Source organism: Phycodurus eques, chromosome 1, assembly GCF_024500275.1.
Source record: "Phycodurus eques isolate BA_2022a chromosome 1, UOR_Pequ_1.1, whole genome shotgun sequence".
NCBI lineage: Eukaryota > Metazoa > Chordata > Actinopteri > Syngnathiformes > Syngnathidae > Phycodurus > Phycodurus eques.
The window spans coordinates 30,598,688-30,659,124 of NC_084525.1; the positions used below are offsets into that span (position 1 = coordinate 30,598,688).

Here is a 60,437-nt window from a genome sequence, read left to right on the forward strand (position 1 = left end):
GTCCCACAAGTGATATAAACCAGATCACACACATGCAGGTTTGCAAGGAGAAATTATGTGTGAAAGAATGCACAAAGTTGTGCTCCTCCATAGCTGCGGCGGGGGGGTGGGGGGGGCATGTCTTGCTCAAGGGCAGCTTGACGTAACCAGCGTAGCGGGACTAAAGCCCACGCCCTTTGACTTGAAAGCCCAAGTCCTGACAGACTGAAACAATCACTGAAGATCAAAACCACAATTGACTTTACCAGTCTCTATTTATGTCTTTTTAGGTCGTCACCCGCAGAGCGTGAAAAAAATTAGCAAGTCTATTTTTATAAAGTAAGGAGTAGAAAGGACAGATATTTGTTTTCATACGTAATGATTAAAATAGATACGGAGGTAAAGTACATCGACTTAAATTAAGTAACGCAGCATTTGTACTTGGTTACTTCCCACCCAGTTTTGGGGAGTATGGGTGCGTTCACCCAGTGGTGTCTCGGTTGGCAGAAAGCCTATGGAAGTCAATAGCCGACCACGGGTCATCGGGTTATTCACACTTATTTCCGTTAATTAATCAATGGTAGTGTCACGTTGCGTTATGAGCTGTACATACAGATTGTCAAAAAAGGATTCTTCGAGCTTGTACAGCATCCCAAAGACACGAAGCTCATTGAAAGCTTATGTATAGACACATTACGTGACTCCGAGCTGGAGAAGCTTGGAGGAGAGGAGTTCGGGGATGATGGCGTTGAAGGCAGAGCTGAAGTCCACGAACAGGATCCTCATGTTCGTCCCCGGGCCGTCGAGGTGTTCTAGGATGAAGTGCAGTTCCATGTTGACTGCGTCATACGCAGACCTGTTTGCCCGGTAGGCAAACTGCAGGGGGTCCAGCAGGAGACCTTTGACGCTCTTGAGGTGGTCCATCGCAAAGACTACATGACCACAGATGTCAGGCCTGTAGTCATTCAGACCTGAGATTGCAGGTTTCTTGGGGACTGGGATGATGGTGGAGCGTTTGAAACGGGGTGGTACTTCACACAGTTCCAGAGATCTATTGAAGATCTATGTGAAGACTGGAGTGAGCTGGTATGCGCAGACTTTGAGGCAGGATGGGGACACAAGGTCTGGGCCTGCCGCTTTGTTAATATTTTGTAGTTTGACAACGCGTCTCACATCCTGTTCGTGGATTGTCAACACAGGAGGGGGAGTCAGAGGTGTGATGTTGGTCGGTGGTGCGGCTGGGTGGGTGTGGGGTGTGAAACTTTCCTTTTCAAATCTGCAATAGAAGGTGTTCAAGTCGTCGGTTCGTCCTTTATTGTTCTCATCTTAGGGGGGGCGGGGTCGCTTGTAATTGGTTAGCAATTGTAATCTCATTCTGGTGGTACTTGTACATCAAAGTATTTTTGGAGGTGGTGAGAAAACTTTGAGAAGCACTTATGAACCACTTCAACTCGGCCTCCTCCATTTAAAAGCAGCACAATGGTGAATACTTTATACACTGTAGTATCATGCTGGTTCCATGTACCTTGCATCTCTTCTAGGACCAGTAAAAAAAAAAAAAGGGGGGGGGGGGGGGAGAATCTACAGTAAATGAGAGAGAATGAGTGAATGAGCCTTGTCTGTCAGTCAGTGCAAGACAACCAGTAAACCCTCCATCCATCCATCCATCCATTTTCTGAGCCGCTTCTCCTCACTAGGGTCGGGGGCGTGCTGGAGCCTATCCCAGCTGTCATCGGGCAGGAGGCGGGGTACACCCTGAACTGGTTGCCAGCCAATCGCAGGGCACATACAAACAAACAACCATTCACACACACAGTCACACCTACGGGCAATTTAGAGTCTCCAATGCATGCATGTTTTTGGGATGTGGGAGGAAACCGGAGTGCCCGGAGAAAATCCACACAGGCACGGGGAGAACATGTAAACTCCACACAGGCGGGGCCGGGTATTGAACCCCGGTCCTCAGAACTGTGTGGCTCTAACCAGTCGGTCACCGTGCCGCCACCAGTAACCCGAGAGAAATAAAATAAGAAGCAACTGAGTATGCAGGCTTTCATAAATGTTTTGTTAAATCAATGTTTTTTTTTTTTTTTTTAACAGTTTTGTTGTGATTGCAGCTCATCGTTTGAAGTTGCATTGCAGGTGTGTACGCACACCTTAGACTTAATTATACTGGGTGTGTAGATGGTAGTCCTTACTCCCTTCCTTGTGTCTTTGTTTAGATATATATTTTTTACTTTTTGAAATAATCACACCACTATATTAAATTGTCAAATTAATCTTCCCAGCAGTGTTCCCACATTTAGTGCTTGTCATGCAGTGTTGTGAGGGGGCGGGGTCATCATGCCTCTGCACACGTGCAGCCCAACTCTCGTGTTTTCCCACGCGGCCGCGAAGTTACGTGGATAAAAAGGACGACGAGGACTGCGGTGGACACTAGCAACCCCATTTCAGTATCACTTCAGCAAACTTTGATAGCATTTGAACAAAATAATAGCGTCGGCCAAGCTCCACCTGGGCTCTATTTTAAAAACAAAACACTCGCCTGTGCTCCTTGCACTGGCGGAAGCAGAGCGAGGTAGTTTGCACTGTCAACCAATCGGCGTTGCCGAAGAGTGGCAAACCACGCCCCTTGTTCTCTGCTCGCTGGAACATTTTGTTTTTCGGAAGCCAATTTACTTGCCACACTTGCTCCACTAATGGCAATAAGCTGACTTCGCAAAATTCTCTGCACTTTATTGACACGTTGACGTTAAATCTCCCTTGAACGTGACAAGACGGGCGTCAAATTTGATGAGTTTGGAGTTAAAGTAATGAAATGTAAACACGCCTACCATCCGTGCTCATTGTGTCCCAAAATTAAATCATGGATGTTTGCGACGGGAAAAAGAAGAGAAAGGTAAGCGGCGGCGGAGTGCGGGTTTGCAGGCGAAATGTGGCCGGGAAGTCGAAACGAGAGGCGGCCAAAGTCCTCCGCTCCCTCACGGTGGAGGACAACAACAACTTCCCGGAGCCCATGGAGGAAGCGAACGAAGAAGACTGCTTCTCCATTAGCTTCCTCCGGACAGGTAGGACAGAGCCTGCCGTTCTGGTGCCGCCACGATACACGCTGATCCGGGAGGTTGGCCGGGGGAGCTACGGCGTGGTGTACGAGGCCATTGCCCGGAAAACAGGAGCCAGATTGGCGGTGAAAAGGCTCCAGTGCGACGCCCCGGAGAACGTCGAGCTGGCTTTGGCCGAGTTCTGGGCCCTGACCAGCCTGGAGAACCGACACCAGAATGTGGTCCAACTGGAGGAGTGTGTCCTGCAAAGGAACGGCCTGGCCCAGAAGATGAGTCATGGCAACAAGAGATCCAAACAATACCTGAGGCTGGTGGAGACCTCACTGAAAGGTACAAAAGCTACAGGCATTTGTTGCCTTTTTGACTGCGGGAAACCTTTCAAAACTACTTTTCCTCCTAAGCCATAATCAAATAAATCACAGTACATGAGTACAGTTAATTTTGCATCGAAATTCAGACGAAAAAAGTAACAAATCATATTAGGCCATTGTTGGTCATTTAACCAATGTATTTAACTATATGTTCATGTTTAACGCATGAAGAAGAGTTGCAGTTTTTTTTGGTTTTTTTTGTTAAGCTGAATGTCCCATCGAGACATTTCATCTTGCATACATAATGCCCACAAAGAGAAGAGTTTTCCCCCATCTCTTAGAAGAATACGGTGTACTTGCAGCATGTTGACTCACTTTATTTCTAACACTGAACACTTGCTTGACGTGTCATTTTTCACATATTAAATAACTTATTCTATTTGGTATAGGTTGTATGTTATCAGCTTTGACCTACTTATCACTGTGCTTTTGGCCTGGCTCAGCAGCCCCGAATCTCTATACATTGGCTTTTCTTTTAATAGCTTGGCTCTTATGTAGGAATATAAAATGTATCCCAACTTGGCATTCTTTGGATGCCTCAAGACAAAATGGATTAAATAAAGTAAGATCACTTTGTAATTATTGGATGATTCTTTTAGGTGTATTGTTGCAATAACAATGTGCTACCACTGCTAAAACTTTGCCAAATTGATATTTGGTGTACATTTTTCAGTATTCTCTGGTAAGGTGTCAGTGTTTTTTGGGCTGTTAGGTATATAGCATAGTTCCTTGACACTTAGCCAACCCTGGGTTGGAATTTGTCAGTGAAGTTACTTGTTTTGATCTGCTTATTTTACAAAGAAATACAATGAAACCCCCCCTCAAAATATCTAACACAATCCATTCTGAGACATTGGGTGACCTCCAAGTTGTTCTAATTTCAAAACAAATATTCCCAAAGAAAACTCGGGAAAGTGGAGGAATTTGTTCCAGGTTGAAACTCTCACCATCTTAATAGATGTATTTACTCATCATGTAATGTTTTCACTAACATTTTAACAACTGAAGTACAAAGAAGCGTTGACTACTTTATAATACAATTAACAGTAAAACTATTGACCCTTTAACTGGGACATATGGAACATTTACTTTTTTAATTGCTTGTATATAAATTGATGGGTCTCTTGAGTAACTAGGTTAATTTTTTTGTGAGCTGCCTATTTTAAAAATTGTGAACATTTTGGGTGAGCTGTTCTGAATTTGACCATATTATAACCTAACTGTGGCGCTAATGTACATAATACAGCTCCCACACCGAGTTTTGTACGACCGTGGCGTGACTTTCCAGCTCGAAAGGAGTGAAAATATAATACATTTTTGAGTAATTGTTTTGGAAGCCTATGTCATATTTTTCTCAGAATTTTATTTTTTTCGGGCGTTGAACTCCCAATTGTACTTATATCGGGGGCATTCCACTATTTTCTTTTGTTTCCCGTTTGTCATTTGGCTACTGTTTTTATACGGATGATATTAAAATCTACGTACGTATCTTTCAAAAAACTAACCACTTGAATCAGCTATCAATGACAGTTTAGCTTCCCTCAAGACTGCATTTCTTCTGATTTCCATTCTAAACACCAAAAGACATAGCCATCATTGCTGCTACATGACCAAGAACTACAGTATCCAATTGTATTTCGTTTGTTAGCCCACTTTCACTCATTGCTTCATACAGCAAACCTTCTTCCTGTTTACATTTTCGCGCCAACCACAGACCAATTACAGAAGACTGCATCAATACATTGTGTGTTCTGACAGTTTTTGATTCACTTGGAATCTTTACAGTGTGAAAAAAGGAACTGAATGAGGGCAAAATGCTTTGAGTGTACAACGCCTCTCAACAAATACAGACTATTGAAAGCAAATTCTAGGTGTGAAAGCAAGTTGAGACTTAATGCAAGTCTGACATTTTCTTTTTGTTTATAACATCCAGCTCTTAATTTGTGACCCTTGAAGAGTTTGCCATGACTTCTTCACCTGACTCAGTCAATCTTCTCTGAATTGCACAGTTGGTTCAAATTCAGCGTGGTCTCATGACACCATGTACTCTTTTTGTGTTGGGCTATATGAATTATCTTCAAACTCTTGACTGACTTAATATGCTTTATCTTTTTCTGCCTGTACAGGGGAACGCATCATAGCTCAGCCATCGGAACCGTGTTACCTCTGGTTTGTAATGGAGTTTTGTGAAGGTGGAGACCTCAACAAGTACATCTTGTCTCGGCGACCTGACCCTCAGACCAACAGGAGTTTCATGCGCCAGTTGACAAGTGCAGTCGCTTTCCTGCACAGGAACAACATTGTTCACCGGGATCTGAAGCCAGACAACATTCTAATCTCACAGAAATCGGGTGCACCAGTTCTCAAAGTTGCTGACTTTGGCTTAAGTAAAGTTTGTGCTTCCATGAGTTCTAAGAACATTGAGGAGTTGCCCACAGCTGGTGCTGGTGGCAGAGGGAGCAACCAGAACAACATCGTTAACCTTAACAAGTTATGGTTGTCCTCTGCTTGCGGGTCAGACTTCTACATGGCCCCCGAGGTTTGGGAGGGCCACTACACGGCTAAGGCGGACATCTTTGCCTTGGGCATCATTATATGGGCAATGATCGAGCGGATCACTTTCATTGACGCAGAGTCCAAACGAGAGCTGCTGGGCACATACGTACGACAAGGCTCAGAGATTGTGCCTGTTGGCGAGGCATTGTTGGAGAACCCCAAGATGGTCCTCCACATTCCTCAGAAGGCCAGAAGCTCCATGTCAGAAGGGGTGAAGAAACTCCTCCAGGAAATGCTTGCTTTCAACCCTCAGGAGCGACCTGACGCCTGTCAGCTGGAGGTGCTGATGGACCGGGTCACGTGTGCTGCATGAAGGTCCAACCTTCTCAACCCTTCCCCCTTTTCCCCCTCAAAATAGTCAAAAGAAGGGACCTCTTTATTTTCCAGGTAAGATCATCTGCCTTAGCAACTTTATATTGTTTCGCATTTAACAATCACATTTTATTTGTTACCTATGTATGATGGAGTAAACTTATTTGGCTCAAGACAACTAAATCTCCCTTGTTTTTTAACCTGTGTTCTATGCAATCCATTAAATAATTACATATGAGGCAATATAAAGAATTCAGCTATTTGGTTTGAATAATTTGCTCACGGGCCCTTCTGCTTCATGGTTTGGACAACTGCATCTGTTGAATTCATTGGTCTGTGCTGGTTTAAAGCTTCTGGATCAGACAAGCTTTGTTCTGTCAATAAGCTCACCCTCATTGTTGGATCTGTGAGTGTTGGACAACCTCCAATAGCTGCTGAATTAGCTGCAATTCCTCTCATTGGGTCGCCATAAGAGCTGCAGCTGCACTGAGTGAGCAGCTGATACAACACATTTCATTTGTGATTAAGTCTCAAAGTTCAAATATATACTATGCAGTGTTTAGTACCAGTTTCACTGAAAGGATGGTGTTGCTTTTCTAGTATCAGTGTTCTATGGGCTGCCACTAACACAAGACCAGTAACATCAAAAGTTGACCCGACTATAGTCCTGCCAACATTTTTAAAACCTCGCAGTAGATAGATGCTAACCTTCTATGCACAGAGGAGGAGGAGCTAGTGAAATGAGGTGATGCAGTGATTAGTGAGATTTAAAATCTGCACTCTTCTCTCAACACCACTTGCTTAAAGGGAACTCTGACCCCTGTTAACCGGTTTTGGAAAACGACTAATCTTCCTTTGAGCTGGCCTCATCAGCATTTCCTTGACAGGCTCCTATAATTCTCTTATTCATAAACCTTTCTCCTTAACTCTGCAATGAACAATCAATTATTCTTTGGTTTCCAGTACATGGTAAAATCAACTTAAAAAATGTCACAATTACACATGGGCAAAATACTGCATAGTCATGCAATGAAAGGAAAAGGGCTACCGTGACTGGCAGACTGTCTGATCCTGACAAAATTGGCTGGGTTTTCTTCATTTACACTGGCTATTTTGTGTGTTTGTGCATCCATCTGCGCGCATGTATGTTATTGTGGATGTGAGGGATTTTAAGTGAAGCTGGTGCTTTTGCCTTGGTCACTACCCTTTACCTGTGGCAGGTAGGCTTCCTTCACAATGGAATTGCCAAAGTTAAACCTTCTGTTCTGCGAATGGTCGACATTGAATTGACTCTAATTTTAAAGTTATTTTATACACTGTAATTGAGAGTTTTGTTCTTGAGTCAGTCTTGAAAACATTTTATTTAGATGTAAAATGATGTTAATTGCTGTTATAATAACATTTTGAAAAAATGTTTATTTACTACTCACGTATGTCTTAATGACACTCGGCAAACATGGTCAGGAGCATGCAAGGGATGCCACACACTCGCAGCTCACGTAGCGCCGTACATTCCATATTTCTTTTATTATTATTGTTGACTTCCACTGCATGGTACTGGCTCTGCTCATCCTAGCTCAACTCGGTACAGGAGAAAACTGTGACACCCAAGCTTCATGAATGCATCAGTTGAAATAAGAATGGAGGAGAACAAGGACCTTCTGTATTTACTTCTAGTTGTTGGCCAAGGTATGGAGGCAAATGTTATTTGAGAGGAGACAGAGGGCTGCATGAAAAATATTCTGTGTAACAAAGTGGAAACAGTGGAGTACAAGGTATGTCAGAAATGTTCCAGGACTGGCGTCGCAAAACATACTGTATATTTCAAATCCAAACTACGAGTTTTCCCCTTTAAAGTAATCTCCCTTGAAGTCTAGCGCACTTCCTTCGCCTTCATGATTTTTTTGTGATCCTCCATACGACTATCAATTATCACAACTATCTTGATATTGTCCTTTTTTGCAAAAAAGGCCCCTATGCTGGATGACCCCCTTGAGCTTGAGAAAGTCACGTCATTCACCCACTCTTCTGATAGTGGGTGAATGAATAATATCGAAGAACTTTTAGAACCTTGAAGGTAGAAAAGCGCGAAGAAATCCAATAAACACAGCAAAAATACACATGAAGCAGTTTGTGTCAGTTTCTACAAAATGCTGTTGAGAAAGTGGCTGTGCATTTCCATCTGATTTGAAAATCTCAGTGACAGTTTGACATCTGGAAAAGACACTGTAAATGCATTATTTTTTAAGATGAACCAAACAGTCTGTTTGTTTAAACATCAACTACTGTCAAAGGCCAAGCTTAACTATGTGTGGGACAGTTAGCGCTCAGATCATGCCACGATCCCCGATGAGCCCCTTCTTGTAAAAGCCCTTGTTGCATAACACCTCTCATCTCCCAAATATTCGTGTAGTTGGTGATGCACTCTGAGCACGCCATTGTGTGCTAGAAGCTAGCTGCTCCAGATTAGTTCTCTCACAGCATGATGAGAAAGCATGTTATGCAACGGGCCTGCATGGCTGCAACTGGGAGGTCAGATGTTTATGTCGCCTGGTGGTATTTATGTCACATGTAGGTTAACTCGGCGTATAGCTGACAACAGCACCATCACCATTCATAGACCAGTAATGGGATTTAACGGAAGTGACAAAGAGATTGCTACAAGATCCTGCACTTACTGGCATAGTTGCTTCATTGCTCAGTAGTAAGGTTTCTGTTATTTTCAAACATCAATAAATGTATATTGTTGTATTTAAGTCAAAATGAAAAGACCAACTGGCTTGGCAAGCTTCACGGAAAACAAACATGCTTTACTGACTATAAGAATAGCAAAGGAAAGACATGACCGGGGGTAATTTTAACTTTTAATTATCCAAGTATCCCTTTTTTTTTTTGTCTTTTGTCAGCGGTGTCTGATAAGGGAGATTACTGATCTTTGATGCAGACATGATGCTGACTCTCTTCCCCAACAGCCCATGATTCCTGTAGTTGAAAGTTTGTTAGAAAATGTGTTGTGGTTTCATGACAATAAGTAGGATGTTTTTGGCTATAATTCCAATTGATACTGCTTATTTAGCACAGTGCCTTAAGAACAACACCATAGCCACAGACCGTTAAAGCATGGTGATGGCAGCTTCGTTCAAGTGGTACAATAGGGTTAACTCACTAGCAGACTGTTGGATTTATCTCACCCAACACCTGTCAATATGCACAAAAGGAATGATGACGCTGGTTTCTCTTTCTCATGAGGAGGGCGTATAGGACCTTGTTCAGGTTACAGCCTCTCAACACGCTCTAAACAATCTCCCCCGTCGCTCCTACATTTATTTGAAAATAGGAGGGTTTTACAAGACATAATGTTCTAAGCACTAAGACACAACATAAATCACGGGAAACTTACGGTCGGGGGTCCAAATGGGTCACTCGTTATTGGTTCGCCGATTATCACGTTGTTTTGTTAGCCCCTTTCGCAACAGTATCGTTGGGATTTATCATCTTGTGCCTTTCGCACGGACACAACACAAAACACGGGACCAGACCAACACCTGTCACGTCCCCGACCACCTCCGATCATGTCCTTGGTCAAGGCGCCCTTCCATCGGAAGATGCTGAGTCATCTTCTTGAAGGCGAGACATCTTTCTTTCTAAAAATTGTCCATAATACTAATGCAAGCTAAGCAAATAAATGATAACTTCTAAAATATATTTAACACAGACACAGCCTGTGTGGGAACATTTTGGTTTCAAACCAAATGAACGCGGCCATCCCGCTAACACCGATGAGCTGGTATGTTGAATTTGTATGAAGTCGCAACTAAGACAACACAACTTAAAACCTCAAAGTGATAAAATCCATTTTAAACAACCATCCCACCCAATTTCTTCAGCTGGGTGCAAAAAACACACCGGGACATTTCCCGTTTCCCGTCAGCTTGCAATAATGGAACTCTTTTCCCAACAATGCAAATAAAAACGTGACAGCATATATCGTGCATGTATGTTAACAAATATACAAATATTTTACACCAAATATATTGTTTTTGTCGCTACAGCATACATTATTGGCATACAAATTTGGCTAGAACACTGCAGAAAGAAATGTAGTTTATGGCATTCTTTATGTCTTGCAAACGTTTACTTGCTTCGTCATATACTACGTGTTTGCTAAATGACTCGCTGGGGGTTTTCTGAATATGCTGTGCAGATTTACTTTTATTTAGTCGTGCTTGTGGAATCAACATCAACAAAAAAAACTATACATGCGTTCCATTGAGGTTCATAGCGACCATTGACCTACAGTACTTGTAAGCTGCTAAACTCCTGAGAAGGTTGCTCAGTGGGGTCACTCGTTTGAGCGCGAGAGTTTGTTTTGCTTTCCGCTGATTTGGCGAATTAGGACTTTCATACGCTTCCTCCTCTCTCTCGTCCTCCTATGCCGTCCATGCACCCGTTCGGTTGTTTTCTTTTCGAGACAGTATGAATACTCGCTAATGTAAAAATCGCACATCATTAAAGCAGCCTTCACAATTCTATCAAAGGTGATATATATTGGCCACTCCTAACTTGCACTATTATGCTCTAATATCACTATATCAGTGGCATAAAAACATCGATACTATCATTTGTCGTGATCGTTTTGGGGAAAATATATCCTGCTAAAAAAATTTAATTATAAAACTAAACATATTGAGAGAGAGTGTTGAATAACAAAAATATTGTACAAACAGTATGAAAAATAGAGTAACAACTGCAATAAAAGTCTGCAATATAGTGGGACAGCAAAGCAAGGACCGTGATATAAATGTATCTGTATACGGTGATGGTAAGGTGCAGGGACTCATTGTTCATTGTTTTCAGACATGTGCATCCTGGAACTCGCATAATTTGAAGTGTAAAATGATCTACAGTATGTTCATGTGCTGTAGATTTCTCCAAAATGGTCTTAAGTGTGTTCAGTGAACACAGATTTCCCTCGGGACATTGTATAGGAAGATCCTGATATTGTTTTTGTTTTTTTTAAATGCCATGGATTGCCATTTGTAAATGCTTTTAAAGGCAACCGCTTTTAAATCACGAATACATGTACCTCAGTTCTGTTTAGTGCACTCGCTCATCCTCCCTCACCCCTCTTCCTCGGACAGTGACAGTGCTGCTCATTATTCCAAAGCTTATGGAGGCCTGTGTCTGGAACATTTTGTGCCCTTGGTGCCTGCCAGCCGTGTGCCTTCTCTTTACAAACCAGGCCAGGGCCACATTTAAGCCCAAGCCCTGTCCACGTGCATGGTTGCCGTAAGTTGGGAACCCTCTTTAAATATTGTACAAACAGTCATCTTGCCACCATCTTTACATTAAATGTCCTTTGTATGTATGGCATGAACGCTTGTTTCATCCTTTGAAGGCATTCTTTCACCATCTGGTCACCATACCACGGAGCAGCATGCATTTAAATAAGGATAGGACAACAGTATTTTTTCCTGTTTCTTTTTTTTTTTTTTTTTTTTTTTTTTTTAACTCTACAGGAAATTAAGTTGTTTTGACAACCGTTGGAAGCCAGGATACAGACACGCAACAGTATGTTCTGTAATAGTGCTCTCTGTTGGAGTGGTTGTTAAATGCCTCATAAAAACCCAACTAGATTTACAAGATTTTGAGAGTAGGTGTGATGACTCCAGTGACAGTTATGCAACAATGCAACGTAGATCAGTTGTGAAAGTAGGCCCAATGGTAGCTAACATTTCAAGGATCTAAATATGTTCCTCGGGCGTCAAACTTGAACTTCACGTACAAAATTGTTCCGGAGGGGCACTCTCTGTATTTGTTGTTTATTAATACCAGTAAATTACATTTGAGAAAAGATGACTAAAAGTACAAATCAGTTCAGATGATTTGCCATTGTCTCTTGTAAAGCTGTCATTATAGCTTCCAATACCCTGTGATAAAATCACTCTACATCTGTTCTGCCTGCCATACACATTCATGGTGGCTGTGCTGGATCTGATCGCCTGTAAGATCATAACGCCTTACTAATCCCCCTCATGGTCAATGTGTGTAATTGGTGCCCATTTTAACCATGTTCTGTGCCTATGCAGGCAGAATTAATTTTCACATATGAATTATAGGGCGGCACGGTGGCCTACTGTTTAGCACATCTGCATCACAATTCTGAGGACCCGGGTTCAAACACGGCCTCGCCTATGTGGACTTTGCATGTTCTCCCCGTGCCTGGGTGGGTTTTCTCCAGGTTCTCCGGTTTCCTCCCACATCCCAAAAACATGCATTGCAGGTTAATTGAAGACTTTGAAATTGCCCATAGTGAGAGTGAGTGTGAATGGTTGTTTGTTTATATGTGCCCTGCGATTGGCTGGCGACCAGTTCAGGGTAAGCTTTTTAAATCATTTTATTCCTCCCACACTTTAAATTTTTTTTAAAACCTATTAAAACACACTTTTTCAACACACTGTAAATATATTTGAACACGCAAAAAAAAAAAACATCTCAACCATGAAATGTGTAGAAAACGTACGTATTGTACATGCATGTGTCTTTTGGGGCAGGGCCTTGTTGGGTGGGGTGTGCTCATTATCTGTTTTTATACTGTTCTCTTGGCTTTCAATAAATGGTTAATTAGTGCATTGGCGACTGTGGATCTCCTTTCCCACATGCGAGGGCATTACAGTAAGTTAGTATACTGTAAACTATAAGGGGCACTTAAAAAGATCAAGGTATAGCGGGGGTACAAATTAAGCATATGTGGGTGAACACGAAGGCAAATAGCAATGAATGTGTATAACCCCAATCTTCCAAAGCCATGCATTTACATTTTCATTGGCATGTAAATCAGAGTGATCCTGTTTTTATTGCTTGTCAGTTGAATAATGTCTGCAATATCCTGTGATTAACTGGCAATCTGTGCAAGGTGTACCCCGCCTCGGTTTTCATCCTTAGTCAGCTGGCATAGAGTCAAGCTTCTTGGTAACCACAGTCCGACATTAATGGTGGCCCAGGGCCACTACACCACTGTGTCGAGCCACCACCTACGTATAGACACGGTCCCACTCGGGCCAGTTAAAATTTCTAAGTCAAAATTTTACCCTGCCAAAAATGGCCCAAAACTGCATTGTCAGTTGCGATCTGAAATACGTTTATCACTCAAACGTCCTATCCAAGGCAAGCTGTTGTGATGACGCAAGGAGAAACCGCAACCACCACAACCTAACTGGATAAATGGGCATGCATTCGGGTTAGCCTCAAGACTATAGCCGAAATGAATGTAACGCTGCTAGCCTCACACAGGAGTTCGTACTTTACAGCCTGTGTAATGTTATTCTGCCCTCCCTGACCATGCTTTAAGCTGTTTACTGGCACCCTCAATTTGAGTTAACTGTAAAACTAAGCGCACAATAAAAATAAGTACCCTAATTTTATATATAAATACAAGGCACATATCATTTTAGAAATTGCCAGTTTAATGCTAACAGTCAATGGAAAACCCTATTGATGGGCTAGCTAATATTAGCATTTGTGGTCATGGGAGGAATTTACCTTCAAATAACGAATTTTCACACACAAATGGCATAGTAACACATCGACTGGACCACTACAGCCAAGGTGATCAGAGAGACAGGCAGGAGAATACTTGGTATACCTTCTGGTATGAAAGGGGAAAAGGAAAATTGGTGTTGGAACGTCAAAGTACAGGAAATCATACAAGGAAAGCAGATAGCTCAGAAGTGGGACACTGAGAGGACCGAAGAGAGGAGAAAGGAATACATGGAGATGTGACTTAGGGCGAAGGTAGAGGTGGCAAACGAGGCATATGAAGACGTGTATGCCATGTTTGACACTAAAGAAGGAGAAAAAGATTTATACAGGTTGGCCAGACAGAGGGATAGAAATAGGAAGGATGTGCAGCAGGTTAGTGTGATTAAGGGTGGAGATAGAAATGTGTTGACTGGTGCCAGCAATGTGCTGGATAGATGGAAAGAATACCTTTTAGGATTTGATGAATGAGGAAAATCAGAGAGAAAGTAGAGAAAAAGAGGCAAGTGTGGTGGACCAGGAAGTAGCAATGATTAGTAAGGGGGAAGTTAGAAAGACACTAAGGAGGATGAAAAATGGAAAGGTCCTGATGACATACCTGTGGAGGACTGGAAGCATCTAGGACAGGTGGCTGTGGAGTTTTTGACCAGCTTGTTTAAGAGAATTCTAGTGGGTGAGAGGATGCCTGAGGAATGGAGGAAAAGTATCCTGGTGCCCATTTTTAAGAACAAGGGTGATGTGCAGAGCTGTGGGAACCATAGAGGAATAAACTTGATGAGCCACATAATGAAGTTATAGGAAATTGCCGGTGGAGGCAGGCTTCAGCAAAGAGACGTGGAATGTGGGATGAATTTTCAGAGACTGGAAGCTTCAATTGGACGGAAGTGGGATTGATCTTGGTATTGGGGAAAGGAACCAATGAAACGCGGAGTGAGTTTCCGGGACTCTGTCTCAGGACAGAAGTGAGTATTTGAGAGCAATAGTTTGGTTTCATGCCGAGAAAGAGTACCACAGTTGCATTACATGCCTTGAGGGTGTTCATGGAGAAGTACAGAAAAAGGTCAGAAGGAGATTTGTAGATCCTTTGAAAGAGTACCTGGACAGAAATTGTGGTACTGCATGCGGATGTCTGGAGTGGCAAGGAAGTATGTTCGAATAGTACCGGACATGAATGAGGGCAGCAGAACAGTGGCGATGTATGCTGTAGGTGTGACAGATGAATTTATGGTGGAGGTGGGACTGCATCAGGGATCAGCCCTGAGCCCCTTCCTGTTTCCAGTGGTGATGGATAGGCTGACAGATGAGGTTAGAGTGGAATCCCCATGGACTATGATGTTCGCAGATGACATTGTGATCTGTAGTGAAAGCAGGAAGCAAGTGGAGGAATATTTAGAAAGGTGGGGGCATGCACATGCAGTGTGCTTAGGGTCATTGTCTTGTTGGAAGGTGAACCTTCGGCCCAGTCTGAAGATCCTGAGCACTCTGGAGAAGGTTTTCATCCAGGATATCCCTGTACTTGGCCACATTCATCATTCCTTCGATTGCAGCCAGTTGTCCTGTCCCTGCAGCTGAAAAACATCCCCACCTGCTGCCACCACCATGCTTCACTGGTGGGACTGTATTGGACAGGTGATGCATAGTACCTGGTTTTCTCCACACATACAGTTTAGAATGAAGGCTAAAAAGTTCTATCTTGGTCTCATCAGACCAGAGAATCTTATTTCTCACCATCTTGGAGTCCTTCGTGTGTGTGTTTTTTTTTTTAAAGCAAACTCCATGCGGGCTTGCATGTGTCTTGGACTGAGGAGAGGCTTACATCGGGCCACTCTGCCATAAATCCCCGACTGGTGGAGGACTGCAGTGATGGTTGACTTCCTAGAACTTTCTCCCATCTCCCGACTGCATCTCTGGAGCTCAGCCACAGTGATCTTTGGCTTCTTCTTTACCTCTCTCACCAAGGCTCTTCTCCCCCAATTGCTCAGTTTGGCTGGACGGCCAGCTCTAGGAAGGGTTGTGGTCGTCCCAAACGTCTTCCAGTTAAGGATTACGGAGGCCACTGTGCTCTTAGGAACCTTAAGTGCAGCATAATTTTCTTTGTAACCTTGGCCAGATATGTGCCATGCCACAATTCTGTCTCTGAGCTCTTCAGGCAGTTCCTTTGACCCCATGATTCTCATTTGCTCTGACCTCACGATTCTCATTTGCTCTGACATGCACTGTGAGCTGTAAGGTCTTATATAGACAGGTGTGTGGCTTTCCTAATCAAGTCCAATCAGTATAATCAAACACAGCTGGACTCCAATGATGTAGAACCATCTCAAGGATGATCAGAAGAAATGGACAGCACCCGAGTTGAATATGAGTGTCACAGCAAAGAGTCTGATACTTATGGGCGTGTGATATTTCAGTTTTTCTTTTTTAATAAATGTGCAAACATTTCAACAATTGTGTTTTTTTCTGTCAATATGGGGTGCTGTGTGTACATTAATGAGGGGAATATGAACTTAAAGAATTTTAGCAAATGGCTGCAATATAACAAAGAGTGAAAAATCTAAGGGGGTCTGCATACTTTCCGTACCCACTGTATGTACATGAATGAGAGCAGTAGAGGTGGAAGAGTGAGGCTACAGAGAGAAGAGATCGCAAGGGTGGAGGACTTTTTAACTACTTGGGGTCAACAGTCCAGAACAATGGGGAGTGTGATAAGGAAGTGAAGAAACAGGTCCAAGCAGATTGGAACAGGTGAAGGAAGGGGTCATGTGTGTTATGTGACAGGAGAGTATTTGCTAGGATGAAGGACAAAGTTTATAAAACAGTGGTGAGGCCAGCCATGATGGTCGGATTAGAAACGGTGGCACGAAAGAGAAGCAGAGCTGGAGGTGGTAGTAATTAAGATGTTGAAGTTCTCTCTAGGAATGAGCAGGTTGGATAGGATTAGAAATTAGCTCATCGGAGGGAGAGCCAAGGTTAGATGTTTTAGAGACAAAGTTAGAGAGAGCAGACTTCAATGGTTTGGACATATCCTGAGGAAAGATAGTGAGTGTATTGGTAGAAGAATGATGAGAATGGCGCTGCCGGGCAAGAGAGCTAGAGGAAGACCAAAGAGAAGGTTGATGGATGTCGTGAGGGAAGACATGAGTGCAGTTGGTTTTAGAGCGGAAGATGCAGGAGATAGGCTCACATGGAAAAGGATGACACGTTGTGGCGACCTCTAAAGACTTCTTTATACTCGCGCAGGCAGCGACCGCGGTGATGCCACTGCTTCTATCCCGCGTGCATTTCCGGTAGCCATTTTTACTTTCCATAACAAGGAACAAAGCAACCACAATGGCGACTGTGGAACAGTGTCTGCTCGAACAAATGGACCTAGATGACCAGATGATACGTTTAATTATGCTGCAAAATCGTATGTGTATGTATGGTATGTGGAACTCAGAGGGAGGCTGAGTACGTCATCACAGCATGTGACTAAAACGGACCAATCACGAGAGATGATCTCCGTGGCATTCTACGCGCAACAAAATTTTTTTCCGTGTGCGCATCAAGTGAAGGCTTGTTTATACGTCACTGCGGCTATCCCACGCACAGTTTGACTTTATTCTCGAGCACAACCCACGCGGGCAGTTTTGAAAATGTACTGCAGTTCACCTCCAAGTCGGGGGTGTTATTATGTCATGAGTATACGGGGACAGTACAGGGCCACCACAACTTGGCTCGGGCCACTTTCAAAAAGGCTTAACGTCGGACCCTGGTAACTGTGATCAGGATAAGCGATATAGAAAATGGTTTGCTGTGGAGAGGACGGTGTTGAAGTGGAGTCTAGTTGAAATTGTTTTAAGCACAACCTTTATTTGGATTGCTGCTGAAAAAAAACCAACTGCCGTTTTTGCAGCAAGAGGAACATGCTGGCACACACCTGCACTTACATAAGAGATAGTTTAAGGAGAAAGGCATCCTTGAGGAATGTGTTTCTTTGCGTGCCACACACCCACAAATGCACCCTGGGCTTGTAAAAAGCCAACACTCCATCCAGTAATCACTGAAAGTCACGCTGTGTCTTGGGCCCACAGGAAACCAGCCCCCACCACTTACCCCAAAATACCAGTCACCACTGGTTTAAACAATGTTTACTTGTGGGTTATGCAACAACAAATAGCTGACATTCAACTTCAATTCAGTTCATTCAAATTCAGTTCAATTCAACTCTCTCTTGAGTATAAAGCGTTGAGCTTTGACAGGTATTAATCTATTTTGAAAATTTAAAGTAGAAAACAAATTATTGACTTAGAAACTGAAGGAAGATTAAAAGTTGTCAAACCATCTCTAAACCCACTACCAATTTTCAAAACTTTCTTGGGCAACATAAACTTAACGTCCAGCTTTCAAAACACCGTTGTGGAACGTGTGTGACGGGACTGGATGTGTATAGCTCTTATAGTGTGTTGTGTACTCGAGATGACCAACATCTCCATGTAATTCCTATGGTGGTGAATGACTTGGGAGTTGCGTTATACAAACACTCAATACAACCAGTTGTTGTCCGGCAACAGTGCGGTCTTCAGGTCGCATCCTAATTGACTTTCATTACGTTTTATGGCACATGACACCTCTTATGTCGGGCCTTGTGGGTAATCGGGCTCAAATTAGGCCCGAATGTCAATGTGTATGCACCCTGCTTTTGCCAAGATTGTGAATGGTGCATTGTGTTTACAGCATTAAAATGGCTCCACCTCAGCAGTGATGTAACCACTTTCCCCGCACAGTCCATCATCACCAAGATGTGTGTGTGCTGCTAAGCTGACCCACTTGTGTTTATACCATGTGCTGTTGCTGCATTATGCAACCTAAGAGAAGAGTGACAGACTACTCACTCACTGGCAGCCTGAGCTGTGGCCTACTAGCTTGCGGGCTATTCTTAGAGTGCTAAACAGAACACACATCTATCAGTCAGCAACATGGCCACAATTCTTCCATTGTGCACTTATATTGTGATGACACACTATATAGTGGTAGCTTGACTTCGATTGTATCGGCTGATATTAGCCCTTTGTTTAAAATCGAGCAAGCTTCAGACACGCCGCTTGACTGAAGTGAGGAAAAAAAACGAGAGCCACGGTCACAGATGCACTTTCTGCTGTTTATTTAATGGGGAAAACAGTCAAACACGCAATGACACAAATGCAAAATGCAAGCAGCTACAGTAACCCAAAACCGGTTTCAACTCGGCATCTTTCGACATCACTTATGAGGCCACACCCGTTTAGAGGCACACACACTACAAATGTTGTTGTGACTCGGCTTGTCCCAATGTACAGTAATTACACTTTATAAGGCCAATTTATTTCTTTACCTTTTTTTTAACTATGTTTTATGTTTTTGAATGCAACAGAGTGTTATGGTGGCTTGATTGTACTAGTGGCGTTTTAAATTCATTTCAATGGGTAAAGTTGATTTGATGGCCACGGAACAATTAAAATCTTAAGTCCAGGTACCTCTCTACTGAAAAAAAAAAGTACCTCTTAATCAATTAAGAATTCAATCTGATGTTGGAGAAGACCACTTACTCTTATTGGTTCATCTCATCAAGACGTTTTGTACAATTTCATGGCTTCAGATTTACTGTGCTGATTATGGTATGACACCCCAGTCCACAAAACAAATTTCCTAATCTTACTATTTGATGAATTTGCTTTGGACGAAATTGCCTTTGTGAGAACGAGAAGAGCGAGGCTTACTTTTATTCATTTAGTTTATACTTGGTGGTGGAACCTCAATCATGGGACACTCGCCCCATACTGTAAAAGAAGCATGTTTTTATTTGAGCACAACTGCACCCCCTCATGCTAACCATCATCATATTTTCTGTCTCTGCAGATTTTCTTTTAACCGCAATGATGTGGACTCGAGACAGAGAAAGGGAATCCGACAATGCAAAACTGTGAAGAACACAACACCTTCATTTGGTATTGATTTGATCAGCTGCCTTGATTGGGACCAGTATGCAAACAACTTTTCCAGGACCACCCTTGAAACAATCTTTACTCTGTAACTGTTGTTTTCTTCTTTACTTTTTTCATGGTGAATGTGAAATGGCGATGCTTTCGGTTTCCCAACGTTGTGCCTTAAAGAGGGTCTTCTAACACTGTAACAATTAGTCACGCTCAGAGTTCTCATCCCCTGGTCTTCCCATGTGACTGTTTGACTGAGGACAGCCACACAGTGGCTAGCGAGTAGAGGGCAAGTGAAGTGAAGTGAAGTGAAGGGAAGGAAGAACAAGTAGATAAGCATACAAAGACTGTCGAGGCTTTCCAAAAGATTTTGTTTGTAAACACAGAGTGCTCCAACAATCCTTCACTCTCCATTGTGCATCTGACCAAACCATGATGTAGCATTTCATTTCAGTGACTCTGCAGTAGTGGTGGACTTCAAAGTATTACCTTATGTGGTCTGGAGCTACCTCATTATCAACACTCTTTACCTTTACACACTTGTTTAAAAAAAAATCCTCAGGTTCTTAGCGAGTTATTCAATACGAAATATGCGTCTGACTAGTTTTCTTATGGGTTTTGGACTTAGACATACATTAGCGTAGGGCTGGGTGATTAATCAAAATGTAATCGTGATTTCGATTTTGGCTTCTCACGATCATAAAAACGTTATTATTATTATCGGGGGTAAAAACGATTGTGCCGCGGAGCGGGTTATGTTCCAACGTGGTAAATGCACCCTGCGTTGCTTGTAGCAAGCGTGTGACACATGTTCCTTGCCCTGCCTGAGCGTACTTTAAGCTATTTATTGACACCCCAGATGGAGTTTACTCTAAAAACTAAACGCACAACAAAAATAATTGCACACATTGTATATTTCAATACAAGAAACACATCGTTTTAAAACTCGCCAGCTTATGCTAACAATTAATTGAAAACCCTGTTGACGGGCTAGTTAACATTAGCATTACATCACGGGAGGGACTTACCTTCAGATAATGAATATTCACACACAAGTGCCCTTGTAACACATACAGAGAGACAATGAAACCATACTCACAGACAAATATTCTTCCTAATCTGTGAAGAATGACTTTTATTGTGACTTTCTTCTTCTGCTCTTTTTTTTTTATTTTTTTTTTATAATAAATAAGCTTACTGTAAATATGCAGCTCCATGCATGTATCGCACCACATTGCCCCTAAGAGGCCAATGCGCACATAGCAGGAACAGCAGATAAAGTCATGGCTTTGTATAAGCCTGACATGAAATCCGACAAAATAATTTCCTGTTATAGGTCAATTAGATTACCAAAATTATTTCAATTTGCTAAATGCCATAATATTGAATGATATATTTTTTGCAGAAAAATATATATAACAGACAATACAGTCACCCCAGGCATGCCAATGTTTTTAGCCATGGCTGTATTTATTTATATTGATCGCTTTTATTTCAATTTTTAAATATATTATTTTACTTGACTAATTTATTTTCTGGTTCTTTTTAAGTTATATTTAAATTTGAGTCGTGGTAGTTACATAAATACTAAGTTTCGAATCAATGTAAAATTGTCTTTATTAATCGTGATTTAAATATCAATCAAAATAATCGGCCAGCGACTCCAACTACCGGAGGAAAATTCCTTGTGCGTTTTTGGCATACTTTGCAAATAAAGATGATTCTGTTTCTGAACATCGTGATTATTCTTCTTTCCATAATCGCCCAGCCCTACTTCAGCGCTCATTAACATCTTTCTTGCCCTCAACGTGGTCACCTTATTGTAATCTACTTCCTATAATGTGTTGTGATTGTACATTTTAGCCAATGTGAAGACAATCTCCAAAACTAAATGGAAATACAGTATATGGTCCGTTTCATCGACAACCGTTATGCACATGAATTACACACACACACACACACAATCCGGATCAACAATGTAATCATGCTCTATTGATTTACAAAGGATTAGTTCAACATCATTATAATGTAATAAAACGCAGAAAGCTCCTTAATCCTTGTAGGATTTTTTTCCAAAATTTCAATTTTCCAAATTCAGTGAAAAATGGTCTTTTGCCTCTTGCTGTTTTTATAAAAATGTAGATCAAAACTTCTTCTCAACATTATTCATTGAGGTGTTTGTTTGTTTTGTTTTACTTTGCTGTGGTTGATGCAGTGCTCAAGTGTAGGTCTTTAAGGATCATAAAAATAATCTTAAACTTGAGTTTAAGCTTGTTGTCTCTATTTTCTTTCAAACTCATCGTTCAGGGTGGTTCCACTTGAAATAAAAAAAAACCTTCACACTATGCAAAATGTTTCACTGCCTCACTGGGAACAATTCACAGATGTGTGTGTGTGCGTGTGTGTGTGTGTAATAAGTCTTATGTATGAAGATGTTCCTCTCAGTGCATTTTCCCCACTGTATACTGAAATGTATTTTATGTACATCAACAAGTCTTTTGTTAGTGAAGTCTACGCGAACCATTTACATGTTTATGCTTTTTGTTCTCTTGTAAATATATGACAGTTTCTTGAAATAAATGTTCCAAATCGAGCAGATGTCTTTTATATTCCTATAAAATAGTACACTACATTTTTATTGCTGGGCGGCAACACCAAACCTTCAACTGCTCCTGGTGATCTACCCTAACACTTAAAATGATACATGAGTACTGTAGTAATTCAACATACTGTATGACCTGGCCTCTTCAATTCACCATCAGGATGTAGAAGGTAGCAACGGTATACATAGAAGAGACTAATCCTAATCCACAGGTTTTTAATCTACTGTGGGAATACACTGTGGGGCGGATCTATTCTACTATGGTAAATTATAGATTTCTTTGCTTTATCATCTAGCTCTTTTTTTAAAGAGAAAAATATGTATTATATACAAACTACACAATTGTTTTATATTTTTACCTATACCGATGGATTGATTGTTAAATAAATAAAAGTTAAAGTCAAAGTAGCATTCTTATTTCCTTCCCTTTTTCTGTATGCGGCCCTTGGAAGAAAAAGATGGGCCAATTCAAACTCAGATTTAGACACCCTGTTCTTCAGACTATTAGAAGAGGCTTCAAATTTCACACACTTAATGCATAGCTGAGTGTCACATTCACAGTTTTCTTAGTTTTTATTAATTTTTGGCTGTGAATGTGCATTTTAATTCGCTAACTACTTAAATTACTTAAATTCAAGAAATGAAATGTCTTCTAAGTGGAATGGGTAAATAAAATGTTTTTTTTAAAATATATTCGTAACATACAAATACTGATAATAACAAGAAATATGTTTAAATACATCAGACTAACAGAATAACAACATGCAACATTAATGCTTTATGAATGAATAACAATGAAGGTGTATGAAGATAAATATTTGCACTGGTGTGCGTATAGGACACCACTCAAGACAAGGCACACGATGTCCCAGCCTGCCAGCTGTTTGCAAGCGACTGAGTGCTCAGTAATAAACTAAGCAGTGCTGCCTCCTACCGAGCGGATTATTATTATTGTTATCCATCCATCCATTTTCCATACTTCTTATCCTTACTAGGGTATGCTGGAACCTATCATTGCTGACTGTGGGCGAGAGGCAGAGTACACCCTGAACTGGTCGCCAACCAATCGCAGGGACATATAAACAAGTCTTCACACAGATCTTCAATAAATCTGTGGAACTGTGTAAACTACCATCCTGTTTCAAATGCTCCACCATCATCCCAGTCCCCGTCGCGACCTTCAAGTTCCTGGGAATTACAGACCCTCAGGACCTAAAGTGGGAAACCAACATCAACTCCATCCTTAAAAAGGCCCAGTTTAGGATATACTTCCTGAGGCTTCTGAGGAAGCAGGCCTGCCACAGGAGCTGTTGAGGCAGTTCTTCACACCAGTCATCAAATGTGTTAATCAGAATCATCTTTATTTGCCAAGTATGTCCAAAAAACACACAAGGAATTTGTCTCCGGTAATTGGAGCTTCTCTAGTACGACAACAGACAGTCAATTCATTTACAATTCATCTATCACAGTCTGGTTTGGTACTGGCACAAAGAACAAAAAAGGACAAACTCCGACTGCAACGGACAATCAAAACTGCTGAAAAGATTATCGGTACCCCCTACCCACCCTGGAGGACTTGCTCGGTGCCAGAACTAAGACAAGAGTATGCAAAATCGTCTTGGACCCTCCACATCCTGGTCACCACCTATTGCAGTTCCTTCCTTCACGTAGGCCCTATCGAACAATGCAAACTAAAACTAAATTTAAATTATTATTATTTTTATTGCTGTGCCTGCACCGCGGAGGCTGAAGACCCCACCCAATCAATCGAGAGGCGGGGTCGGGCCCAGGAGTCCACCCGATGGCAGCCCGGCGGATGGGACCTGTCCCACACCAAGGGACCCAGGGCGGTCTGACGGCTCCACCGATGTGTCCCGAAAACCGGCCACCCGGAGGAGGCCACAATGCAACACCTCAAGCCAACCCTCCCACCACCACCACCGCCCCGTTGGTGCATTGTGCGGATATATTAGATGGAGAGAAGCCCATTTTATGCATAGTGTATTGAGTAAAGTGCGTTCTATGGAGCACTTTATATTGTATAGGCTGTAAATTTGAGTTTGTTGTCATTCTAAACGTGTTCTTACAAATCTGTGTCCAGTAATTACGGTCAGCGGACATAGAAAAAGGTCTTCTTCCCATTTAGTGATTGGTAAGGCCATTGATTTAGTGCATGGGATTAATTTATAAACTTTTGAGAGTTTTTTTTTTTCCTTTGCGGAAGAAGCTTCACTATTTGCTAAAGAAACTCCGGCGGTTCAATGGTGCTCTGGAGTGTTGATATTCTTTTTATTATTATTATTATTGCTGCTTTTAATTTATTGTATTGAAGAAAGTTTCCTCCTGTTATTTCGAATTCTTGGAACAGTTCATCATCCATCCATCCATTTTCCAAGCCGCTTATCCTCACTCGGGTCGCGGGCGTGCTGGAGCCCAACCCAGCTATCTTCGGGCAGGAGGCGGGGTACACCCTGAACTGGTCGCCAGCCAATCGCAGGGCACACATAAACAAACAACCACAAATAACCTACCATGCATGTTTTTGGGATGTGGGAGGAAACCGGAGTGCCCGGAGAAAACCCACGCAGGCACGGGGAGAACATGCAAACTCCACACAGGCGGGGTCGGGGATTGAACCCCGGTCCTCAGAACTGTGAGGCAGACGCTCTAAGCAGTCGGTCACCGTGCCGCCACAGTTCATCATGTGTCCTAAAAATATTATTATTAAATAGATGTTGTAGGTGGTCAATTCCATGTTGTTCCCATGTGCTAAAATAAAGGGTAATATAGTTCCACCAAGCTGTTAAGGTCGATGTGATTATTGGGTTCTTGAATCATCTATGCCGTTTAAGAGTTGTGGAAATAAATGGGCGTTTTGAGAGTTTAGCAGATTCTAAAGACTAGCAGACATTCCAACAGCTTCTTCTCTCTTGTCATTAACTTCTTAAACAGTGAACTTACAATTCCATTGTAACATGCTGCCAATTTTGTCTCGAGATTGTTGGCACATCTCGGGTGAGGCCAATTATACATTATTCATGCACTCACTGTAGTAGTCTTCCCACTCTGCACCATTTGCATGTCTGTTGTTGACCAATACTGGCATCTCATGTGCATGTGAAGTATCTGCGCCATTTGCACAATGGTCACTGTACCAAATTATTTGTCTATTAGTCATTTCAAAATGACTGATAGAGTCTGAGTCTAAATTGCTAGAGGACGCGGCATCATTTGCACAATAGCAAATAATAATAATAATAATTGTATCAGCATTACCATATTACCAGTAACCTTTCATTGTTCAGTAACTCTCTGTGCTGTGTTTTTATGTTTTTATGTCTCAAAAGTATTTTCTGTCAAATGAATGTAAGTTGTCGTACTAGAGCGGCTCCAACTACCGGAGACAAATTCCTTCTGTGTTTTTGATATACTTGGAAAATAAAGATGATTCTGACAACCATTCTCACCCACATTCACACCTACGGGCAATTTGGAGTCTTCAATTAACTGACCATGCATGTTTTTGGGATGTGGGAGGAAACCGGAGTACCCGGAGAACGGGGAGAACATGCAAACTCCACACAGGGGAGGCGGGACTTGAAACTGGGTACTCAGAACTGTGAGACAGATGTGCTAACCAGTTATTATTATTATTATTATTAGTAGTAGTAGTAGTAGTAGTAGTAGTAGTAGTAGTAGTAGTAGTAGCCCTATGCAGCCCTATGGGGGGCACAAGCCAGTGCAAACTATAGGTCGGTCCCAAGCCCGGATAAATGCAGAGGGTTGTGTCAGGAAGGGCATCCGGCTTAAAACTTTGCCAAACAAAAATGAGCGTTCATCCAAAGAATTCCATACCGGATCGGTCGTGGTTAACAACGTCCACCACCGGCGCCGTCAACCTGTGGAAATTCAGCGACTGTGGGTCAAAGTCAAAAAAGAGGTGGAAAGCGGGTTCTTCGGAAGAAAGAAAAGAGGAAAGCACAGAGCCTAGAGGAAGACCAAAGAGAAGGTTGATGGATGTCGTGAGGGAAGACATGAGGGCAGTTGGTGTTCGAGAGGAGGATGCAGGAGATAGGCTTACATGGAAAAGGGTGACGCGCTGTGGCGACCCCTAAAGGGAAAAAAAGGAAAAGGAAAAGAAGAAGTAGTAGTAGTAGTAGTATATAATTAAGATAGTTTCACGATTATCAGTACTGATGAATTCAGTAATTGGAATAATCATAACACATGAAAATAGAAACAATTCAATGTATTGTTAAGCGCTGACCTTGACCTGACTGAAATTAGTTGTGAAGGCAGCTGTATGGCTTGAGATAGAACCAATCTGCAGGTCTTGGCTTCGCCCTTGTGGTGAACCATCGTTATCAACCCACAGAAGAAAAAAAAAAAAAAAAAAAAAGCTTGAACTCCTACACTTGGGGCAGTGGACCCCATACTCCTGTATTACCCTCCAAATGTCTCCCCCAGGGACACAGTCAAATGCCTTTTCCAAGTCCACAGACCCCATGTAGACTGGTTGGGCGAAGTCCCATACACCATCCAGGGCCCTGCTGAGGGTGTGGAGCTTGTCCACTGAGCCACGGCCAGGACGAAAACCACACTGATCCTCCTAAATCTGAAATTCGACTTCCCAACGGACCCTCTTCTCCAGAGCCCGGAATAGACCTTACCAAGGAGGCTGAGGAGTGTGATCATTCTGTAGTTGGAACCCACCTTCCGATCCCCCTTCTTAAAAAGGAAATGTGTAAATTAAAGCAGCTCACATGACAGGACTCTTAAAGAAAGGTGTACTTTGATCAACCGTGAGTTAAAGAAATTACTAATAGTTTACTGTTTGTGAAACCAGATGTCTGTGTATGTGTGAAAGATGACATTCTAGTTATAAAAAGCGGCGGAGCGCAATGTAAAACACTTCTACTGTCTATGCTTGAATCTGTCATACTGTACGTCACACTATCAAACAATGGAGCCTTTGTGTGTGCAGATCAACAAGGCCCTTTCTAAGTGAATATAAATGGAAGATAGGGTGCCTTCCTCTAATCCATCATGCAGTAACCTTCATCCCCTAGCAAATCAAACAATATCTTAGATCCACCTGGAGAGTTGGTGAGTCCTTTAGATTTAGGATGTGGCTAATCTGTGCAGCTCTTTAACAGCTCCCAGTTCAGCCTCTGCATTTTCTTGCGGCTGAGGGATCACAAGAGATGAATTGCACGTGTGGCTTTTAAACGGATTAGCTTCAAAAGGATGTTCTTGAATCTCAGACATTCAGGTCTGACACGTCTGACCAACCAAGTGTCGTATTTGGACTAGTGGAACGCCTTTTGTTGTGATTGCACTGTCTCCATTTAAATCATGGATGCTAAAGCCTTTTTATATACACATCCTGGTACTGAGGGGTATAGCTGTATTAAAGCCAAAAAAAAAAAAAACTCGCAGGAGTTGTTGACATCTAAGCTCAAGACATAAAATCACTAGCGACTGGTGATCCCTGTTTGCTTGGGCCATTTAATGGATTGTCTGAATGTCGCTGCTTAGAACAACCAAAAATAAAGCATTTGGAATCCCACGGCCGGACTGGGATGGTTTTTCTGAATCCTGGATCATATGGTGCTGCTGATGTTGTCTCTACGCTTAACATGTTTGTGACTCCTCCAAGACGAGGGCACCTTGACGAGCCTACGTCCTTGAGCGCGAGGCACTGTTGATTGGACACGACCAGAAGCGAGGCCTCATCAGCCGCTCTGCTGGACATGAGAGGGACATTTTAAAAGGTCTGATAAGACGACATAATTGCAAGAAAAGCATGATGGGGGTGGTGAGATAATTGCAGCTCAGATGATGAAACAAGACTTCCAAGCTTATGATTGAGAGAAACCTGATTACAGAAACACATTTAAACATGTAATCTATTCTGTGCTGAACAATGAGGACAAATGAGCTTTGAATAACAAAGTGATGTTCAGTAGTGCGAACATTTGGCTGGTTCCTTGATCCTGTCTGTGTCCTTGAGACAGACACAGGTCTGTCATAAAAATGTGATGCAAAATGATACAAGTCATCAGTTACCATAAAACGTCATGCATGTGAGATGAACAAAAACATTTTCAGTGGAGTCAAGATTCTTTTCTTGTTTACACTGGGTCAAGGATTTTCCTCTTTTTCTCCATTTTTCCTCAATAAAATGGCCAAATGCACTGTTATGTAGGCCTTTACAATGGATATAAAAAGTCTCCACCCCCTGTTCAAGGCCAGGTTTTTGTGACATAAAAACAAAAAATAGACCAAGACAAATCATTGCAAAATTCTGTCCACCATAAATGTGACCTAAAACTTCTACACCTCAATTAAAAGGAAAAGTTTTTCGAGAGGGGAAGTAAAAACGCACGGCGACAATGTGGTTGCAAAAGTATGTACACCCTCCTACGGGAGTGAGTCTAGGTCGAGTACTTTGGGTGGGAGGAGCCCATGACTTAATTGTGGAAAATGCCCTCCTGAAACCACAGCAGGGGTACAGCCTGAACTGATAGCCAACCAAACAAACTCATTATCATGCAATGATGTATTTTTTTTTACAGTCTCTCACCTGCTACCTGCCTGACTTCTTTTTTTTTTTTTTTTTTAAATAACATGTCCATCTATTGAAAAGCAGACATTTTCAAACAGTGTTTCATAAGGTGTCCTGTCGTAGACTAGGATTTAACTAGATTTAGCACATGTAGTTATGGCAATGAAAGTGACCTAAAACTGCCAGAATTTTTTAAAAACTGAAAATAAAACACCCACACTGCAAAAATTCAAAATCTTAAAAGAAGAAGACTTGTTTTTACACAGAGACTTGTTTCAAGCTAATTTTTACTTCTTACTACTTACTTCAAATAGATTTTTTTTGTAAATAATAAAATAAACGATAATATATTTTTATACTTAGAAATACTTTAGTCATGTTATCAAATAATTGGTTAATTAATTCAAATTAAATGAATAATAACATTTTAAAATTCCAATGACGTATTCCAACCTTAAAAAGAACTATTTTACATATTTTGCATAAAAATAAAAATGTTCCCCCTTTATCCATAAATGACCTGACCCGTATGTCGGTTTTAAAAAATGAAATGAAAAAGTTTGCCCAGCCCTCTGCTCATATTTACATCAAAGCTACACAACTGATGGACCTAAACATACTATGAAAGCAACTAAAGACATTTTGAAGGTTAACAAGTGGAATTTTCTTCAATGGCTTGATATGGTGTGTTTTTCACAAATAGAAGACATAAGTGAAGGCCTTAACAACCACAAACAAGCAGCAAGTAAAAGCCTGAAAAAGAATCTCCAGTGAGGAAACTTGATGATGTCCATGGGCTCCAGACTTCAGGAAGTCATTACCTCCAAAGGGTTTTCATTCAAATAATAATAATAATAACAATCATTTATTAACAATTATGTTAATTACAAAAAATACTTGTAAATGGAGATTGTCTGCATAAAATGGATATAATTTCTAACTAGTAAATGGCATATTTTGTGAAATATCTTCAATTAAAGTCCACAATTCAATTACCTTGATTGTTTTATTTGGTGTAAAAATCCATCCATCCATTTTCTGAATCGCTTATCCTCACTTGGGTCGCGGGAGTGCTGGAGCCTATCCCAGCTATCTCCGGGCATGAGGCGGGGTACACCCTGAACTGGAAGCCAGGAAACAAGGAAACTAGGAAACAAGGGAATGAGGAAGCTAGGGAACAAGGAAACAAAACAAGGAAATGAAACGAGGAAGCTAGGAAACAAGGAAGCTAGGAAACAAGGAAACGAAACAAGGAAACGAGGAAACAAGGAAAAAAGGAAACAAAACAAGGAAACGAGGAAGCTAGGAAACAAAGCAAGGAAACAAGGAAACGAAACAAGGAAAGGAAACAAGGTAACGAGGAAGCAAGGAAGCTAGGAAACAAGGAAACGAAACAAGGAAAGGAAACAAGGGAACGAGGAAACAAGGAAGCTAGGAAACAAGGAAACTCGTTGTAACGAGGAAGCTAGGAAACGAAACAAGGAAGCAAGGAAACAAAGAAGCTGGGAAACGAGGAAACAAGTAAGATAGGAAACAAGGTAACAAGGAAGCTAGGAAACAAGGAAACGAAACAAGGAAAGGAAACAAGGAAGCTAGGAAACAAGGAAACGAGGAAGCGAGGAAACAAGGAAGCAAGGAAACGAGGAAGCGAGGAAACGAGGAAGCCAGGAAACAAGGAAGCTAGGAAACAAGGAAACGAAACAAGGAAGCTAGGAAACAAGGAAAGGAAACAAGGAAGCTAGGGAACAAGGAAACGATTCAGGTGAAAGCTGTAGGAGTAGTTAGCAAAACATATATCAAAATATAAAATATATAAATCCTGAAAAAATGCAAAACATTTCACATATTTTTCCTTCAAAAGGTCGCAGGTCATTTCCTAGACGCGTTACGATATCGCACGCATTGACTTTTTTGTGCGTCTGGGTCCCCTCTATATGCGTACCAATTTCAGAGCCGTAGATCATACGGATCACCGAGTTGTCCTTTGGTGTACTTTCGGCACGGTCCTAGGGGGCGCTGGGGAGCCCTTTTTTGAAAATCACACCCGAAAACGTGAAATTATCAATTTTGTCACTAGGCCCAAAGTAACATCGTTTGTCCATCCATTATCTGTACCGCTTAACCTCACTCGGGTCGTGGACTGCCGAGCCTATCCCAGCTATCTCCGGGCGGGAGGCGGGGTACACCCTGAACCGGTCGCCAGCCAATCGCAGGGCACATAGAAACAAACACCCATTCGCACTCACATTCACACCTACGGGCAATTTAGAACATAAATGTAAATAAGGTGCACATTCAATGAACTGCGGGGAACCTAAACACACATTATTCATGTTCCGTTAATCCTGATCATTCATGAACATTACGGATTAACATCTTTATTACTGCAACAGTTCAACCTTTCATTGTCACTGAAGGACCTCGCAGGTCTACCTGCTCGGGCCCTAATAACAATTAATCGTGGGTGCAGAAAAACATAATTGAAATATTGGAAAGTGTCAAAGCGGAAGTGATTTCAACTATGACAGTGAGTGACTGCTTCCGTCCACTGGCACTTCCGTGGCAGGCAAGCTAGCTTAAAGAATGCATTCGCAAGGGAGCCTTCCCACGGCGCAGACAGGCGATGTGGAGCAGACACCGGCACCGACAGGCGCTGATATGGACGCCGCGGTCCTGCTGTTGGGAGCTGGGATGACGGCCGCCACGCATCCGCTGCTTTATGTCAAGCTGCTCATCCAGGTAAACCGCAGATACGAAGACAGCTAACTTTAGCCGGTGGAGCCATGCGAGCCCAGCGGTCACGTGACCGCCCTGCTGTTTTATTCAAATGGCGCCCCACTTTTAATTCCGCGCAAGATGTGACGTTTCCATTTTGGAATTGATAGTCGATCAACTACTATGCGAGCGCTTACGGTTTCATGTGCTTTCACTTTCTTACCATTAGACTAAACCGAGCAGAAAACATTGTTTTGATCAATTTATTTTAATGTGTATTCTATGTGAATAAACTATTTTTTTTTTAAAACTTGCATCTACTCATTTGAAAATAATTTCATCATTAGGCACGGTTTACATCGTGTCTAATGATGAAATTATTTTCCGTTTTTTATTTTTTATTTAATTACACGGTGGGTACGGAAAGTATTCAGACCCCCTTAAAATTTTCACTCTTTATTATATTGCAGCCATTTGCTACATTCATTCAAGTTCACCCCCCCCCCCCATTAATGTACACACAGCACCCCATATTGACAGAAAAAAACGGAATTGTTGACATTTTTGCAGATGTATTAAAAACGAAAAACTGAAATATCACACAGCCATAAGAATTTAGACCCTTTGCTGTGACACTCCTATTTAAACTCGGTTGATGTCTATTTCTTCTGATCATCCTTGAGATAGTTGTACACCTTCATTGGAGTGCAGGTGTCATGTGGTCAAAGGAACTGCCTGAAGAGCTCAGAGACAGAATTGTGGCAAGGCTACAAAAAGATTTCTGCTGCACTTAAGGTTCCCTGAGCGCACAGTGGCCTCCATAATCCTGAAAGGGAAGACGTTCGGGACGATCAGAACCCTTCCCGTCCAGCCAAACTGAGCAATCGGGGGAGAAGAGCCTTGGTGAGAGAGTAAAGAAGAACCCAAAGATCACTGTGGCTGAGCGCCAGAGATGCAGTCGGGAGATGGGAGAAAGTTCTAGAAAGTCAACCATCACTGCAGCTCTTCACCAGTCGGGGCTTTATGGCAGAGTGGCCCGATGTAAGCCTCTCCTCAGTGCAAGACACATGAAAGCCCGCATGGAGTTTGCTAAAAAAAAAAAACACTTGAAGGACTCCAAGATGGTGAGAAATAAGATTCTCCGGTCAGATGAGACCAAGATAGAACTTTTTGGCCTGAATTCTAAGCGGTATGTGTGGAGAAAACCAGGCACTGCTCATCACCTGTCCAATACAGTCCCAACAGTGAAGCCTGGTGGTGGCAGCCTCATGCTGTGGGGGTGTTTTTCAGCTGCAGGGACAGGGAGACTGGTTGCAATCGTAGAAAAGATAAATGCGGCCAGGTACAGGGCTATCCTGGATGAAAACCTTCGCCAGAGTGTTCAGGACCTCAGAACGGGCAGAAGGTTCGCCTTAAAAAAAGACAATGATCCTAAGCACACAGCTAAAATTACGGAGTGGCTTCAGAACAACTTCCGTGACTGTTCTTGAATAGCCCAGCCAGAGCCCTGACTTAAACCCAATTGAGCATTGAGACCTGAAAGTGGCTGTCCACCAACGTTCACCATCCAACCTGACAGAACTGGAGAGGGTCTGCGAGGAGGAATGGCAGAGGATCCCCAAATCCAGGTGTGAAAAACTTGTCGCATCATTCCCAAAAAAACTCATGGCCGTATTCGCTCAAAAGGGTCCTTCTACTAAATACTTAGCAAAGGGTCTGAAAACTTATGGCTGTGTGATATTTCAGTTTTTCGTTTTTTTAATAAATCTGCAAAAATGTCAACAATTTAGTTTTTTGGTCAATATGGGGTGCTATGTGTACATCTAATGAGGAAAAAAATCAATAACTTCAATGATTTTAGCAAATGGCTGCGATATAACAAAGCGTGAAAAATTTAAGGGGGTCTGACTACTTTCCGTACCCACCGTAGCTCCATTGCTACACTAATGTTGTGTCTGAGATGATGACGTAACTATTATGTCATCCTTGTTCCTCACTCTCCAGGCATAACTAATTGAGTCACACTTAATCCAACTAAGTGTGGCTTGATTGGTCACGCCTGGAGAGCGAGCTTGTCAACCACTTTACCGGTGACTGGAAGGCTGTTTCCTGCTCTGTTTCTATTACGTATAAATTTACACGAGGCAGGAGCAAGATAAGAGTGCGATTTGAACTCGCACTTATCATCGGGTAGTTTCTTGCATTTTCTTTCAGGTGGGACATGAACCTCTTCCACCAACTGTCGGCACAACTATGTTTGGAAGGAGAGTGTTATATCTGCCTGGCTTCTTCTCTTATGGTGAGTGGACTTGGCCATCAACGTCTCCCGCGTCTTTGTCCGGTAAGTTGACGGCAGCGCAGAATGAATGCGTGATTTGGTTGCAGCACAGCACATTGTTAAGGTGGATGGAAAGAGGGGACTGTTCCGTGGCCTGTCACCACGTATCGCATCTATTGCCATCTCCACTGTAATCAGGACCAAAGCCAAAAAGGTAAAGATGAAGCCGGATCCCCTCTTTTGTCAGAGAAATCCAAAGATCATGCAATTAAAAGAGCATATTGTCTTCACGTTGTTGTTCTTCAGCAGGGTCAGCCTGTATCCAAGAAGGATGACATCATGCAAACCCCTCTGAGGAAAGTCATGAAAGAGGTACAGTCAGATTTTCTGAGACATTGTGACACAATGTTTACATCTCTGCTATACAGTGAACCCTCGTTTATCGCGGGAGTTGGGTTCCAGAACTGGGCGCGATAAGCGAATTTCCGCAAAGTAGAGACACCATATTGATTTCATTATTTAACGTGTATTTTGACCTTTTAAAACCCTCTCTATCATATTATTCATAGGATAATCATATCATAGGGTATCACATTGTTGCACACTACTTAAAATTGAATTGAAATTGAAAATTGGAGCAAAGTTGAACACAAAAGATCACAAACACAGCACAGCGTAAAATGCAACCACGCGATGTGAAGGCTTGATGCTAAACGAAAGGCGAGACTGCCGAGATGGGACAAGGAGAGATGCTGGGCAACAGTCAAAGCGCCAATCACAGCCCCGGCTAGAAAGCGTGATGCTGCGATTAGTCGTCTTCTTCCCGTGGACCAACAGCAGCCCCTGTGCAATGCGCTCTGTCACCCAGATCTGATGCTTTGTGTTATGCAAGACGCTTTCCATTTTTTCCCCGACTGTTTTTCATGTTTTTTTGCTATATAATTTTATTTTATGCTTGTTTTGTTATTTTTACATGAGGAAATACTATTTAATATAATAATGAATTTAAGGGAGAAATGTGGGTTTTCACTTATCTCGATTTTTCTAGATTTTTCCAGAACATTTGCGAAATAATTTCCATATATATAACTGAAGACCCCCACGAAGTCGTGAATCCACGCTAGTCGAACCGCAAAGTAGCGAGGGTTCACTGTATTCGCAATTTGTGAATTAGTAGTTTATGAATCCATTTTATCAAAATGATGAAAAGGAAAATACAAACTGTAGAGAGCATCATGTCGTTTAAAAACGGAACTTTTTATTATCATCTCAGCACTCCATTTATGTGTAAATAAAGTGTTTGCATTGTGACCTTTTAACCACAAATTTGATCTTTCCTTGCAACTGCTTGTTTGAACGTTTGGTTAAAAAGAGCTCCCTTCATGCCGTTTCTCCTGTGTAGACCTCTCACGAGATGGTCATCCAGTGCCTGTCCAAAATAGCTACTCATCCTTTTCACGGTAAGATGTAATGTGTGCCTGGCTAGTTGTCGTGCTCGAGAGTTTAAAGGCTCAAAGACGATGACTTCGCAGTCGGATGTGAATAATTTCAAGTCAACTAAAGCAACCCCATCGGGTATGTGAGCAGCGCTGTGTTGCTGTGACATTCCAGCACGGGTCTCTGACACCCACTAACGGCTATGTTGACGATCTTTCAGCCATTCAAACGTGTATAGAACTGAAACTATCAACAACAACAAAAAAGATATACAGTATCCCAAAACATGAGAAAAGCTTGCGCATGCTGTACACTGACTACTTTCCATTGAGATATTGCATATATGCAGTATCGTGTACTGTGTATATACGATATTTTTTTGGGGGGGTAATGGCGATGCATATGTTTCTCTTCTTTTTTCGTGAACGTTTTGATTGACGACTCTCCTTTCCTCCGCCAGTTATGTCAGTGCGTTGTATGGCCCAGTTTGTTGGCAGAGAGGTCAAGTACAGGTAGGACCTTCCACATAATGTATCATATCAAACCTCTGGGATTTCATTTTACACAGTTGTCACTTACAATGACATATGAAAGTCGCACAAGCCTCGCATTTGCTCCACAGAAGCCTTCCACCATATGTGACAATGTTTAATCAAAATGGGCTACGCTAACACATTGGGAGCTGCTGTCAGCTACTAAATAGCAGTGCATTAAAAGCCATTTTTGTGAATTTGCTGTTGTGTTCACAGTGGAATTTTCAGTAGTATCGGCAGGATTTTTAAAGAAGAAGGAGTCGCTGGATTCTACGTGTGAGGCATCCTCATTAGATTTCACTACAAGTCTGTGTGGCTTAGCTAGCGAGCGCTGTGAATTGACCGTTGTTGTGTCCGCAGTGGTTTAATGCCTCACATGCTCGGTGAAGTCCTCTTCTTGTGGTGTTGCAATCTACTGGCTCACTTTATTAACACCTACGCTGTAGACGACAGTGTAAGTTCATTCTCTTCACGTACACTAACAGCAGTTATTCACGATCGGCTTTGGTTGGGGGGGAAATATTTGAACAATGCAAGTTAAATGTTAGAAAGTCGACCAGAATGGTGCTGCCCAGCATAAATGTTTTATTTATTTCATTTTTTTCCCCCAAAATGTTCTCATTAGAATGAGAAAATTTCTCGTTCAAACGGGAAACAAGTTTCTTCCCCCCCCCCATGTCCCTTTAGGGGCTCTGTACACAGCACTCCATATTGATAGAAAAAAACAACTGTTGAAATTTTTGGAGATTTATTAGAAAAGAGTGTGAAATATCACACAGCCATAATTATTCAGACCCTTTGCTGTGACACTCATATATTTAATTCGGGTGCTGTGCATTTCTTCTGATCATCCTTAAACTTGTTCTACATCTTCATTGGAGTCCAGCTGTGTCTAATAATACTAATTGAAGTTGATTAGGAAAGCCGCATACCTGTCTATATAAGACCTTAGAGCTCACAGTGCATGTCAGAGCAAATGAGAATCATGAGGTCCAAGGAACTGCCTGCAGAGCTCAGAGACGGAATTGTGGCAAGGCACAGATCTGGCCAAAATTGCTAAAAAAAAAATGATGCTGCACTTAAGAGCACAATCCTGAAATGGAAGACGTTCGGGACGATCAGAACCCTTCCCGTCCGGCTAAACTGAGCAATCGGGGGAGAAGAGCCTTGGTGAGAGAGTAAAGAAGAACCCAAAGATCACTGTGGCTGAGCGCCAGAGATGCAGTCGGGAGATGGGAGAAAGTTCTAGAAAGTCAACCATCACTGCAGCTCTTCACCAGGCGGGGCTTTATGGCAGAGTGGCCCGACGGAAGCCTCTCCTCAGTGCAAGACGCATGAAAGCCCGCATGGAGTTTGCTAAAAAAAAAAAAAAAAAAAACACTTGAAGGACTCCAAGATGGTGAGAAATAAGATTATCCGGTCGAATGAGACCAAGACAGAACTTCTTGTCCTTAATTCTAAGCGGTGTGTGTAAAGAAAACCAGGCACTGCTCATCACCTGTCCAATACAGTCCCAACGGTGAAGCATGGTGGGGGCAGCGTCATGCTCTGGGAGTGTTTTTCAGCTGCACGGACAGAACGACTGGTTGCATTCGAAGGAAAGATGAATGCGGCCAAGTACAGGGATACCCTGGACGAAAACCTTCTCCAGAGTGCTCAGAACCTCAGACTGGGCCGAAGGTTCACCTTCCACAAGACAATGACCCGAAGCACACAGCTAAAATAACGAAGGAGTGGCTTCAGAACAACTCAGTGACTGTTTATGAATGGCCCAGCAAGAGCCCTGACTTCAACCCAAGTGAGCATCTCTGGAAAGACCTGAAAACGGCTGCCCACCAACGTTCACCATCCAACCTGACAGAACTGGAGAGGATCCCCAAATCCAGGTGGGAAAAACTTGTTGCATCATTCCCAAAAAGACTCATGGCTGTATTAGCTCAAAAGGGTCCTTCTACTAAATACTGAACAAAGGGTCTGAATACTTATGGCTGTGATATTTCTGTTTTTCCTTTTTAATAAATCTGCAAAAATTTCAACAATTGTTTTTTTTTCTGTCAATATGGGGCGATGTGTGTACATTAATGAAGACAAAAAACAAACTTAAATGATTTTAGCAAATGGCTGCAATATAACAAAGAGTGAAAAATGTAAGGGGGTCTGAATACTTTCCCTACCCACTGTAGCACCCTTATGATATATGGTGTGTATATATAAATATATAGTCGCCGATAAATGTTTCCAAAGGTCCAGTCAAATTTTCTGTCGTACACACATTACATAAATGTTCTGTAATTGAGTCCATCACCCACCCATGCCTCAGGAAAAAGTCTCATACGCCTTACATATCCTCTGCAATACATATATAAAAAAGAATGCACATACATTATTGACATTAGTTCTGGTTGTGTTTTTGTTGTTTGCTTTGTTTCTACAGTTCAGCCAGGCCTCAGCGGTGAGAAGTTACACAAAGTTTGTGATGGGTGTAAGTTCAACATTCTTACGGTACACACGCACCGTTTCCCCTGTGCCTCAAAGTCAGTAGTTGTTCTCTCTAGTTTGCAGTGAGCATCTTAACTTATCCATTCATGCTGGTGGCTGACGTTATGGCGGTCAACAATTGTGGGTGAGTCACTCCTTGAAACGCATCATATTCTTACTATACATGAATATTGGCAGTTCATAGCACACCCCAGTTAATTCAGTATTTTTAAAATGTATTTTTTTTTGGGGCTGCTGTCTATTTCTATGTAAACGTCTCAAGTGACACACATCCCATATGGCTGTGTTTACACTGACAGAACACATGAAACAACCTGCATGCGCAGATGCCCACATTGCACGTAAATAACACAAGTTATGACAACATGGAAGTAACAATGATAGCGTGGTTATAGAAAGCCTACACACCCATGTTCAAATACTATTTTTTTTTTGGTGATATAAACAAAACGAGATCAACATAAATTTGTTTGAAAACTTCTTCTACCATTAATGTGACCTATAACTTCAAAATAAGGATGGGAGGTGGACACAAATGGCCAGCATAGAGCCCAAAGGGCTAATGTGTTTGTGTTGTTTGGGCACACGTGGGTGTACTATATATACTGTTTGCAAGAGAAAGTATGTGAACTTTGCAATTACCTGGATTTCTGCATGAATTAGTCATGAAATAATGTTTTAAAATGTGAAAATAAAGTGTGATCTTCATCCAAGCTCGAACAATAGGCAAGCAGTATTTGTAAACTAAAACCACACAAACAAAAGGAATGGTGGGAAAAAGTCACGTTTCCAAGAGCTAATCAAAAGTCACAACTCGGCTAACCTGTAGTTCAGGCAATGTAATGAAATTGACAGCGTATTTTATGGCAAGTTTATGCAGAAAACCAGGTAATTCCGAGATCGTCACATCCTTATTCTAGCAACAGGGCATCAGTATATTTTGAAGATGTCAAGCTCACATTTACAGATGTGCGCTTTTCTGCTGCATTTACTGACATCTGATACGTTTCAGATATTTACCCACATTTGGAAGAGAAGTTCTCAGATTCTGTGCGTTTCCCCCTGTTTATGCTGTCATGATGCATATTTCAACTGTGCCACTTGAGAGCAAAAAACACAATTGTGTGAAATGACTTGAATCATGTAGTGTAAATACTACATGGTGTTTTTTCGAGGAGCAGCCACTATCTGCTGGGTACCTTCCTCTGCTTGTTGATGGTGGTTAAATCCTGTTTGATCAGGTGGACGATCGGTCAATTGTACTTTTTAAAGCCAGGAAGAAGAAAAAAATAAAGTACATTACATTATTTTGATGACCATTTTGTTAGTTTGACTGCAGGTCTTCCTCCTCACTCGCCCATCTTCACATCCTGGCTGCATTGCTGGAATTACCTCAGCCACAAGGTATTCTATTATTCTGTTCTTGAATATGTAGATGGTGACTCTGTTGACTTTAAAGTTAAGTTCCTTGTTGTCAGGGTCTCTTATTTCGAGGATCCAGCTTCTTTTCTCGCCGCGTGCCTGTGACCTCCATCGACTGATGTCACCATCATCATCAATATCATGTACTGGACTGCCATCATTGCAACTATTTAAGTGACATTCAAAAAGTTTGATAGTTTTATGTAAACAAAATATGTCACAACGAATAGAATAAGAAGACACAATTGATTTATTGATAATTTTTTTTTCCCTTTTTAAGGCACGGTGTATGAGTGGCTAGCATGTCTGCCTCACAGTCATGAGGTTGGGAGGTTAAATCTGGCCTCTTGTCTTCCTGTGTGGCATTTGCATGTTCTCCCTGTGCTTCTGTGGGGTTTCTGCGTACTCCAGATTCCTCCCACATTCCCAAAATATACATCTTAGGCTCAGACTTAATTGTCCAAAGGTATAAATGTGAGCATGAATGGTTGTCTAAATGTGCTCTGATTGGCTGGCAACCAGTTGAGGATGTGCACCACCTCACTCCCAAAGTCAGCTCGGAAAGGTTCCAGCTCACGAGTGAGGGTGGATGAGGAAATTGATGGATGGGTTGTTTTTCCCTTTAAAAAAAAAAAAAAAAAAAAGTTCTCTGGCTTCTTGTTTAGTCATCAGTTTCAACAACAGTCAACAGTTTTTGTTAAGACAAGCATCTCATTAGCACATCCTGTTGAATTTGGTGAAATGCTGAAGGCCACTTCCATCAGTCCACAGAAAGCAGAAAACCGTCCAATGTCAATATTTTGCATCAGAACAGATATGAAATGTGATTAAACTTGGTGACTTTGAACAAAGTGTGGGCAATGTTGATGAAGACAAAATATGGAAAAAAAAAAATGTTTGAGATGGACAAAAACCCTTGTTAGTTAAAACCATATCATTGAGCATATGGGACTGTGTCACCTCGTTTCCGTTATGGGTTGAGGATTTCAAAAGGGTTTTGTGAGATCGATTGTTCTGACATTTGAGTCAGAAGTTAAATAAAGAGCTCCTGTCCTGAAGTCAAACTTTCTCCTCCTGTTTTACTTTAGACTCTGCAATGTTCTTTCCCAGTGTAGTGTTACCAGTGGATTTCTTTACTGTATTGACCATATAAAACTGGAATACATTGGCTCATTCAGTAGAGTGCAGACCTCTTCCATGGCCGAACTGTTAAAATGAAAACAAAAAATAAAAATAATTGTACATCTTCGGCGTCTTAACTCTTTGTTCATGGAAGACGAACACAGGGCTACGGTGCCATTTTGATTTGGGTGGAGTGGGATTTGGGAGTATTTCCTTGTGTGTTTTTTGGACATGGCAAATATAGATGATTCTGATTTAGCCAGATCCTCACCTAAATCTAATGGGTTCTTCCATGGTCCATGCACCACCCATCTATGAAATAGTGTGGAAATTGGTTTTGGACTATTTAAGGATTTATTTTTCAAAATGTTTATTCTACAATATGCAGACTGGGAGCCAGCCCTACTGTGATGCAACACTGCCACCTAGTGGTCATTAGACTGGCTCGGCAAGCAGAGGTGATTATTACTAACTGCAAATCATATATTTGAACATGCTTGCACATCATGGTGAGTTTTATTTGGTGACATTCTAAACTAACAATTTCCCCCCATTAAGTTATTTTGAGTTGTCTTGGCCTACAGTATAAAAAAATATTGTGGGAACTTCTGACTTTAGTTCAATCAGTGTGTCCATCATTCGGAATGTTGGGACTATTATCTCACAGGGAAAGTGGAGTTGATGCAGTTGAGGAGACGGCATGGTTAAGTGCAGAGTACTTCATTGTCAAATAGCAGAGAAAACAACAAAAATCAGCACAAAGTGGTTTAAATAATAATTATAATGTACATCGCACTTCGAGATGATTACAGAAGCAAACATACACACGAGCATCCTTTGTAACAACACACAGATCGTATCACGGCAACATGGGCTCTATTGCTTTGAAGGCGACTGAGCACAATTACTCCAGTAACAGATCACTTCCTTTATAAAAAAAAAAAAAAGGGTACCCTGCCAAAAGGAAAATGTCCACTGAAGGCTTTTCTAAAATAACAATGTGCTCATCATCTTTATCATATATTACAGGTAATAAACTTTCATACAATTAGAAATGGATGCCAATTTGTCTTATAAAAACACATTAAATGTTGCATGGCTGATGTAAAAAGGCAATATGATGATACAGTCATAAAACACGCTACAAAGTGATTTGAGCAAGCCGTTGGGTTTGAAATGTGACAATACGATGTCATCGGAAACAATGTCACAGCTTTGGATAGCATCATTTGCATGTTTGACCAAACTTGACTTGTGGGAGCGTACATAAAATTTCCATTTGTAAAATCGATTAAATCATGGTTATTTTAAACAAAAGATCATCTTAAAAGCAAAGACAATTGTGGACGTCAATTCAATAACTTGGGTGTGATCAAATAGAATCACATTTCCTTCCAAAATAGTATTTTGTGCATTCAAACAATCAGCATTTGGAATTATTGGGAGTAAATAAACAGAAGTGTTACACCTTAAGACTTACATTCATTTTAGAAGACAGCATACTGGAAATTGTGGCCATGGGAGCGGTCTGGCCTTCTAATTACAGCTCACGAGTGAACATTGCGCATGTGGACCGGGTTGAGAGCGTGTTTAAAAATAAAGCACATGGCGTGACTCCAGTTTCAACTAAATGCACAAAGGCCTCGCTTACGTCGACGAGAGCAAAGGAGCTTCAGATCGGTTGAGTTCGGACAAGAGACCTCGATGGATGTGCTCCCGTCCACCTTAAAGAGGATTTTTGTGTTAGCGTCCATGGGAATGTTTGTTATTTCACCATTAACTACTGCTTTTGTTCGTGGAGCCCCATCCCAAAAAGAAAACCAGTTGCCAAACGATGAGGCCAGACTAGAACATCACATAAGGTGCTCTGTAACATGTTAAATTCCCTCTTGTCATCATCAAGCAAGTCTTGTATAAAACGAGCATTTTAAGTTATTACGCAGGGACATGAAGGAGAGAGGTTCTTGATGCAGTCTTTGGTTGGACACCATTCAGCGCTCGCAGCAAACATATTTGGACAAAATCCCTGAAGAGAGCACTCGACGCCTGTCAAGTGTCTAATAAATGTGGAGCATAGAGAAAACAAAGAGGCCGCTGGTTGGAAAGAGGAAAAAGGTGCTGGCTTTGAAAGAGGGAATGTGATGTCGCTGGTATTTGAGTTCAAACCAAATATCCCACCGCCGCTTCGGCTGACATAACGGTCAAGAGAAGAGAATCCTTGGAGAGCAGGAAGGTGGCCCTGGTAGCATCAGAAAAAGTGACGATGGAGAGCAAAGAAGGCAGCGATTTTTACCGTGCAAAGCGATCGACGGGAGCCCTTTTCCAAACAAATTCCTCATCTCCCCAGCGGGCGACATCAAGTTGTCCATGCTGGGACAGGTGTTAGGACGAGGACTTGTTGGTGGGCTGCTTCATCTCTTGGTGGACTTCATGTAGGATGGGATAGCTCCTCGAGCGGTGAGGCCTTCGAAGCGTTTGTAGGTGTAGTTGATGAACACCCAGTCTTTATTCTTCAGGTCGGCGTCCGAGTGGTTGGAGACCTGAGTGGCTGGAGGAATACACATTCACGTCAGGTCAGCACGCAACATGTGGTGGTGGAAATTTGTAAGAGATTATGACAACAAAACTCTTATTTAAGGAGACAAGCCATGGAAAAGTGACTTTTAGTTGTGTACAAATAGCTTGACTTATGAGTTTATTTTGCACCCTAATCACCCCGTTACAAGCCATCACAATAAATAATTCACAAAGGTTATATTTATTCAGACTTGGAACAGAAAGACAACTGGGTCCTCTTTCAAATAAACGCACAAGGTGAAGTCGAACAGAACCAAGCCTAGGCCTGTCACGATATCATTTTTTAGGATGATATATTTTCCCCCAAAACTATCACGACAATATCGTTGTTGTTTTTTTATGCCTTGGAAATCATGAAAAATAAGGCCCGCCTTCAGGGCTGCAGGACTGTGTGGTTGGTCCGCTGGAGACGAGCCCTTCACCTGGCAATCAAATGCGTTCGCTGTAGTCAACAACTGGTTGAATAAAAGTGTGCCGCTGAGGTTTTGCTTAATAAACAGTTAACTTTCCTGTGTGTGTTAATTGGGGACGAACACACACAACTCGGAACGAGGCGCTATACTGACCGCATTGAAAGACGCCAGGAGTAAATAGAGAGGGAAATCACAACTGTCGGGTTCTTTGCAGTTTGTGACCGCGCACGACTGACCAACGGTGAAGCAGAACAACGGAGACGTGCCCTTCACTGACAATTCACGATATTGACGACGGGGATTTTCAAATGAAAAGTCGGTGCTTACAGCCTAATGTTATGGTTTAGTTTACGTATAAACTGTATTTGCTTCCATTGAGTTGCATGTCGTGATTGCACTCTTTAATAGTATAGTTATTCAGTTAGCCCTTGATAAATATGAAATTCTTTGATAAATTGTATTTTTTTATTATCGAACATTTATTCTTATTTGAAGTTTCATTTTGCACAGAAAACGTAACGATATTGTTTGTTGAAAAGCGGGGCAATACAAATACAGACACTTTCCCCAACATGAGGAATAATCGTTATAATCACAATTACAATATTGATCAAAATAATCGTGATTATCATTTTGGCCCTAATTGTGCAGCCCTCGTGAAAGCCCTAGTGGCTTGTTTCAAATGGACTAAATGTGTGATTGCAATCATACCTGTTGGTGTGAGGATATCAGAATCGGGGAATTCATCAAAGTTTGAGGTGTCGTCGATGCTTTTAATCTCAATGGGGATGGCGGCCGGCCTTTCTCTGCAGATCCAAGCAGGTTGTCATGTTAACTCATTTTGCATGATCTCATCACTACTTCAATGTGTAATTTACAACTACTCTGTATGTATCAACCTAATCCAGGAGTACGACTCTTACATGAGACACAAAGTACGATAGCGTTGTGCGTCTTTGCTCGTTCCTGTGTGACGTCTTTTTCTCCAAACGGGGTCTTTAAATAGCAGGGACATGCTTTCCACCCGCTGGGTGTGCAAGTCATAAAAGAAGGTGTGGTCACCCGCATTCCCGCCACATTCTGATCTCGACTAAGACGACAATCACTCACTTGTTTTGATACACTCACGATTTGATCGTGCATCTGGTCAGATTAAAAAGCCACACAGATGTGAAGTAGATTAACCTCGGGACAAACTTTAGCTGTATGTGTTTATAATTTACAGTGAGGATTATTGCTATGCTGCATTAAATAAAACTGGGGATATTGGAAAGTTCAAAACCCTAGCATTTCTTGTGTTAACCAACCAAACAGCTGAGCTTTTCTTCACATTTGTAGTTTGTGCTTAAAATACATTTATGTGCACACTGTTGCTCAAATATGGAATGAACAGTCGCAACCTGATATGGTCATAGTCCACGCCCTCAAAGAACGGATTAGTCTTGATTTCTTCCACACCAGCAGCACCGGTCCTGTGCTCCTCTTCACAGCAGAACCTGCACCCAAATAAAAAGCCTTAAGGCTTCTTTATACTCGCGCTGACGTCACTGCGGCTGTCCCGCGCGTAGTTTGCCTTTATATTCGAGCGCAACCCAGGCGCACTGTTCTGAAAATGTACTGCAGTTCACCTCCAAGTCGGGGGTGTCGCTACGGCTGGTATTAGCTAGGACACCACAGGGTGGAGTTTCCTCTGCATTTTATTGGCCATTTCCGGAAGCCGTTTTTCCTTTCCTTTCAGTAACAAGGAACAAAGCAACAACAATGGCGACCGTGGAACAGTGTCTGCTAGAATAAATGGACCTAGATGACCAGATGATACCTTTAATTATGCTGCAAAAATCGATCAGAGAAGGCGGCGGCGTAGATGGTATATAGAACCAAGGGGCACGCTGAGTACGTCATCACAGCCTGTGACTAAAACGGACCAATCACGAGAGATTACCTCCGCAGCGTTCGACGCGCAGCAACAATTTTTGCCAGTGCGCGTGTCAAGGTACGCAGAGGGGCCGCGCGGGCCAATTCGTCGGTCAGGTGATGCAATGCGAGCGTTGTCGGCCGCACACCCGCAGGAGTACAAATAGGCCTTTAGTTATACTGTTTGTACAATATTTTTGTGTTATCCATTGCTCTCGCTCTCTCTCAATATACGTTTAGTTTTTTAATTAAAAAATTTCAAGACGATCTATTTTCCCCAAAACTATCACGACTAACGATAGTATCGTCGATGTATTTAATGCGACTTATATATTGATAGAGCGGAATAATTCAAGTACATCCTTTTTATGAACAATGAACTTGAAAAACATTGAACATTCGTATTGTAATGTAGAACAATAAATAAAATATCTTAGATAAAAAATAAAAATGCTCACAGATTTTACACAGATGAACAGATTACACACAATGCCTTCAAAGGCAATACAGTGTACTGCCAATTATGTTTTCAGTTGATTAAGCAAAAGTGCAAAGTATAGCAACATTAATAACAGCACAACAAGTAGATCAAAGCAACCGGTTTTGATTTAAGATTTTCAAAAGTCTGTAGCCTTTCTTTAAACGTTGCTTGTCAACATGCTCAATGGCTACATCTCTTACAATACTTCGTAACGCTATACTGTATATAATGTAAGCATACATGCACCAAATACGCTGTCAAGTTTGTATTTGCATTGCTGGGCAAAGAGTTCCATAATTGCAAGCTGAATGGAAACGAGAAATGTCCCACCGTGTTTTTTGTTCCCAGCTGAATAAATTGGGTGGGATGGTTGTGTTTAAAATGGATTTTGTCACTTTGAGGTTTTAAGTTGTGTTGTCTTGTCTTTGTTGCGATTTCATACATATTTAACATACCAGCTCGTCGGTGTTAGTGGGATGGCCGCGTTCATCTGGCTTAAATCCAAAATGCTCCTACATCAACGCGGTGGCGTTAGGCTTTGGAACTCAATCCATTCATGCTGCTCAACTTTCTGGAACTGTCCAGCTACCGGCTCGCCATCAGAAAACCGCATTAAAAGTATGCGCGCGCGCACATAGGCACACACCCACGCACATACGCGCACATACACAGGCAAGCACCCGGCCAATCAGAGGGCGGGGGAGGGGGGACTCTCCCGCCCTTCACGATCATTGATTGGCTTAGAGACCACAATGGGTTTCAGGTGCTCTGCGTTCACGGAAATGTTATTTTCTTCATCAAATGGCTGGGCGTACAGGTAGAGCCTTTTTTTTTTTTTTTTAGCCACACCATTCAGAAATTAGCGCACATACAGTATGCGACCAAATTAGCCGCACTCTAGAGCCCTGTATTGTCAAAAAAAAAAATAATCATACACCGTATTCGCAGCACCACACCACAATACTAAACCATAGCATTCCATCCTCAGGCGCGAACTGATTCTACTTTATGCGTCCCTACTCATTTTTGTGTGCATCAGATGTGGGACACACATCAAACGAGATCCCAGAATAACAAATGGAACCAAGCATCTCCGAGCCCCACTAGCTGCCGCATGCAGCATGCCTACGGCCAAAGTGACTGACATAAGCCGGGCGCTCCTACCTGAGGATGAGGTCTTTGGCCTTTTCGGAAATTGGCACTTCTGGTGGAAAAGTGAGCGTCTCCCGCCAGTTCATCACTTTCCTGTATGTCTCCTGAGGTGTCTCCGAGCAGAATGGCGGATAACCTGAAGAAAGCGAAGAACCCACACACAACATGCATTACTGCTACCTTATCTGGCCTGGTCTCCAACTTGACAACAGAGGGTCACGTGATGTTGCTGGCTCTTACCTATTAGCATCTCATACATGATGACACCTAGACTCCACCAATCACAAAGCTTGTTGTATCCGTTCTGCATAAAAACCTCAGGAGCGATGTAGTCTGGTGTTCCCACGGTGGAGAAGGCCTGAAATAAGAGAGCTTGGGTGAGTAACAAAATAATGACATGAGCTGGAGTTGAATTTCTTTCTGCAATTTACATTATGAATTACCGTAATTTCCAGTGTATAATGCACACCCATGTATAATATGCACCCCCAGAGTTGACCTCAAAAGTCTGGATAACCCTTCTATGTATAATGCATTTTTAAAATGCATGATTTTGCTTCTACCCATATGATCAAAACATTATCTGTATTTTGTTCGTTTTTTCAAAGAATTATTCTGAAGCGCTTATTTTGAACACGTAATAGTTTATTTTTATTTACTTGCTATTTCAAAATTCACAAAACACAGTATTTCACAAACTCTGCCAGTGTATGTAAACTTATGAGCACAACTGTACATATATGCAGTCATACGTACCCCTGTCATATTGGAATGAAAGTGTAGGCTACACCTTTTTCATAACCTTTAGGTGGCGGAGGCATATTAGAATGAAAGTGTACACCTTTCATAACCTCTAGGTGGCAGTAGCATATTGGAATGAACGTGTACAGCTTTTTCATAAACTCTAGATGGCAGCATACATCTATAAAATGTGAAGGTTTTTTCCATTTTACCTTATACCCATGTATAATGCGCATTATTGCCTTTTTGTGAAAATAATTTGAATTATACACGAGAAATTACAGTAGGTGCTGTATAACTCCAACATCCATAATTGATGAAGATGACATCCAAGTGTTGGCCATATGACAAAGAAGGCAGTTATCGATTCCTTTATGTCTGCTTTACTTTTTTTTTTTTGCCAATGACACCTTGTATACATGAGTGACACAATAAAGAAACACTTAAATGTCTTTATGATTCAAGGTGGTCAGTACTTGTAGTTTGGTTACAGTCGAACATTCATGTTCCATCAGCTTAAGTTGTGACTGCTTAATAGCACATTGTAAATTGTGTGTTACGATGCCTCATGGTGACATCCTTGTACTTGCTCTTTTGAATATTACTTGAGTCCACTTGACACTAAAGTTTGGCTTGGTCATGAACGCGCAAAGCTTTGAGATGGGCCAATATAATTAGCCTTATTTCCGTAAAGGAGACATATTATGGTTTAATGTTTGTATCCCAGGATACTTGAACTCCTCCACTTGGGGCAGGATCTCATCCCCGACCTGGAGAGGGCACGCCACCCTTTTCCAACTGAGGACCATGGTCTCAGAATTGGAGGTGCTGATTCTCATCCCAGCCGCTTCACACTCGGCAGCGAACTGCTCCAGTGAGAGTTGGAGATCACGGCTTGATGAAGCCAACAGAACCACATCATCTGGAAAAAGCAGAGATGCAATACTGAGGTCACCAAACCGGACCCCTTCTACGCCTCGGCTGCGCCTAATAATTCGGTCCATAAAAGTTATGAACAGAATCGGCGACAAAGGGCAGCCTTGGCGGAATCCAACCCTCACTGGAAACAAGTCAGACTTGCTGCCGGATATGCGGACCAATCTCTGACTCCGGTCGTACATGGACGAAACAGCTCGTATCAGGGGGTTCGGTAACCCATACCCCAAGACTCTGCTTCCTAATGGGAAGGCGTGTTGGTGGAATTGAGGAGGTTGTCGAAGTATTCTCCCCACCGACTCACAACCTCCCGAGCCGAGGTCAGCAACGCCCCATCACCGCTACACAGTGTTGATGGTGCACTGCTTCCCCCTCCTGAGACACCAGATGTGGGCCAGAATTTCCTCAATTTACCGGTCAATCTACGTTCCTACCCTCAACTATGGTCACGAGCTGTGGGTCGTGACAGAAAGAACAAGATCCCGGATACAAGCGGCCGAAATGAGTTTCCTCCGCAAGGTGTCCGGGCTCTGCCTTAAGAGTTTGGGTGAAAAGCTCTGTCATCCGGGAGGATCTAAGACTAGATGGCCAGATGAGGTGGCTGGGGCATGTGATTCGGTTGCCTCCCAGACGCCTCCCTGATGAGGTGTTCTGGGCACGTGCCACCAGGAGGAGACCCCAGGGACGACCCAGGACACGCTGGAGAGACTACGTCTTTCGGCTGGCCTGGGAATGCCTCGGTATCCCCCCGAAAGAGCTGGATGAAGTGGCTGGGGAGAGGGAAGTCTGGTCATCCCTGCTAAAGCTACTGCCCCTGCGACCTGACCTCGGATAAGCGGTAGAAAATGGATGGATGGATGTTTGCATCCAAATAGTTGAGTCTCTGGAGTGCCTGAAATGCTGACTCTACAAGTGATAAAAATTCTATGGGTGTTCTCTTTAGGTGTGCGTGTATGTGAGGTTAAATTGGCCAGTGGTGGCCTAACCCCATGTAAGCAGATCTGCATTAACTTTTCTTTGGTTCACGGACTAGTAGCGCTTATGTGATTGCTTGGTAAAGTTATTAGCGGAGCGGCGGGGTGCTTTTGTTTGTGTTAGCGATATGTCCATGTGCTACAAAAATGCTTTCATTGTTATGGTACTTACTTGTTTTGCACACTCTGGGCTCTGCTTCCACTAGTAGAAGCCAGAACACACACATACTCGCCCGGCCACATCCAGCCCACTGGTTGTCATTCAAAAAAAGCTAGACTATGCAATTTGCCCAGCAGTATACGGGAGGGGACGCATGAGAGGCCCGGCACCTAAACCGGCTTGTGTTTGGCAAAGCAGGAACAATGATGGAGAAAATTTTATTCATTCTTGATCATTGGGTTAATTCGACAAAAGCATGTCATAGATACAGTATGTTATTAAGACACCTAAGAATTGTTTACAAATTTTGAAGAAAAAAAAAAAAAAAAGCATAATGTCTCCTTTAAGACCAACAGTCTGTAGGCAGCTGCTCTGCCATTTCCATTAATTTTATGTATACTAAATAGAAAGTGAAGTTATTGTGTGGTGTGCATGCAGAGTAACTGCGCTTTCTTGTTCGTACCAACTGCCTCCTGTTTCTCTTCCAGGTCTCTGCTTTTCTCTTGGAGTTCATGTTCTGGAAGGCTGTGAGGGGACAATCCGTTAGTATTACAATGCTTTTACACTAGAAAAAAAAAAAAAAAAAAAGGAACTACAGCAGCCTTCCAAATAGACTATGTTCAAACCCTGAGTAGAAACATTATGTAAGATGGATATAAAACAGTTTTTTATGATACTGTATAAAGGTTGTTCAACAAAACCATTTGGATAAACTTTTGAATGACTCTGATGCCTGTGAGTAAAATACTGTCCTCATAAAATTGAAGAGTCACAATTTTTGGATTTGAGGTCTCGAACTGCTTCAAATACTGTACACATAATTTCAACCGGATTCTAATAAAATTGTCCTGCACAGAAAAATTATGTAATTGCTAATATATACACACGTGTATTATGTAATTTACATTGTAAAAGGAAGAGGTTGCCTGACTTTGTTTACTGAGGTCACTGGGCAGGCTATGGTTCAGGTTCTTGTAGAATTCTGTCCGATGTGCTCTCTTCAGTCCCGTGCACAGTCCAAAGTCAGACAGCTTCACATGACCCTGAAACGTCAACACATGGAGCCTTCGTTAGCACTTCAGAAACGTTCATGTTTTCATCTTAGGTCTGGGCGATTCAATTAATTTGACTTAGTTGCAAATCTTTAAGTGATTTCTTTTTGCGGCTTCCGTAGCTCAAAACACTACCTTGTTGATGTGCACTGCTTGCACTAACAACATGGCTGCAAACAGAGAGGAGGTACTGTATAAAATCACAGTCAGTGCTGGAAGGGGTGTGGCGTTACTTTTCAACAAGACATAATTAGCCAAGCCATGCAGTTCATTTTAAATTCATTTAAAATGTTAATTTATTAAAAATTGTGTTGACATACACGTTTTGACAAAAGTTGTTTTTTTCCCCCTACAAGAGAAGGCCGTTATCTTCACTCTATGATTTCTGTGGAAGTTGATGCTGGGGACAAAACTTCCTAGAAAAAAAATGGCTTCAACGCTTTTTTGATATCAGCAGAAATAAAGCAAATTCCAGAAGGAGGGGGAGAGAGAGAAATCAAACTTATTTTGAATAATGTCATAAATTGTCATTACGTCTTCTATAAGCAAACATCTTTTGCGGTTTTATTTTAAGGCCATATCGCCCACGCACTATTTTCTTTTTTATTTAAACTTCCAACACCGTAGTAGGTAGCAACAATCTCTATTCCGCATGTGTGCTTAAAAGGGCAATTGGACAGACTAAAATGCTTCCTAACTCACCCGGGAGTCCAGCAGGAGGTTGTCTGGCTTGATGTCTCTGTGGATGAACCCCAGCTGATGAATGGAATCGATGGCTAGCACTGTCTCTGCGATGTAGAACTGAGTGGCCTCTTCCGTCAGCGTGTCCTTCTTCATCAGGAGGGTCATCATGTCTCCTATAAGGGTGACAAGCAAATGCATACTTACTGTCTTCACTTTCATTTATGATTTTTGGTTCTGTAAACTTGGCGGCAACGCTCGTACCTCCAGGTAGGAACTCCATGATGAGGTAGAGGTTCATCTTATCCTGGAAGCTGTAGAACATCTTGACCACCCACAGGCTGTCTGCCTCCACCAGGATGTCCCGCTCAGCACGTATGTGACCCACCTTACTCAATCAAACCGACCATTAAAAGGAATGACACCAGATAAGGAGCAGTGCTGCCTCACCTTCACCTCACCTGTTCTTTCTCCAGCATGTCAGCTTTGCGAAGGATCTTCATGGCGTAGACGTGCCCAGTGTCCTTCTTCTGCACCAGACGCACCTGCAAGAAAGCGAGACAAAACACTGCTGATACGAACCACATGAACGCTTTAGCTGATTTTATGTGGTCTCAGTGACTTTGACCATGACGTACTTGCAGATGTCACTAACAATCTGTCTTCTTTGTCAATGTTTATCCAAATAGAGAAGGCTGAGGACACACTGACCGCTATATAGTGGGTACGGAAAGTTTTCAGACCCCCTTAAATGTTTCACTCTTTGTTATATTGCAGCCATTTGTTGAAATCATTTAAGTTCATTTTTTTCCTCATTACTGTACACACAGCACCCATATTGACAGAAGAAAAACAGAATTGCTGGTTTATTAAAAAAAGAAAAACTCAAATATCCCACAGCCATAAGTATTCAGACCCTTTGCTGTGACACTCATATTTAACTTGGGTGCTGTCCAGTTCTTCTGATCATCCTTAAAATGGTTCTACACCTTCATTGGAGTCCACCTGTGTTTGATTATACTGATTGGATTTGATTAGGAAAGCCACACACCTGTCTATATAAGACCTAACAGCTCACAGTGCATGTCAGAGCAAATGAGAATCATGAGGTCAAAGAAACTGCCTGAAGAGCTCAGAGACAGAATTGTGGCAAGGCACAGATCTGGCCAAGGTTACAAAAAAGATGTCTGTTGCACTTAAGGTTCCTAAGGGCACAGTGGCCTCCATAACCCTGAAATGGAAGACGTTTGTGACGATCAGAACCCTTCTAAGAGATGGCAGTCCGGCCAAACTGAGCAATTGGGGGAGAACAGCCTTGGTGAGAGAGGTTAAGAAGAACCCAAAGATCACTGTGGCTGAGCTCCAGAGATGCAGTAGGGAGATGGGAGAAAGTTCTAGAAAGTCAACCATCACTGCAGCCCTCCACCAGTCGGAGCTTTATGGCAGAGTAGCCCGACAGAAGCCTCTCCTCTGTGCAAGACACATGAAAGCCCGCATGGAGTTTGCTAAAAAACACCTGAAAGAATCCAAGGTGGTGAGAAATAAGATTCTCTGGTCTGATGAGACCAAGATGGAAATTGTTGGCCTTAATTCTAAATGGCATGTGTGGAGAAAATCAGACAGTGCTCATCACCTGCACAATACAGTCCCAACAGTGAAGCATGGTGGTGGCAGCATCATGCTGTGGGTGTGTTTTTCAGCTGCAGGGACAGGGAGACTGGTGAATGAAAGATGAATGCAGCCAAGTACGGGGATATCCTAGATGAAAACCTTCTCCAGAGTGCTCAGAACCTCAGACTAGGCCGAAGGTTCACTTTAAAAAAAGACAATGACCCTAAGCACACAGCTAAAATACTGAAGGAGTGGCTTCAGAACAACTCCGTCACTGTTTTGAATGACCCAGCCAGAGCCCTGACTTAAACCCAATTGAGCATCTCTGGAAAGACCTGAAAATGGCTGCCCACCAACGTTCACCATCCAACCTGACAGAATTGGAGAGACTCTGTAAGGAGGAATGGCAGATGTTCCCCAAATCCAGGTGTGAAAAACAATCTGCAAAAATTTCAACAATTCTGTTTTTTTTCTGTCAATATGGGGTGCTGTGTGTACATTAATGTGGGGGAAAAGGACAAATGATTTTAGCAAATGGCTGCAAAATAAAAAAAGAGTGAAAAATTTAAGGGCGCCTGAATACTTTCCGTACCCACTGTATGTAGTTCTACAATGGCATTCAGGATTCAGTATTTGTGAATTAGTGGTTTTACCTCTCCAAAGGCTCCACGGCCGATCACCTTGAGGGACTCAAAGTCTTCCAGACCGAGTCGGGTACGCTTTAGACGAAGAAAGTCGGACTCTTTCCTTGCATGCTCCGTACGCCGGCGACTTTTCTGTAAACACAACATTGTTGCCATTAGAGACATACAGCACAACACCAGACAATAACAGTCTTTTTAATTCTATTACTTCAAATCATGTTATCACTCACTTCTTCATCAGCCAAGCCTTCTTGATCCATCACCTTCTCCAGTTTTTTTTGCCTGGGACAACAATTTTACAGTTTGCTACTGTTTTGCTGCAGCTACAGTCAATTCTACCAGATACAATATTTTACACTGAATGATACAATGGTGAGGAACTGAATTGTAGGGACAAGAAACTGTATACAAGCATCTCCTCTTAATCTGGAGAGAAATATGTCACTCAACCCGCCGCCCCCCACCTTACATTTTGTGTCACAGATTTGAAGCAGTATGCATTACGTCTGTAATCATTAAAATTGGAATTTCTTTGAACAGAGTCATACAAACTGTTGCATGAGACGAACAACTTTTTTTTTACATTAACTGACATGAAACAGACTTCATGTCTCAGAAAAAAGATTGCCAAGAGGCTCAACAAGTGTTTTTTTCCCCTCTAACACTTAACCACTAGCCTAAGGATTTTATTTTAAGACCACTCGTCACACTCCCTTTTATTCTATCTAAAAGGTTCCCCCACACTTGAGCTCTGTCATGAGTTTAGAGTTTTACCTGCCTGACCATGAGAGGCAGAGTACAGTTATCTTGGAATTGGATGTTTATATCAGCCCAAACTATTCTGGGATACTGAGTCCAAGCAGTACAAAGAGGCAGTTTAACTTGGTCACGTTTACCTCATCTCTCTTTCCTCGTGCTGGGCAATGAGGTTACTATAGAAGTTCTCGAGGGTCACCTTGGCCATAGTGACACGTTCCTTGGTGTGGTTACTCATGGAGGAGCATGAGCTCTGGCCCGTCATTGCCATGCTTTACCTGAAACAAGACACGCACACATAAACAAGGTGAGGTGGATTTGCATCCCCTGTCGCGAATGATGGAGCCCAAAACTAGAGCAGTTCTTACCGCATTGAGTCTGAGAAAACACGGGACTATGATATCATATGAAGATTGATGCATAAAAAGAGGAAGGAAAGCAAGTGGCATTGTGACAGCACAGTTATGAAGAAACAAGAAGGAAATGTAAAAGAACAAGGTGGAGTCACTCTGTCTACATACAGTCCCCTCCAAAGGTATTGGAACGGCAAGGTCAATTATTTTATTTTTGTTGTATACTGAAGACATTTGGGTTTCAGATCAAAAGATTAATGAGACAAAAGTTCAGAATGCCAGCTTTCATTTCATAGTCTTTACATCTAGATGTGTTAAACAACTCAAGACGTTTGTTTGAAGCCATCCAGTTTTCAAATAAGTAAAAATATTGGAACAGACATTAAATTAACTTAAAGTGAATAAGATTTAATTCTTGGTGGCATAACCGTTACTAGCAATAACGTCATCAAGCCTGCGACCTATTGACTTCACCACACTGTTGCATTCTTCATTGGAACTCTTTTCCAGGCCTTTACTGAAGTCTCTTTCAGTTCCTGTTTGTTTCTGGGGGTTTCTCCCTTCAATCTCCTCTTCAGGAGCTAAAATGCATGCTCTATTTGGTTAAGAGCCGGTGATTGACTTGGCCAGTCTAAGACCTTCCACTTTCCCCCCCCCCCCCCCCGTGATGAAGTCCTTTGTTGTGTTGGCAATGTGTTTTTGGGTCAGTGTCCTGTTGCATGATGAAGCTTCTCCTGATTAGTTTGGATGCATTTTTCTGTAAATTGCCAGACAAAATTGTTATGTAGACCAGAATTCATCCTGCTGCTGCCATCATGAGTTACATCATCAATAAACACTAGCGAGCCCGTTCCTGAAGCAGCCATGCAAGCCCAAGCCATGACAATACCTCCACTATGCTTCACAGATGAGCTTGTGTTTTGGATCATAAGCAGATCCTTTCTTTCTCCATACTTTGGACTTTCCATCATTTTGGTAGAGATTCATCTTTGTTTCATCAGTCCATAAAATTTTGTTCCAAAACTTTTGTGGCTATACTTCTTTGCAAAATCCAATCCTCCAATTATTTTTGCTGATGACTGGTTTGCATCTTGTGGTATGGCCTGGATATTTCTTCTCTCAAAGTCTTCTGTGAACAGTGGATTGTGATACCTTCACCCCTGCTCTGTCGAGGTTGGCACTGATGTCACTGACTGTCGTCTTTGGGTGTTTCTTCACAGTTCTTACAATGTTTCTGTCATCAACAGATGTTGATAGCCTTGGACGACCTGTTCAATGTCTGTTGCTCAGTACACCAGTAGTTTATTTTTCAGGACATTCTAAATTGTTGTATTGGCTGTTCCCAGTGTTTGTGCAATACCTCTGATCGATTTTCCCTCTTCTCTCAGCTTCAAAATGGTTTGCTTTTCTCCCATAGACATCTCACTGGTCTTCACAGGTGAAACCTAAAGCCAAAAACAAGTACTATCTAATGTTTAAGCAATCAATCTAAAAGGCAACACCTGAGAAACTAGAAACACCCATCAGTCACCTTTTTTTTTTTTTTTTTTTTTTTTTTTTAAAACCTGTCCTGTTCATCTGAATGGCCTTGCAGAATGGTGGCTCGGTATGCCTTTTGTGCTGAACAGTTTTGCTGTGCAACAGGGAAGTTTGAAATACTCCTGCTTATTTTAATTATTCTGGTGTTTATTGAAAATGCAATTGGACAGAATAGAGTTTAAAGGGACAGACAGAGGGTCAGAGTCAAATCGTGTTCTTATTTGTGGATGTGGGGGGACACCCGGTGAGGACATCCAATAGTTCTAACCAAGAGAACTAGATGAGAGGACAGAAAAGGGCAAGACACGACAGGATGTGTTAAATGAGCAAGGCAGTGTTGCTGACAAGTGCTGTGGTGGGATTATTTTGTTTCAGTGTCTAAACACCTTTAAGAACCTGTGAGTTGATATGTTAGTATAACCTGTGTTGTCATTTGTGATCCCAGCACAAGCAATTAAAGCCTATAAAGTGTCTATCGAAATTATTAGTGAATGAACACCATATCACATGCATGATAGTCGACTGGTGTACGGAGTTGCTGAGGGGGCACAATGAGGAAAGGCCCGCTCCGCCCACAAGGGGGGGGGGGGGGGGCCAAGTCAGCGGGCCTGTCCAGCAGGGGATCCAACCAGGGGGACGCCACCCAGCCCCCAGGCCGGCCCAACCGAAGCATGCCGACTAGTCCCAAAGGTCACATGTTCCAATACTCACTTGAAAAGTGGGTGGGTTCAATTAAAGGTGCTCTGTTGTGAGTTGTTTAACACATCTAGATCTAAATACCATGAAATAAAAGCTGGAATTCTGAACATTTGTCTCATATTCATCTTTTGATCTGAAACCCAAAATGTCTTCAGGATACAACAAAAACAAAGGAATTGACATTGTCGTTCCAATACCTTTGGAGAGGACTGTGATTTTAGGTCACAATATGTTTATGAAAGGTACAGAAGTACACATAGAACAGCCTTAAGTTATGTGATCAAATTGGATTCTTTTTACTCTCTCTCAATACAGTCAATGTACATTTTGAGGTAATTAAATCAGCGCTACTGTTGAGTGATTGTACACAAGAGAATTAAATAGCTGGGTGTATCCTGAATCTCCTCAACAGGATTAATAAAGTATCCATCCATCATCAAATGTGTCAAAGAATTTTCACAAACAAGTCACGGACAGGTGAGGCTAGATGAAATCCAGATATTTTCAGAAAACATGTACGTTATGTGAAAATAGAACATTTTGTTCTTGCGTGGCGTAATATTACTTGCTCTGTCCAAATAGTTGACCAACACTGTGTGCAACATGACACTTTTGTTACAGGTTTATCCATCTTCTATAAGGCTCATTCTATTCTGGGTCACGGGGAGCTGAAGCCTTTCCAGGGTGATTATGGGCAAGAGGCAGTGTACACCGTGGGATGTTCCCCAGTCAATTACAGGGTACATGTAGAAAAACAACCACAAACATATATGGGTAGTTTAGATTATTCAAATAACTTATCATGCATGTTTTTGGAATGTTAGAGGAAGCCCGGTAGTGTTTGCTAGTTATATCGACAGCATCAAAACAGTAACGAATGTTAACCGTCACACCAGACTTATAAAAAAAGACCCAAATGCGAATGGATTTTGACATTCAGTTTGTCCCGAAGTCGACTCACATTCGCTTTACAATTAAACACGTAGTCCAACTCTTATATATCTGGAAACATTTTCAGACATTAGAAAATAGTTTAGATGGACAAAATATCACGCATGTAAGTTAGTGCCACGTAAAAACGAGATGTGCACGGCATGACATTAGATTTGGATGGAGTCACCGCATGACTAAGTCAACTCGACCAAAATAAAGAGCAGTACGTCGACACGGAGCGTCACCTCGGAGGCTGTAGTTGGTGGAAAAGAGAAACGTACATATCACGAAAGCACATGATTTAACTTCTTAGCAATTGTATATTTTAAGCGACTCGGTGCCTGTCTTTGAAGCAACCATTTCGGAGATAAAACTGTTACCTGCTAGCCTTAGCTGCTTAGCTTCTGAAGTTCCAAACTGTGTCAAGTTTGGGAGACAGGACAGTCCATGAAATACAGTAAGCGGTTTTACTGCTCGCTCAGCGACGGCGCATTTGCTTAAAAGTTTCGAAAAAATCTTAACATATCCGTTAACCCCCGCCCCCCCCCCCCCCAAAAAAAAAAAAAAAAAAAAAAAAACCACCTTGATGGCAGTTAGTTAGCTGACCCTCGTTAGCCGCTTATTTGCTAAAGTAGATCGAGAGGTCTGCTGTTACAGAGAGACTTTTTAAACAAACAAGTTTAGCAGGGCGAGACGGAATGAGCAATAGAATTCGGACATAGCATCCAAATACCAAGTTATTTGCCTTTGATCGAAAGTTGAAAGGTTGTTCTTTGATCGTCTATTACCTTTATGGAAGGTGTTGTGGTTGCCGCTTCTTCCTCTACTGAACAGCGCCCAATGGCTCATCAACTGTGTGGAGGCAGTGGGACACCTAGTGGTCAAAACGCGAAGCCACTCTGCAGCCTTAAAAATGCCATTCCACCGGTGGGGTTACGACGCAAAAATGACGCTTTCAACGCAAATTTAAATGATCTATTTTTCTGGTTGGTGATTCTGACCAACATGACTACAGTTGCGTTAACAACCTTCCGTTGTATATAGTTTATTTAAATGTGATGTGTAATAAATTTTCATTGAATCCTTATTTGAGTACAGTTGTATTTTCCTATAGTTAAGCGCTATCTTAATGTTCAAACTGAGCTTTGAACAATGTTACAATGGCTTCCAATATTATTTTTTCAGAATCATTGGTCATTATTGTGGTACTTGGAGAGCCCAGTATTTTTAAGGTGGTAGGCCTACTTGATGTAAAAAGTTTGACAACCAGTTTTATCTGATTTGGTGTTTTGGTATGGAATACAATTATCACTTTTCCAGGCTATCCTCTATTGAGCAAGTCGTTTTGAATGATCACCATCTTTGGAAACGTATACTTTGTGTAAATTCTAGCAGTCCTGAGACAAAATATTAATAACAATAATAATTTTTTAAAATAAATTAACTGAAGCTGCTGGCTCTTGTCCCTCTCCCTTGATGATCAATTTTACAATATCAATAACAGGTGCAATATGTTTCAAATCAAACATTATTTACCAAAGACATACAGTATTTTGTAGAGTAGTAATTATGCTTTGAAGTTGTCTCTCAGCATACACACAACAAAACTTTTTCAGCAATCTAGGAGAAGAGGAAAAAAAAGTGAGCTACATAACTCAGCAGAAATGGCATCTTCAAGCTACAGCACTGAAGAGTTTCAATGCCTGAAGCCATTATGCACGCAAGGATTTTACACCTGGATTACAGAGAATGCTGTTGTACTTATTTTTCCCCACCTGCCAAATGAGGTGCCTAAAAAAACTACATATTCCGTCTTGTGTGCGCACAAATAAACTGTTGAATAAACGGTTGGGCGATGCGTGTCAGAATGCATCTGAG

The 60,437-nt window shown here is 42.0% G+C and overlaps 3 protein-coding genes across 11 annotated transcripts; 2 read left to right on the forward strand and 1 right to left on the reverse strand.

Moving 5' to 3' along the window:
- Positions 1–2,603: 2,603 nt before the first annotated feature.
- Positions 2,604–22,360, forward strand: stk35 (serine/threonine kinase 35). Its single transcript, XM_061687246.1, has 3 exons — positions 2,604–3,371; positions 5,539–6,355; positions 19,694–22,360. The coding sequence occupies exons 1-2, from the start codon at positions 2,846–2,848 to the stop codon at positions 6,279–6,281; spliced, it is 1,269 nt and encodes a 422-aa protein (XP_061543230.1). The 5' UTR covers positions 2,604–2,845; the 3' UTR covers positions 6,282–6,355; positions 19,694–22,360.
- Positions 22,361–31,502: 9,142 nt separating this feature from the next.
- On the forward strand, positions 31,503–41,047 carry LOC133408397 (mitochondrial carrier homolog 1-like). 4 transcript variants are annotated; one of them, XM_061687287.1, is made up of 12 exons: positions 31,503–31,676; positions 33,867–33,951; positions 34,038–34,144; positions 34,240–34,302; positions 35,333–35,390; positions 35,828–35,879; positions 36,117–36,176; positions 36,261–36,354; positions 38,335–38,382; positions 38,456–38,523; positions 39,728–39,803; positions 39,878–41,047. In XM_061687287.1, exons 1-12 carry the CDS (start codon positions 31,521–31,523, stop codon positions 39,938–39,940), a joined length of 930 nt encoding a protein of 309 aa, XP_061543271.1. In that variant the 5' UTR covers positions 31,503–31,520; the 3' UTR covers positions 39,941–41,047. The 4 variants fall into 4 exon arrangements, with proteins under 4 accessions (XP_061543271.1, XP_061543262.1, XP_061543252.1 ...); XM_061687278.1 differs by having other exon boundaries at positions 34,237–34,302; positions 39,878–41,046; XM_061687268.1 differs by having other exon boundaries at positions 39,739–39,803; positions 39,878–41,046.
- A 600-nt stretch (positions 41,048–41,647) lies between these two features.
- On the reverse strand, positions 41,648–59,401 carry stk38a (serine/threonine kinase 38a). Of its 6 annotated transcripts, none has more exons than XM_061687336.1 (15): positions 59,348–59,366; positions 56,749–56,833; positions 55,176–55,313; positions 54,510–54,561; positions 54,289–54,411; positions 52,486–52,569; positions 52,289–52,412; positions 52,046–52,200; positions 51,223–51,334; positions 50,755–50,816; positions 47,721–47,838; positions 47,493–47,616; positions 45,334–45,429; positions 44,645–44,739; positions 41,648–43,491 (listed from the first exon to the last, which is right to left on the reverse strand). In XM_061687336.1, the coding sequence occupies exons 3-15, from the start codon at positions 55,304–55,306 to the stop codon at positions 43,355–43,357; spliced, it is 1,413 nt and encodes a 470-aa protein (XP_061543320.1). In that variant the 5' UTR covers positions 55,307–55,313; positions 56,749–56,833; positions 59,348–59,366; the 3' UTR covers positions 41,648–43,354. The 6 variants fall into 6 exon arrangements, with proteins under 6 accessions (XP_061543320.1, XP_061543302.1, XP_061543292.1 ...); XM_061687318.1 differs by lacking the exon at positions 59,348–59,366 and adding an exon at positions 58,940–59,074; XM_061687308.1 differs by lacking the exon at positions 56,749–56,833 and having other exon boundaries at positions 59,348–59,401.
- Between the last annotated feature and the right edge of the window lie 1,036 nt (positions 59,402–60,437).

What these genes read in the sequence shown, in the direction of transcription:
- LOC133408397 (XM_061687258.1), top strand. Translation starts at nt 31,521, where the DNA reads ATGCATTCGCAAGGGAGCCTTCCCACGGCGCAGACAGGCGATGTGGAG. An exon ending in GCCTGGCTTCTTCTCTTATG is followed by an intron (nt 33,952 to 34,037) that starts GTGAGTGGACTT and finishes ATTTGGTTGCAG; the next exon opens with CACAGCACATTGTTAAGGTG. An exon ending in ACACAAAGTTTGTGATGGGT is followed by an intron (nt 38,383 to 38,455) that starts GTAAGTTCAACA and finishes TGTTCTCTCTAG; the next exon opens with TTTGCAGTGAGCATCTTAAC.
- stk38a (XM_061687308.1), bottom strand. Translation starts at nt 55,306, where the DNA reads ATGGCAATGACGGGCCAGAGCTCATGCTCCTCCATGAGTAACCACACC. An exon ending in ACATGCTGGAGAAAGAACAG is followed by an intron (nt 52,413 to 52,485) that starts GTGAGGTGAAGG and finishes TGATTGAGTAAG; the next exon opens with GTGGGTCACATACGTGCTGA. An exon ending in CAGTGACCTCAGTAAACAAA is followed by an intron (nt 50,817 to 51,222) that starts GTCAGGCAACCT and finishes GTCCCCTCACAG; the next exon opens with CCTTCCAGAACATGAACTCC.
- stk35 (XM_061687246.1), top strand. Translation starts at nt 2,846, where the DNA reads ATGGATGTTTGCGACGGGAAAAAGAAGAGAAAGGTAAGCGGCGGCGGA. An exon ending in GGTGGAGACCTCACTGAAAG is followed by an intron (nt 3,372 to 5,538) that starts GTACAAAAGCTA and finishes CTGCCTGTACAG; the next exon opens with GGGAACGCATCATAGCTCAG.